Source organism: Ammospiza caudacuta, chromosome Z (assembly GCF_027887145.1).
Source record: "Ammospiza caudacuta isolate bAmmCau1 chromosome Z, bAmmCau1.pri, whole genome shotgun sequence".
NCBI classification, from domain to species: domain Eukaryota; kingdom Metazoa; phylum Chordata; class Aves; order Passeriformes; family Passerellidae; genus Ammospiza; species Ammospiza caudacuta.
Window position 1 is genome coordinate 27,825,099 of NC_080632.1, and position 72,089 is coordinate 27,897,187.

The 72,089-nt window shown below is 38.1% G+C and overlaps 1 protein-coding gene across 2 annotated transcripts; it reads left to right on the forward strand.

Annotated features, from left to right (window-relative positions):
- Positions 1 to 24,533: 24,533 nt before the first annotated feature.
- MFSD14B (major facilitator superfamily domain containing 14B) lies at positions 24,534 to 54,676 on the forward strand. Of its 2 annotated transcripts, none has more exons than XM_058823485.1 (12): positions 24,534 to 24,720; positions 36,517 to 36,612; positions 39,718 to 39,780; positions 41,984 to 42,111; positions 42,955 to 43,069; positions 44,023 to 44,241; positions 45,318 to 45,431; positions 45,996 to 46,067; positions 48,544 to 48,656; positions 49,520 to 49,617; positions 51,389 to 51,546; positions 53,101 to 54,676. In XM_058823485.1, the coding sequence occupies exons 2-12, from the start codon at positions 36,604 to 36,606 to the stop codon at positions 53,299 to 53,301; spliced, it is 1,290 nt and encodes a 429-aa protein (XP_058679468.1). In that variant the 5' UTR covers positions 24,534 to 24,720; positions 36,517 to 36,603; the 3' UTR covers positions 53,302 to 54,676. The 2 variants fall into 2 exon arrangements, with proteins under 2 accessions (XP_058679468.1, XP_058679467.1); XM_058823484.1 differs by having other exon boundaries at positions 24,554 to 24,781.
- Positions 54,677 to 72,089: the final 17,413 nt, after the last annotated feature.

The following is a 72,089-nucleotide window of genomic DNA, read 5'->3' on the forward strand; positions in this document are numbered from 1 at the left end:
TGAAATTAGTTGCTAAATCCTTTATTAATGAGCTCACTTTACTTCAAACATTTGAATCAAATAATTCTTGATTCCCAACTATGGTAGTCTTACAAAAATTCATCATTAATCTGCTATCATGTGCTGAACTAGTGGTTTTAGCAGGGGTCCAATTAAAAGATTGTGACATACAGTGTGGAATTTTAAACTTGAAGTCATAGTAACACCAAGGTAATTGATTATAACTCATACCCTCTGAAGGAGATTTAAATTGTACTGAAGAATGAGAACTCTATATAACAGTACAGAAAGGATCTTACAATACCCAAAAATATTGTCATTCATTACTTTAGCAGCCTTAAGAAAGCAATATGCAATATAATCCCATATTTTGCCAAGACCAAAAAATATGCCTAAAGTTATCCAGCTGTGTAACTCGTCTTTTTATATGTCATGATAACAAAAATATTTCCAGCTGACTAAATGTAACCTGTGAGTGTCCACTACATTTAGAGCTAGGTTATTTTCTTAGGGGCATAACTATATGGTTTAGTAAAGTATATGAGCAGAAAGCTGGTGTGTTAGATGTAGGTCCCTAAGTCTTATACTGATCTCAGAGGAAGCAATAAGAAACTCATTGAGTAATTCAGGTTTATATAGCATATGCATGAAGGTTTGTAAGTGCAATGTTTAATCATTTTTTGTCCAATGCAATGCTGCATGTGCAAACAGAGCTTTTCACTTTCTAATCATAATTTTCCCTGAAACTGCACAAACTGTGAAGGTCATATATATTGTTTTGAATTGTGAGATGAATTTCCTTATCACAGAGACTGTGTAGGATTACTTTTTTACTTGACTGAAATCATACACATCAAGTGATCTCTTTCATCATAATTAAGACCATGATACAGAGAGATACTTTTTGCTATTACAGCTGAGTTGTGTCTTTGGTGCCTGAGGTGTGATGCTAATAGCATTTTTATAGCATTTATCTTCTGGCATGTTGGGATAAAAAAAAAAGAAAATAAGGCAGGAAGTACCTGGGAATGACATGGGAATGTCATGTGGTCAGCACAGGCTGGGGATGAGCAGATGCAGAGCAGCCCTGTGAGAAGGGCTTGGGGGTGCTGGTGGGTGAGAGGCTGGACATGAGCCAGCCATGGGCACTCCCAGCCCAGAGAGCCAAACGTGTCCTGGGCTGCATCCAGAGCAGCGTGGGCAGCAGGGGAGGGAGGGGATTCTGCCCCTCTGCTCTGCTCTGCTCTGGGGAGAGCCCACCTGGAACCTGCATCCAGCTCTGGGCTCCCAGCACAGGGAGGACGTGGAGCTGTTAGAGTTGGTCCAGAGGAGGGGGTCCAGAGGAGGGGGCCCAGAGGAGCCACCAAGGTGATTGATTAGAGATGGAGCACCTCTCCTGTAAGGAAAGGCTGAGAAAATTTGGATTGTTCAGCCAGGAAAAGAGAAGGCTTCAGCGTGACCTAACTGTCCTTTTGGTAACTGAAGGGAGCCTGCAAGAAAGATGAAGATTATTTACAAAACCATGCAGTGCTCTTAAACAATGCAGTCAGTAAGCTTGTATCAAGCAAAGCCAGTGACTTCCCATATGCCTACCACTATTTTCTAAATCCCATAGTTAATTAAATAATCCTCACAATTCATTTTTATTTCATCAGACAGAAACATTTAATTAGACACAAACTAAAAATAAAAAGATGAGTCTGTATGTCATCTGGACAGGCAGAGTGCATGATGTTTTAATAAGAATGGCAGTTTTGGGATCCCAGCAAATGACTGTAGAGTACTGACCTGTCTATCTTTCCTTCTCCAGAAGTGCAGATTTTTGAACATATGTCTAAAGAGACTGAAACATGAGTTTAATCCTGTATTTCATCTTAATAAACAACTGGAATGACATATCACGCATCAAGTTTATTTAACCTCATAATTTTATGTCACCTCTTTGGAAATGATTGGTTTGACAACGTTGTTTGGTCTCAGAATAACAATTAATTTAAAAAATCAAGAACAACATAGCAAGTGACATAAACAAAAATGTGCAAAATATCACCTTGCATGAACAAAGCCAATGAAATTCTTCTCTTATTCTCAGAGTCTAATGTAAAAACCTGAAAGCAGTTATAGCTTAAGTAGTAAGAAAAAAATGCAAGCCCCTGAATTTACATGCGTGTTCTACCTCCTTATTTCCCCCAGAAAGCAAAGTGAGCCAATACATTCTCTCTCATTAGTCTGAAGCACCAATTCTAATGTCTCATAATTAGAGAAAATAAAATTTGTAGCGAATTCCAGCTGACCCAATTAAGTAGCTGGCCTAACACTCTGTGGGTTGTTCATCCCACTAGAAATCACAAACATGGTGAGCAAAAAAGTTTGCACAGCCCTTTCTGCAGTATCAGAAGCTTTTAAGTTGCATTCACAGTATCATTAAATTGCCAATGCAAGAAAGGTTCTCTGTCAGCCTAAAGATTCATGCTGTTCTTTTGCTGAAAAATGCATTCTCATATTGCTCAACTAATATAAAATAAATGCCACGACAAGATGGAAAATTTTAATGCTGCTCATGATCAGGGGAGTAAACATCCACTATTTGTAATAGCCTTGGTAACAGGAAGCAACCTAGACTTAGTAGGTCTTATCCTGATATGTGTAATAATAAGTCATTCATCTTTTAAGAAATCAGGAAAGTTGAAAAGAAAAAGGGTTCTTTTACGGATTAGCCTTAGATTTGTTCCAAAGTTCCCATGCTTCACCCCATTCATTTACAAAAGCAGTCATATGACAGTTCTGATTTTGCCCTCTGGCCCTTCTCTTGCCATTTCTTCTTCTCAGTTTCTTCAGTGATGACCATCCTGCTGCCTGTCTTGTGACTGGCCACTCAGAGCACCCATCTGCAGTGACCTTTCTCTTCCTGTCTCAAGCCAGACCCGTGGGGGCTGCTGAAGCATTGCTGGGAGCTGGAGCTTACCCATAGCTGCTCCATAGATGAAGCAGTCCAATGCACACACATCTTTTCAGATAAGAAGTTATCTGATTCAGTGACACTTTACCTGTTGGAGTAGTTTTACCTTTCATCAGGAAATACAAAAAAGTGTCAGGTTTTTGTGTTTGGTTTGTATGTGCCTTTCTCATAGAGAAAGACAGATCTCTAGGATAGATCAAACATAGATTTCCTAATATTTCCTGCCAGACTTGTTCAATTTACAGTAATTTTCCTAAACTTATGCACAGGGAATTAGAGAAAGAGTGAATAAATATTCTAGTGGGTGGATGGGTACCTCAGCTATGGATCACTCAGGTTCACATTCTTGTTCTTCCAAGATATCCCATGGAAATAAATATCCTGTCCCATATTCTTAGCTCCTTAGGTTGTTGTGTTTTTTTTCAGGGGATCTGTTGAAGGCAAGGGAAACTTCAAAATATATTGTTTCCCCTGATGTTGAGGCAATACTTTGGAAATTAACATATTTCTTCTACTAACGTCTACACACAATGTCTGGAAACACTTTTCAAAGTGTATTTATTAAAGTTCCTGTTTTTATATGACCAGTGAGAATGATTTCCACTGCTAAAGGAAATGTGTTGAGCCTGCATTTTGCTCACTGCTTCAAGCAAAGCTCCTCTATGGAGCTGAGAAGTTTGAAGTGGGACCTAAAATGCTGTACACTGAGAACTAACTTTGGGACAGGATTAGTTGCTCATTCATAAAGCTTACAACAAGAAACCTCAACCACTGAGCCAAGCTGCCTTCAGAGAATGAAGTAAGGATGTAGGTAAAAGAGGCATTCCCAAGATGCATGACAGGTGGGTCTCTCTGCTTCTTGAGAAATAAACTCTAGAGTTAAAGACGCTGCTGCATTTGTAAAGAAAGCTAACCTGTTAGGATATCCATCTACACTCAATTATAACACCAGGAAACACATTATCTCTGTAGATCTGTCTAAAGTCTGATAGCAAACTTGCCTGAAAGCATTCATTTTATGGAAAAAAACTTCCACAAGTACATTATTTTCTGAACCCAAAATAACTTACAAAATTTTTTTGTATTTGTAAAGCAATGATATTCTAAGGAAATTGGTAGACTTTTTTTTGCCATGTGGCATAACATGCATTCTAAGTATTTAATATTTTATTTTATATAGGATATTCTAAGATGTACCAATATAATATTAATAATATGCCTTTGATGACTGTGGAGGTGATGAGGATATAAGGAATTCTACTAGGGGACAAGCTGAATAAATGACAGTCTTTATCACCAGCTTACATTAAAAAATCACCACTGAACAAAATTATATCTTTGTAAAAAAAAAAAAAAGAGGCCCACCCTTTCCATTTGACATTACCTTTGTTAAATAATGTTCACTTTGAACTTTTCTTTTCTAGGATCATAGCTGTAGATTCCTGACAACCCTCACCATCCTGCACTGCATAACCTGCAAATAAATGTAACTTTTCTTCTACTACTCTGAAATGTAAAATAAGGATTGAATGACTCCAGCCAGCTCCACCAGGCTGGTGTACTGGGCATGATGTTCTGTTGTATGGAATATCCCTTTCACCAGTCTTTGATCCACCTTGGGGAGGTTTGTGAAGGACTGTATTCCATGGAAGCAAGAAAAGAGTGAGAAAGAGCAAGGTGAGAAAGAAGAGGCGGAGACAAATCGTAATGAGCAGACCACAGCCCCTGTTATTCTCTACATGGCTTTTGTGCATCTGTGTGTGTGCATGTGCAGGAGTAGAGGAGCCAGGAATGAAGGAATGGAGATGAGCCCCCAAAGAAGAGGAGCATGGGGGGAAGGTGGTTGTAATCTTGTTTTTATTTTTGTTACCCTATTCTTAATTGGCAATGCATTCAATTAATTTTCTGGAAGCTGATTCAGTTTTGGCCGTGCTGGTATTTGGTGACTGATCTCCCTGTCCTTATGTCAACCCATGGTCTTTTTCTTGGTACGGTGTTCATCTGTCCTGTTGAGTAGGGGGAGTGGGAGACTGTTGAATGACTGATTCAAGGTGCAGTTCCTCAGTTAATCAGCAGTATATCTATAAAATCCAGCACGTTTGCAGATCTGTTCTTTATAGTATGTCAAATATGCAGAACATGTACTGGATTCAGGCATAATAATCTGATGAAAACTGGAACACTAACATTGCTTGAATCTAAATCTTTAGTTTACTCTTTGTTGTGTTAAAAGGATCTAAAATAATTTTACAAACTTCAAAAGTTTAACAGAAAAATATCTACTTTGATTTTTTAGAACTAAAATGCATTTCAACTCATTATTAACTAAAAAGAAAGTGTTGCTTTGAACCATCTTTAAGCAATGTGTATCCCCAGTGCACTCATGACAGTGTCTGTAATGAAAGACACCAAGTGCATTGTCTTGTCAACTTCCCAAAAAAGCACTGCATAAAATGAAAAGTATTTCTAAATCAAGCAAAGTAGAAGCAGTGCCTCTTACCTCAAAAAACTATAAATCTGTCAGTGCATTTAAAGAAAAATAGTATAGATTGAAAACCTGGAAAGCAAAGTACATCAATGCAAGCTTCTTTACCTGCAATTGATCACTGCTGTTGAAATTGTGTTATTTCCCCTCCTTTTTAACTAATGTGGAGATTTCAATTCTAGCTGCATTTCTCCAGGTTTTGTTCTAGTTTGATTTTTATACTGATTTCAGTATTTTTCATTTTTTTGAATGGATATCTATTTGAATGTTTGACACCATCTTCCTGGCACCAAGATTTTATATTTGCTGCTTGGTAGCAATCGATACATTTAAGTACATTCATGGAGGCTTTCAGCAAGCTTTTCTTACTTTGGAAGTTTATGCTACTCTTCAGTGTTATGTGTTACACATATATAAGCATTGGATACCTTTTTCATGATTAAACATTGCACACTTCCATATAGATATATTGTTTAAAAAATGCACATGCCATTTTAATATACTAATATATTAATAATATTAATAATATTAATATTTGAAAAATAGTAGGTATGATATTTGATACAGTTTTCTGACTAAAGCACCTGTATTTAAATAGTACTAATGTATTATTTAAAACAATAGTACACTAGTAGAAAGACCAAAAATCCAGGTAGTTCCTTCTTTTGAGAATAGAGGGTTTAATCTACGAGAGTCATCTTACATGTCTTTTCTATCTCCAATAGAAACCTGAAGTCTTTGCAAGGAATGGAATTCTTAAAGACTATTGCAACAGGCCTAGTGGCTCTCTGGTATAGTGATTATTTTGATTATAAATATGTGCTTCAGGAAGACATGATTTCAAAATAGAGTGATGACAGTTTTCTTCCTGACAATCTCCTTTTGTATGTCTCTCATGGTTAAGGACTCCCTTCCATGAAACTGTTTGGCTCTCATGTTTTTCATTTGTTTTTGTGGCTGCACCACTTGAAATCAATTCCAAGCAACAAAATAAAATATTTCTGAAAGCAGAAAACAGTTGTGAGTTTAATGTTTTTATTACAACTCTGCTATTTACAAGAAAACACATTAACAATGACAAATAAATGCAGAGTCCAGAAGGGAGTTCTGAGAATCAAGGGTCAAAGATTCTGGGCCTTATATAACCATAATCTTTCAAAAACACTAAACAAGTTTTGTTTCTCACTCTTCTGCTCTTTTAAAAGCAAGTAATAGTAAGCAACTTCATAGGAATACTGCAAGTTTTAGTTACCTGATACACTAAAGAGTTTTAATATTCTTAGAACGGACAAAATGTTATTATTTCTTTTAAGATTAAAATTTTAATTTTCTTCTTTAAGAATGTCTGACTCTCCAGCAGACTAATTGCCTCCATATGGGAAAAGCCTGTGCAAGAGGAACTGAAGACAATGGCATAAATCAAGGGTAATGTTATGGACCTTTACAAATAATTCCAAAATTGTTAAGAAATGTGATCTTTTGCTGCAAGACATTTTCTGTGGTGTGTTTCCACTTAGCACACAGATTGTGTACTACGTCCAGACATTTGCAGCTCTCTTGATGTGCGTTTCCTTAGAAGCCAATGCTGAGAGCAGAGCTTTGTTTAGCTTAGAAACAGTTGCACCAGCAAATGCTCCTCTTCACCTTATACGGTACATTGCACTAGAAATTTGCTCAGGAATACATCAACATGACTCTACAAGAACAACTCTCTCTGACTTCCTCATAGCTGAAATCTCACGCCACATCATCTACATTTTATTTCCTTCCACTATTGTTCTTCAACATTTTTAATGACAGATCACCTGACCTTTCTGAAATACACATACATAGCGGTGTATCTCTACTCTTATGCTGCAGGCAAGAGACCCGAGCACTGCTTTGTGTACCATGTAAACAGAAAGTTATTACTGTATTAAAGTGCATTTTATCTCAATGTAAAGGGAAACTAAGTTTACAATTTAACTACAACAACAACAACAAAACAAACAAACAAACAAAAAGATGGCAGCTGGTCTGGGATGCAAGGGGATACCCACAGCAATTGTTAACTCCCAACTTTCCTTCAGGGCACTTGTTGTTTCTCTGATTGCAATATTTTTATAGATTATCTTCTCCTGCCTTACTATTAGCCTTTGATTTATAGAAATGTGATATATAACACTGTAGATGTACTAATGAGCTTCCTGTGAGAGAAAGAAAATACAGATAGCATCTGGAATCTGCTACAGGTGGGAGTGGGGAGAGCCTGTTGGAGGGATGGGGGCACAGGAGACAATTATAAACAAAATGTGTTTGCTTAAGGGAGGTCCATACTCATGTCCTGCAGTCATTGAGTTGTTCAGCTGACAGCACTAAGCCTCCATAGTTTTCAGGACATGTTGGCTTGTGCTTCCACCAAGATGAAGAATTAGTGTCCCTAGGGGAATTCCTGAGGCTGCAGCCTATAAATCATATTAGTTTGTACAAAATGCCAGGTTCAGTTCTTGGGATTCTTAGGGATCTTGGAGGCGAGTCAGGTCTACTGTGACATAAAGTGTACATTGTGACATACAGCATACATCTGCCATGTTAGCAGAGAGAGCACATATTTGAAATATCTATGTGGAAAGGGTATCCTTTGTAAATTTTTGTATGGTATCAGACTCCCTGGCTCTATTTATAAAAGCAGCTTCTGTAATGTTGTTCCCTTTTTGCTTCCTTTTTGGGAAGGAAATAAGTCATAAATGCTATAACTTTGGGTATAGACTGCTTCTTCATTTGCTGCTTGAAAATGGTTACAAATGCCTGGTTTTTTTTGCTCCCCTGCATTTCTTGCTATGGAGGACTGTGAAGAAGAATACTTAGAAACAAACCCTTGAAACAGCAGTTTTATTCCTGGGAAAAAGAATTAGCATTATTCATTTGTTATTTGAAGAAGAAGCAGCATGGAGCAAACCTGAGCTGCTGTATCATTGATTACATGACTCTGTGAACTGCGAGTGGGAAAGGGGAACATGAGCAAAATACCTGCTTTTTCTTTCACTTTCATTGTACCTGTGCAAAAGTAGAGAGGACTCAAATTCTGTGCAGACATGAAAATGCTTCTGAACTGACTCTAAAATATACACATACTTAAGCAGTTCTATGACTGTTCTGGTTTTTGTCCTTTCTGAAGCTCAGGAGGCAAGACCCAAGACTATTCAAAATAACAAAAAACTTCAAAAGAATGTGAAAGAGAAACAATATTCATACAAGGGGGAATTCTGAGATCTGACACAGATGTAAATAGAGCTGCAAGGGAAATAACTGACTCTACTAAAGCTTAACATTCCCTGTACTGGACGCACATATTCTCAACTACTGAGTTTCTCAGAAAGTGCTATAATAGGTTATACCACTAGAATTCGCAATTTCCCTTTATCTGGAACTTATATAGCTGTACTTGCTAAGTGTGCTGTGAATTCACCCATCAATTTTTATTAATTACATTGATTCTTTAGAATGCTACTTGTTAGTCACTGTCTGCTAGTGATAATTTTTGTCTGGTGAGTATTTTGAGAGCAATTTTCTTCCAAGTGAAAGAGTGGTTTCAAAATAATCAGTAATTTAAAGGATGGTCTTAAAATTCCTGAAAAAGTTTGAAAAGCTGAGGATGTGCTATTGCAACATATTTATAGGATCATGCACTAGAAACTGAAAACTGGAGACAGTTATTTTCTGGATGGGACATTGGAGTGAAGGCGTGAGCAGCAGTAGCTGCTATGATAACTCCTCTTGTGGGAAGCTACCAAACACTGCTCTACTGTGCCTGGGGATATATGAATCTGACATTCAAAGTGAAATGCTGTAAATGCTTCAACCTCTAGGCCTTAACAAAGAAATTAAATGCCTGTTATAGTTAATATTTCATTATTTTAGTAAAAAGGATAAAAGGTGAGAACTTAAATCTTCTTTTTCATCAGTGACATCTATGAAGGGTTGGGGACATAGACAAGTCAAGACATTAACAATGGCTTTTCTACTACATAATATGAGTAGAGGAAACTTTTGCTTCACACCAGAGAAGCAGAGGAACAGCAGTGTCATCAAAAGTCTAGTTAAGTGGCTAAGAGTAATGCCAGCTGAAATTTCAATAGAGGAAATATCTGGTATGCAGTTATATACATTGGAATTTTGGTATTCACAATTTCTGTTTCTTGAACAAAGTCTGGCTTAAGTAAGTATGTTCTGCCATCTTGGCATTTTTCATTTACTTCAAATTGACTGTCCTATATTCTTTAGTTGATCTTTTATATTGTACAAGGTGCTGCAAACTGTTAAACTCTTTTAATATAAAGAAAGCAAGCAACACCCACTACAGTTATGGTTGATCTTTGATTTCCAACGCCCACAGTAAATGAATCTAAAATTATTTGACTCAGCTTAAATGAAGTAGGGTCTGTGGTGATAAAGGTAAAACACCATCTCCCTTTTTGTGTTTAAGTCTGAAGTCTTGCATTTGAGTTTTTAGCACTGGCACCATAACTATCCTGCCTTTTTCTGCTGACAAGGATTCTTCAGCATTTTAATCTGGTAGGATTTTTTAATAATTTATTTCTACTACTACATGTCATAAACAACACAGGAGAGAAGCATGTATTTAGTAGATATACTTTTAAAATAAAGAACAACGAAAATAAAAAATGTTCCATATTTGTTGCAAACTGGATCTCACTTGATGAAGCCCTATTTTAATAATGTAATTTTCATTACAATTCTTGTCCTTTGACTAACAAGTGTTCTCAAGATCTCAACTCTAGCACACTGATATATAAGTGTCTTTAAAATATGGCATCAGTGTCAACCTCACTGCATGCCTGAAGCATCACTGAAGGCGTTTTTCCCTTGCAGACTAAGCAGAGAAACAAGAACCTAGAAGAACTTTTTTCTAATTTCCTATCAGAAATCAGCTAAATGACCTTCTGAACCTCTAAATAGTGGTTCAAATTTTTTTAAGTACTGCTGTGATCCAGCAAGGTTTACCATGTGGCCACTGTATGCATTATCCTGGATGTCAACATCCCTCTTCGGACTGAAAGCATATACCATTTTGATATACAAACAGGTTTACTGGCTCCCTTAATCCTCCTCATTAATTAGTCTGACACTATTATAATGAGATAATTTTCAATATTGTCCCACAGATTGGCAGACTGTAGGCTATGATCTGAATCAATCTGATTCATTTATCTGATCAGTTCATTAATAACAGGAATATTCAGCTAATCCTTGCATTTTGTGATTAAATGAATTATTTGTGACTTTGCAGAAAGTAACTATTGTTTTAATTAAATCAATAAAAAGATGGTTGGAGTTATTAATGTTTTAATTGGATAATATCTCTATCAGTGACAGAGAAAGGAGGATCAAGTACACTCTCAGCAAATTTGCAGATGACACTGAGTGGTGTGGCGCAGTTGCCACTACTGAGGAATGAGAAGCCACCCAGAGGGACCTGGAGAAGCTGGGGAAATGGGTCCATAAGAATGTCACAAGATTTAACAAGACCACGTTCAAGGTGCTGCACCTGGGATGGGGCAACCCTGTATTAGCACAGGCTGGGGAATGAACAGATCAAGAGCAGCCCTGAGGTGTAGGATTTGGGGGTGCTGGTGGGTGAGAGGCTGGACATGACCCAGCCATGTGGCATTTACCTAAATTAGATTACATTAGCTCAAATATTTTCATATACTTAAAAATAAAGAACCTTGTGATGAAGCATCCCAAGACTACTTTGAGCAGAAAACCTAAATTAATGTCTACTCCTTGATGTACTGCTATACAAAAGGGGTAATAAGTGCATATCACCTTTTTCAATTCACAAAGAATAAAACCTTGATCTTGAATGACAACTGGCTATCATATTTTCATATAATCTACTTGAAAAATATTGATAGAAATGATGGAGAGCACAACATCTTTGCACTGATAAATCTGAAGCAAACCCATTACAAACCTTTTAAATACTCATGGGTATCACTCTTATAGGTGTATACAAAGTAAACACTAATAAAATTGAAAATTGTTTCCAAAACTGTGAGCAAAAAGTAAGAAATTATCAATATGCTGCAGCTGAAAAATTATCAGTAGTGTCAACCACTCTTGATGAAGAGGTTGTTGTTTTACATGTTTTTAATTCCAAGGGTGTGAAATATTGCCTCTAGCCAAAAGAAAAAGCTTTTTTCTTCCAAAATTTAGGCTTCAAATAGAAAAGTCTTAGTGTCAGGTATCACAAATATTTAATATCATGCAGTGAGTAGGATTCAATGCTTTTAAGTCTCTTTCAAACTTTTTTGAATGTGCTGTTCTTCAAAATGCCACTACAGCTAATTATTTTCCATATCCAGCATCACCATTTCTTGAAATATGAATTATTTAATTGTTCCTTCTACCTGGACACACAGAAGGTAACAGCCATGTCATAGTGCTGCAGAACTAAGTCAGCGTGCCTGCTCTGGTGCTGTCCCAGAAGGCAGCCTCCCTTTTCTGGCACCAGCCCTGGAGAAGTGGTGGTGATGCTGTTGTATGCAGAACATGGGCAGTAGCATTTGGTGACAATGGCAGTGCAGGATTGGCATGAAAAGGGCTGTCCCAGTCCAGTCTGGCAGATGAGCTGACAGGTGAAATGATGAAAGGAAGCATAAGGGGGCAGGGGCTGCCCATGGTAATGGAGGGTGGCTGCTTTGGACTGCAGTCAGGGAAGCCACCAGACCAGAGCACACACTCCTGTCTTCTCATTCGTCTGCCACTGTTGCCAATAATCTACAGGACACATAAGAAGGCAGCAACTCTTACCAGTAGTGGTCTCACAGGGAGCTGCAGATCTCTAAATCCTTGGGCAAAGAGACCTCTGTACCTTTGTTTCACGGGGTGGCCTGGGGCTGAGCTGCTGGCAGTGGCCGTGTCAGCGTGGGTGAGTGCTGGCAGCAGGCAGCACAGCTCCCTCAGGGCTGGCGTCTCTTGGTCATCATGGAGGCGTGCAATGGGCAGCATTGGGGTGGGGCTGGGAGAGCTGTGGGCACAGCGGCACGGGCTGCTGGCAGCATCACAGCGTGGTGGCTTCATTTAGTGGCTCTCCTGTCTCTGACAGCTGAAGCCCTGTACAGGAACATGAGCACATCTTCTGCCCTCTTCTTTGTTTGCCACTCAGCCAAGCAGTGTTGCAACTTTCTGCAGAGATAGTTACCTAAATATAAAGAAGCATCCTCTCCTGCCCCTCAACATCTCATCTAGTATCCTAAGATAGATAGCATCATGGTCTTACAAGTAGCTAGAAGTTCCCCAGAGCTGTGGACAGAAGCAATTCTCCAGCACCCACATTCTTTTTTCTTTCACAGAGTGAAAAAAAGTTTTTAAACACAAATTTTCTGACTCAGTAAGCTATTTTTTCTTGAACATAGTTTCGCTGAAGTCTAGTAAATCTATTCTGCTGCAACCAATAATGTAAAATAGTATGCGGCTGTGGGATTCTTCATTCAAAAAAGACAGAAACCACCATACTGTCGCAGACATTTCTCCACAGAAATCCTTCCTTTCATATTTCTGTGTCTTCGGGAGCCAGAGGCCCCCGAAGAGAAGGTAAACAATTATTATCAGCTGCTGTGGAATGCAATAGGATTCACCTTGATTGGCTCATTTTCTATGTTTATAATTAAGAGCCAATCACCAGTTCAAGCCAGGGGACTGAGTCCTTGGCCACAACTTTGTTGTGGGTTCTTTTCTATCTCTTCTCAGCTTAGCTAGCTGCTCTGCAAACCTCTCTCTATATTCTTTTTAGTATAATTATAATGTATTATATCATATATTAATAAATTCAGCCTTCTGATCAAGATACAAGATTCACCGTCTCTCTCTCACCAGCAGTGGCCCACTCAGGTCGCTGTAATACCATACAAACACTTTATACATTTATTCTGGATGTGTATATATACACATTCCACAATGCAAGTGAAATTGAGTAATGGTAAAAGCAAGTAAATTTTTGGATACAAAACAAAGTTTTAAACAAACCACACTCCTTAATTGTGCCATAACTGTAGTAAAAAAAACCCCAAAACAACTGCAAAGGGACTTCTAACTAATTCCAAGATTAAGCACAGAGAAGAAAAAAAGGTAACATATAAGCAAAAGCTGAATTTCTTATTCATGAGTTAAATAAATTAGCAACACATATGAAAGTTTCATCACAGCTGAATTATGGCGCAGTGCATACATGAAATTGGAAGATATCTGGCAAGCACCATACAAATTAACATAATGTATCTCAGTATTCAACAATCTCTAATAGCCCATAATACAGTTTTCACTTACTAATGCCATCTTTGAATATCCTGGGGAAAAAAAGTATTTTTAAGTTTGGCAAGAATATTCAGAATTACATTAATGAACTCAATTATCTCACCTAAAGAACTCAGAAGAAAACAAATTGTCACTCTATTATCATTATGCTTTCTTTGGTTTCATACAGTAAATGACAGTACTCCTGACAGCTACCAAGCTGGAAATCTCTTTTGCTGGAGAAAAAGAGAGTGTTCAAATATTGAGAGTCATTGAGGCAAAACTGAAGTAAAAAGCCCCATGCTCTGTTATTTCTCCTTTTTTCATCCCATAGCTTTCTCATTTGTCACACCTGTTGTTCACACTCCTGTTGTAATGACTGACAAACTATGGATCAATATAAAGTCAGAAATTCCATTCTCAGAATTTGAACTAAATTAAAACTCATACTATGGCTAAGGAAGGGAGATGTTACATCACTTCCAAAAATAGAATTTTGTTAAGTTTTAGATAATTTTTAAAGATGCTTGATTTTCCAATGCGCCTTACTGGAATTCTCAACATTTGATATTAGCAATAGGTTACTCTTAATTTCCCTGCATTTCTGTCCTTGCCCACTTCCCCCTTCTTTTTTAACTTCCGGTGCTTTTAAAAGATAAATTTCACTTGTCATCTTTTGTATCAAAAATTGTAGCTAGAAATGATGTAGTACTAATCTAATTCAATTAAATTAATTAGAACAAGGATAACCCTTGACATTCCTATATCATTCTTAAAGTGTAAAATGCAAAGCATTCCTATAAATATTAATTAAACTGATGTAGGAATTAAAGTGTTCTAAGCATAACAAGAACAAATATATGGTACAAGAGTATTAATGTAAGTTTTTAAATAATCACAAACCAGACAATGTCAAAAATTAATTTTGTCTTCTGCCCTCAATTTGTTTTCACTGGATTTTTGCGCATGCATTTTTTCTTTTGGTTTTTACTATATTTGATGAATACTCTTTTGCGAAACTTGTTTTAAAACTGAATAGTAAAAAGGATGTAAGTAATAATTATTAGAATAATTATTACTTACATTCAGTGTAATTATTTAATGTTGACTTCAGGAGAATTCAAACCCAATTATATCCAGTATCCCTGTGATAACCAGTTTTCTTTCAAAAAAATTAATCAATAAACACACCTCTGTTCCAAACATTTCATAGGGTATGGCACCAATGACATTCCTAATGCCAAATTAAGATGATTTGTGCTATTTTTTTTCTTCTGTAACTGATGTACAGCCGCAGATAAAATGACAATGAAGCAGTATTAAGGACAGAAAAGAAAGAAACAAATTTCAGGCACTTAAATATATGAACAGTGGCAACACTGCCCCAAACACATCAATAATTTACTCATATAAAGCTACTATAGTTTGTGCTGAATGTAGAAAGGTCAAAAACAATCTACCGGTGAACGGGAAACAAAAAGACAATATATTCTAAGTTTACAAGATTATGCTGCCAATTTGAACAATTAGGAAGCAAAGAAAAATTGTTCCTCCTCAAACTAGATGAGAAAATAGTCTCCTCCTGAAGCTATAACCCCATCTAGTGGGACTTTTTTTTAATGGCTGATAGGATTTGATCTTTTCATTACTCTGAGTATTTTGTGTTAGCAAGGACTACCAAATGAAAGTGGGAGATTCTCAGGTTTTGACTTCTCAAGATTTCTCCTTAAAGGATTCTGTCTTTGCTACTTTTATGATTACCTCATCAATTACAAAGGGTTGGCACAGGAAGGAAGATATCTACTGTATTATTTGGATAAGCTCTAAAAAAAATTTAGTGCAACACTGTGGAAAAAACATGGTTTATGAGATATTTGATTATTAGTAGAAAAGTACAAAGTAGGAATAGTGTTGGTCAATGGTCCTCAGAGTACCTCACCTGCATGAATTTCAAAGTTGTCTTCCGTCATTGAAATAAATAAACCACAAGGGGACCCAAGACCATAAAAGAACATAATGGTACTGTAGTGAATGCTGGGGACTAGGATATGATGAATTTAACCAAAACAGTAATGAATTCTTGCAGCGTTCACAGCTAAATTGCAGTATGAACATACTCTACTGGTTTTGTTCCATGTCTTTAATGACACAAAGAAATTGAGGAGTAAGATGGCTCATGGGTTCTAAACTCTTCTCTCCCTGGGAATGATGACATAAAGAGAACGGAGAGTGTGGAGGGTGTTTCTGGTCCCTAGTACTTATAGTTTATCACATTACTGTAACATGTAGCTCAGACTCAGGGCAGAAACCATGACAAGTGCCTGTGCTGTAGAATAAGCTGGCCCAACTCCTGCACACTCTACTTTGCCATTGATAGAAGCCTTCCTGTTGTTTTATTGACAGTTCAATGAGTAAGGCCATCTTCATCAGCACCCTGCCAAGACAGAGCACTCTCACAAGCCGCAGAGGTTGCTTTCACAAACTCTGCTGACCCAACAACATCATCTTCTGCATTCAAATGATTCTGTAACCTTTGGTATTAATTTGATCAGTAATTATGGTTATCAGCACTGACATACAATTTCTCACCAATTTTCAAAAGAGAACATCCAGTGAAACAAATGGGGCAATTACACTTTACTTAGACCAGCCACTGCATACTTGGAAAGCTGGTCAGACAGTGCAGTTGTGGTTTCTGTTTCAAAGGCTTTGAGTCTGTAAAACTGTCAAGACTTGAGACTTAAAACTGAAAAGCAGATATGTAGAGCTACATCAAATTTCCACCTATCCTTTTTCAGAGACAGCGTATACTTACGCAAATAGTGGAAAACACAATCAACAGCAAAGGAACTCTGACAAACTCCCCCACCTTTCTGCAGCCACCGGCTTGGAAAACTTTGTGCTGGTTAACATCTCTTAAAAGAGTTTTACTCTATCAACTTGTATAATTATCTTTTAAACCATTTGTAGATTTTAAACCAAAATATCCTGTGCAATTTGACTAGAAAAACACTTGCTTCTGTTGGTTTTAAACTTGTTTCTTGATAATCCCATTTAATGCCTCCTTTTCCTTCCTAACAGAATATCAAGCAATGACAGCACTTTCTCCATGCCAGTCAGGATTTTATAACTGCTGTTGTATCATTCCCTTCCCTCTGTTATCTCTCATATATGAAAGCCATTCCCTGACTCTTTTGTTAATTACTTCTTTTTTGAGATGGGGATACAACAGCATAAAGACTTCATGGATTCATGACATACTGTAGTATTTTCAACTTCTTTCTTATCTAGCTAATTCCTATTATTTTAAAAAGGTCTATTTACATTTTCAAACACTTTTGAGCACAAAATCATGGAATTGTTAAGGTTGGAAGTGACCTTTGGATGTTATCTAGTCCAAATGCCCTGAGGCAGGGTCACCTAGAGAAGGTTACAGAGGAATACGTCCAAGTATTTCTTGTATTTGGAATGTTTCCAGAGAGGGAGACTATGATCTTTTAGGCAGCACTTGTTCCAAGCACTCTGCCAGCTTCAATGTAAAGAATTTCTTCTTCATGTTGAGGTGACACTTCTTGGATTTTTTTGTCTAAGGCCTTACCTATGAGGATGTTAGAGAAGACACTGTAAAAATCTTTGCTGAAGTCAAGGCAGACTACATCCACTGCTTTCCCTTTGTCAACCCATCTGCCATATCATCATAGAAGACTATCAGATTTGGTCAAACACAGTTTCCCCTCAATGATCCATGCAGTTCTTAGATTCCTAATAACACAACTGTAAATCGGTATATTTATGACTAGTCTGCAATATAAAAAAAAAACAACAGCAACCAACCCTACCTGAAAAATCTAACCCAAGAGCAAACCACAGACACAGACATGTCAGCTTCCAGCCTGCAAGAGTTCAGTGGCTGTGCCCTTGCTGACTATAAGCTCATCTTACATAGGACACCTCAAACGGCAGTAGGAGCTATGCACAGCCTCCTGGGATAGAAAGAATGGGATGGGATGGGATGGGATGGGATGGGATGGGATGGGATGGGATGGGATGGGATGGGATGGGATGGGATGGGATGAATCAGCAGCTCTGAAGCAGCACAGCTCACCCTGCTGCCATAGCATCATTGCCTCACCTACTCACAAGGAGTTTCCCAGTGATGCTGAAATCAGCCAGATAGAAATTTTTCAATACAGTTTTAAATACCAGAAAGCAAGAATTTTTAATTGCAGCATGTTGCTCACCTGTGGGATCCTTCCTCCATTCAAGTGTTGGATGAGCAGAGTTTTTACCACACAGACTGATTACATATTCATTAGCTATCCTCACCTCCTTGACTTTATTTGACATAGTAGTCGCACCTATTATTGGATGTTCTTATACGATTCTCTGGGATCTGTCTTCAACATCCAGTGTCCTTCTCAGGTGGCTGTTTCTCTACCACCTGCTTTTAAGCACATGCTTTTTTTTGCATAACTTCTACTTTGTCAGACTTACAGAGCTAAGCTGGCATCCTGCTAGCATTTTGCATGACTTCTCCAAAGCTAAGCAGTTGTGTTCTGGGATCCTTGATAAGAGTAAAGGTTGTACTGTTCTACTATTCATTTTGAGTGAGTAAAATGTTGTTCTAGTGTCCTTATCTGGAGGAGAGAGGTCAATCTGACCTGGTGCTTGTGCTGCCCTTGCTTTATTCTCTCTGGTCTTGCTTGGACATTTCACAGGTTGAAGGCAGCAACTTTACTTTGATCCCTGTAACACCATAAGATCTCTGAAAGCAGAAGATTAAGATACTGTAAGAAGTTTCCGATGTAAATGTAAAAACTGAATTATAAGGGAGATTTCTCTCTCTTTTCTGTATTAAAATAAGAGGAAAGATGTGTGACAACAAGCAAATGTCCAAATACAGGTATTAAAGTTCTGTAAACTCTTCCATGAATATTACACATACCACCAACAAAGTTTTAGAAACATGTCATTGAAATAATAAAAAAGTCATATTTCTCTTTACATGTGCTCTACATGACAGTTACCAATTTCTACCTCCAAAAAATACTACTTTCAAGTGGAGAATATTTGATCTGAATCTCCTTTTAACCTCACAAAAACAACTGCAGTGAATCCAATCACAGTGCAACTTTATGTCTGCTGAAGCCAGGCACATAGCTCTCAATGAATGCCAAAAGAATTGGACATGCTTAGTTACAGGCCATACTCAGCATCTTCAACTTGGCTATGACCACAGTTGCACTGTGTACCTCAAACAAGCATGAAAATCTTTGAGAGAGCAAAGCTTATTTTACGTGGGCTGCAATTTCCACTAATCACAGGTAAATTAGCTTTCCTATCTTTCTTCAGAGTGCAAGGTCTGTAGATTTCTATTTCCTGTCTTCTCACTTAGGAGGCTACATATATGTTAAATTTTTTTCTGAAACCAAAACCATTCAATGCCTAAAACTAATGATATTCATGATTAATATATGTAAGAATGGAGGATTTCATTACAAAAACTCCAACCTTTTTAAAAGGTGCTCCAAATAAGTTTGGTAAAACCCCTCCATAAAGTAAGATGGCAGCAGCCAATTTGCACAGCTGCTGCACTCTACTGCAAAAGGTCATGCTCACCTTGATCCTCTGTACTTCTAAAAGTAGCTGGCAGCATGATTTCCTATTTGAGATTATCTCCCATACTGTGAAAATGACAAATACGGAACTTTGGTGGTTTTGATGGATTGGGTGCTGTTATCAGGCACTGTGTCTGGGATTTAGTGCCGCTGAACACCTGCACTGGGAGTGGCTGCTGGGGTCAGCTGCCAGGGCTCTGCAATGCCCAGAGACCACTGTGATGCTCTAGGGCCTTGGCCTGGCTTGTCACATTGAAGGAACCCAGAGCCCTTGGATGCCCCCTCTCGGGAAAGCTGTTCCTTCAGCAGACAGCATCTTCCCTGGATGCCCCTGGCAGGTCTGTGGCCGTGCATGCCAAAGACATAATGGAGATCCTTTTGGAAACGAGAACAGCAGTTTCCAGCCTCCCAGAGGATCACCCAGCCTGCAGATGAAGGCTCTGCAGAGGAGCAGCTGGGCCTGGCCCAGGCAGAGGGCTCAGTGGAGCAAAGTTACCCTGCAGTGGCAGCAGGACAGTCTGGAGAATGAGCTACTGAAGCAGGAGGGTGAGGACAGCCTGCCTCCCTGACACAGTCTTGGTAGCTCAATGACAGACCCAGGCAGGTGAGTGCCAAGGACAAGATGGGATGGCATGGGAAAGGATAATGAGCCTTTCAATTCCTGGGGCCAGTTGCAGTGCCATGTGGCTGCAGTCCCATCATCTCCTGTCCCAGAGGCCACCACTGCCAGGTCCCCAGCACACATTTGTTGGCGGGAGCTAGGCAAACCATACAAATCATGGAATCACAAAATAGTTGGAAATGACCTCTGGAGGTCAACTAGTCCAACTGCCCTGCAAAGGCAGGGCCACCTAGAGAAGGTTATGGAGGAATGTATACAGGTGGATTTGGAATGTCTCCTGAGAGGGAGACACTACGACCTCTCTGGGCAGGTTATTACAAGTGCTATTCCAGCCTCAATGTAAAGAACATCAGGATGAACTCTTGGAGAATTCCTCTCTCTCTTGATTCTCATCTACCCGGTGAATATATTTCTTGACCTTCGGCGGCAGGAGCTGACGGGCCTGGACGGGACAGAGACCATCCAGAGCATGCAGAAGGTGCTGGAGCAGGTTGAAGCCCATGTCTCTAAGTGGGCCAGGGACCTTGGCTGAGGAGGAGGATTTGGAATGCAATATTGACAAAGAGCTGTCCTATGAGAGGTCTGAAGAGAACCAAGAATGTCCAGTGCCCTTGAAGAGGTGGAAATACTACAGCAAAAGCCAGGTGTCCTGAGATGTGTTGGAAGACCACAGTGGCCAAGATGTGCTTCAACATGAAGATGATGAGGGCACAGAAGCCTTAGGAGAGAGTTATAAGTGCTGCAGAAGGCAAGGGCAACCCAAGTTCTTGTTAGAAGATTCTTTGTGGTGAAATGCCACTGAATAATTGGTGTTTGTAAATACACTCATGTAGGGTTTATTACAGAATGTGAGAAACAATATTCACTTTTAAAATTTCAAAGATTTATTAAACCCTAACACCACATGATCAGCAGCCATGTGCTCATCGACAAAATTAGTACTCTACTTTTTAATACCCTTGGTCCCTCCCAAAGTCTTGTCAGTCAACTCTTTCTCTGCCATCCATTGGTGGAGATCACTTTCTTACAACTTGACTGGAGGTCTGGTGTTGGCATGCTGTGCTTCCTAGTAACAAGCTCTCCCTCTCCTAAATGCCTCGATTAGTGTCAACACAAGGTGGGAAGGGAAAGAGGACTGTGGGGAGAACATAAACAAATAACATAACTATACATTTGTAGAATTTTTTTAAACATACAAATAATGTTCATCTCTTAATTGTGAGAGTGAACCATCTCATTACCCATTTATAACAGAGAGCAATTTGGTCGTAAAGGAAAACAGGTACATAGCAGTTTTGGTTAGTATTATCTGTAGTAATACAACAACAAGGAAGCATTGCAATATGAAAATGTGACATCACCCAAGGACATGCACAATGGAAAAGAAAGAGAAAGCACAAGAGTGTGAAGCTCTCACCACCCATAGGCCTTTCACCAAGACTTGGTTGCTGAGCAATCTCAGTCAAAGTGGTAGTTGCAGAATGGTCTGTTGGATGCTGGGAGAAGTACCAAAAAACTGGTGGGGAAAAATCCCCAGGAAAATCTGCTGAACACAAAATCTATTTCGTTTATAGTCAGGTTCAGGTGGGATGTCCAGGTGCCCAGGTGCCTGCCTCTGGGGCAGGGAGCTTCATGTCATTTTGTGGATCACTGGACACTTTGGGTGCCCTTGACACCTTCAGAGAAAACACAGTTTCCCAAGACAAGTGGGTGTCCAAAACAGCACAGTTGCCTTGCTAGGGCAGTTGAGCCCATTATGGCCCATTATGGCCTATTAGCCATATGAGCCTTAGGCCACATATGAATGTCCCTGGTGCTTGGGGAGGTGTGGGTGGGGGTGGTGAGAGAGGAAGGAGGGGAGGGAAAAGTAAGGGGAGAGGCAGGGGGCATGAGGGCGATGGTGGTTTGTGCAAGGGAGGACAACTTAGCATGACAAGAGGCCCCATCCCTGGCAGAATTATTTCCTATCTCACTCACAACCTCTCAGTCACTCTCTGTCTTACCACATCAGAGGTTAGCTACTACACAGTCAAAAGCTCAACTCTTCCATCTTCAAGCTGGTCTTCAACAAAGCTCCCAGGTTTCCACAAATGGGGAATGTTTTGAGTCATTACCCAGTGGCCTCAATTCAGTTCTGTCTCCCACAGAGAGGCAGTAGCAACCCTCAGAGCATATCCCTGCTGTGGATGGTCGCAAGGACACAAAGGATGACCCAGCCACATCCAGGAGTTGAGCATTGCCCCAGCAAGGGGAAGCCTGGCCCAGCTGTCCCACAGAACAGCATCCAGCTCAGGCCAGCAGCACCGTGCACTCCAACGCTGGCTATACACCATATCTACCACTCCTTGGGCAGAGCCCTCAGTGCCATCCAGCCCCTCGGAGTTAAGGCCCTGCTGCCATGACAGCAGCAGTGCTCCCTGTTCAGGAGGGCACTCGGGCTGTGTGCAGGGTGTTTGTTGGCACCTGAGGTCCACAAGAGCAGCAGTGCCTGGCTGCCAGCTCTGTGCCAGAGCCTGGAGATGACTGCTCCGAGCACCAGCAGTGCCAGTGGGAGAGAGCAGCACAGGGCGGCATGGCATGGATGAATGCAGGGACAGCATCTCAGGCATCCAGACATCCCAAGGGCATCCTCCTTGGGATACTCTTGGCCATGATTTATTGAGATCAACATATGATTCACCTTCAATCAGTGTTGTTAATCTGGGACTTCATTCTTTGGCTTAGAAATACTTTGTTCAAACAGTGTTACAGGTGTTTCACACTTCACAAAACCTCACTAAACTATGTGAAAAAACTCCATTAGATCTGGTTCATATTTTTTCTTCAATAAAACAGGCAATTTAACTCCATTAACTCCAAAAAAATAGATTAAAATACAAAAAACTTGCAGGTACCTAAGCTGAGATAAAGTAGAGTTTTAAATTTCAGAGAATATTTTTTATTTTCTCTTAGCAAGCAACTAGCTACTGCCAGATATCAGAATTATCTCAGAAAACTATCTGTGCAGTTTCTAGTACCTTTTTGAAGTAGAAGTAGACTTAGAAGTCTACAAACCCAATGACTACTCAGAATTCTTTTCCCCAGGAGGACCTATCTTCACTTACCAACACTTTCAGCTGACATTTCAACAGTCACTCATGTTCATTGTATTTCTATAATGTATTTCTACTTTATAGTTTTGATTAATCTGAATAGCACTCTCTAATAAACTCTGTCTTTGTTATTAATGACCCCTCCAGATAGCTTAAAAATATTGCTAAGAATACTCTAAAAAGCATAGAGCACAGAACTGGGAGGAGCTGTACTAGTAACATCTCTTCACAAACTCAGTATCTATTCTTTGCCTTGTTACCACTTATTCGGATAACCAGCTCCTAATAAGGATTATATATGTAGCTCAGCGTGTGAACAAAACTGTTCTAACTTTACATTCTGTATGCAATAAGGACATAAAGTAGTTGACGGGTCAGTTGAGCCCAGATCAAAAGTCATTACAGCTGTTCATTTAATAGTGGTTTGTATATAAAGTGGATTAAATACTTCACTTATATATGTAAATATTTTAATGGTGAATTTTTAAAAATACAATTATGAATTTAAGTAATTTATTTTACATGAACCTTACATGGTAGACAGGTTTCTTGCTGATACATCAAGCTTATAAATTCATACCTTTCTGACTGAGGAATCTGAATTTAAAAGCTTCTCATCCCTTGGAAGCCTCAATACAAAAACCAAAACAAACCAACAACAAAAACAAACACTGAAAACTGTACAGGGAAAAATCCCTTGCCTTTCAAGCCAGTAGAAAAATGGTTAAGTCTTGAAAAGAGCAAAAATATTGTTATATTTCATGGTGACTATTTTTGAAGGAATGAAAAGTTTTGTAAGAGCTTCTAGGCTACTAAAAAAAAAGTGGAAAGCAAGCATCAAATTCTACACGCAATTGGCTTGGGCTGGCAAGGAAATGTAAAGAAAATATGTTGATTTACTAATCTCTGTATAATAACAAAAATAATTTCGTGCATCCATTTAGTTCACAGTTACCTGTTACTGGCTGAGGGAGCTGGGGGTGTTTAGCCTGGAGGAAAGGAGGCTCAGGGGTGACCTTATCACTCTCCATAACCACCTGGAAGGAGCGTGTAGCCACGTGGGGACCGGCCTCTTTCCCCCCGCAGCCAGTGACAGGTCAAGAGGACACGGGCTTAAGCTGTGCCGGGACATTTAGGCTGGACATTAGGAAGAATTCTTCACAGAAACGAGTGACTGGACATTGGAATGGGCTGCCCAGGGAAGTGGTGGAGTCATGGACCCTGAGGGGGTTTAAGGGAAGGCTGGATGTGGCACTCAGTGCCATGGTCCCGGTGACGGGGTGGAGGTCGGTCGTGGCTCGGGCTCGATGGCCTCGGGAGCCCCTTCCCGCCCCGCCCACCCGGATTCCCGGGGGGAAGCTGGCCGCCGCGCGCGCCGCCGTTCGAATCCGCCTCAGGGGCGGGGGCGGTTCGGCGCGAGGGGCGGGGCGCGCGGTCACGTGAGCCCGGCGGAGGCGGCCCCTGCAGCCGCCGCCGGCCCGGCCCGGCCGCTCCGGGAGGGGCCATGGTGGGAGCGACATGAGCCCCGAGCCGGAGCCGGAGCCGCCGCCAGCCCGGGACCTGGCGGCAAAGAAGGAGGAGGAGGAGCCGCCGCCACCGGCGTCGTCGTCGCAGCTGCCGTCGTGGGAGGGCGGCGACGGCGCCAGGTGGGGCGGCTGCATCATGCTGGGCAAGAGGGTCGGCCTGACGGCGGGCGGCGGTGGCGCGGTGAGTGCACGGTGGGAGCGGGGGCTCCGCCGCGGTGGCGGAGGCTGCGGCTGCGTGCGGTTCCTGCCGGCGCTGAGCGCGGCCGTGCGTTACGGGCTGGGCCGGGCGGCCCGTGGGTATCAGCGCCCGGCCCGGCCGTGAGGGACAGCTCCCCTTCAGCTGCCTGCCGAGGTGTTTCCTGGAGCGTCCCGCCCCTGGATGCCTTGTGGAAGTTGAGGTGCGGCGGGTTCTTCGAGTCCGCCCTGCCCTACCTTGCCCTGCCCGACCCTGACAGCCTCGCTACATTCTTTAGGAGTTTTATCCCGGGCGGAGTAACCTGCGTAACAGCACCTGTGAGAAGGTGGCTGTAAATAAGTTTTCTTTTAAAATGTATGAATCCGAGGTGCCAGGAAGGTAAAACTTAAGTTTTCCTTAAGAGCTCTTGAAGGTGCTCCGTATTGAACCTTACCCACGGGCTTACCGTATGCAGTTTCTGTAGGTGGCTGTGCTTTCTGTTTCGTCTCTTCACACTGGGCGCTGAGATCTTGTGCGACGAGAGGAGCTGGGAGGGAGTGAGTGATCCGTGCCCTCGCAGCAAAGTTGCGTTTGTACGTGTGGTAGCCGTGCCTAATTGCTTTCTGAAGAAAAAGGCTTAAGCCTTTCTCTAAGTACGTCAGTGTGCTCACAAGGTGCCTTAAAACCAGCTCAGAGGTCACATCCTTTGAGCTTTCTGCAGTAGATGACGGGTGTTTCGGGCAGGATGGAACTGGCTGAGGCGATAGAACTCATCCTGGTTTGTTGGAGTTAACCCAGCGGTCAAGATGGAGTAGAAGAACTCAGGGGAAGGCGCAAAGTAATAAAACAGGTGATTCTGGCGAGCAGTTTTTAAAAGGGTACCGGTGCAAAACAAGGCAATGCCTTACCATGGTGAATCTTTTTCAGCAGATTGAAATCACATACATTTTTTTTTTTGCATCTGAATTGCAAGCTGTTAATAACTTTTCTTGAGGTATATTTATGTTCATGTGTACCTGAATAATTTGGTATTTTGCTCACAAAGTTGGGTGTGCTGAAAGCTTTGCATGTGCCAAAAGTTATAAAACAGTGTTAGGTTTGTGTTAGGGAGTCAGCATCTCCTTTGTGTGTTACCTGTCCTCCCACAGATAAGCATCTGTGCTGTCAGAGAGAAGATAGTGGGCTGTTTTATGTGAAGGTGAAGAAGTATTTTTAGCTGTTATATTTAGTACATTAACAGTGTAGCATTTATGTGATATTGTAGTTACAGCTGAAGATGATTAAAAAAAAATCTTGAAACCATCTGTTTGATACACATACATTCTTTCTGCCTTACTTGTATTTGATGAAGAGCTTAAGGTGCTTTTAGTAGATGATTAATGAAGATGTAGAAAAATGTTCTGTGGAATTCATTAGTAAAGTAATCTCTTTTATGTAAGTTAATTCCAAAATGATAGCTTCACACTTCTTATGGTGTACCACTTCTGTATTTGAGTCTTTCAGTTGTCTTTTAGAAGTGGTTATGCCCTTCAAAAAGCAGGTTGGACTCTTCAAGAAGTGCAGCTGGTGTCTGCTGTATGGTAGAATTGCAGTTCAGATTTGTGTCATTAAAGAGTCTAGTGTATATGGAATCTGAAGTTAGACTACACAACTGTGTCTGAAAGAGTTTTGAAAAGTTAATGTTGTAGTTAAGAAACAGAAAGTTTCAGTTTTATTAGCTCAGAAGATGTGGTGAAAGAAACAGAGGATTGATCTCCTAACTATATAGAAGAAAAATAGTTGAATTTTTTGATGTATGAACAGAGGCTAGAAAATGGAAGGTACAGGTAGGGAAATTTAAAAAGAAATGAAAGAAGTGATTTTCTTTTTTCTCTAATTTTGAAAAGTAAAACTCAAATGGAAATGAAATCTATAACTGACAAAGGCACTAACCCATTTTTTAATTAATGAATGGATCTGATAAAGTTGGATTAAGTGTTAAAAAATGCTTTTGAGTACTTAATATATGCTCTTCTGTAAGTTTGAAAATTTAGCTTCAAAATGACATAAATTCTTAATTTTGTAAAATGATCTGAGGTTTGGTTTTCTGAGTGTGTTTTTTGTCCCATCCCTCTTAATTGTGTCCTTGGAAGACTTTGTGATCCTGTAAAGCATCTCATAAGATACAGACCGTATGGGGCTCTAGCCTTATCTCGGTAGTGCAGTTACATCATGTTAGGGTCTGCATCTGTTCCTGGCTGAACAGTCTGTTTTGTAATTGCAGATCCTGCACCTCCCTGTGATTCTCACATGGTTGTCATATTGCTACAACTCTCTCTGCCTAGATTTTATTGAAAGAGCGTATTCACAGTAAAATATGAGGGGTTGGGTCATGACTTGAGATGTAGGCGCAGAGATCTGCTTGATTTCAGTGGGAGTGCATCCCAGGCGTTTGGAAGAGGAAGCTTGCTGCTTGGACTGCTGCTGAAGAAATAAATCCAGACGTGAATTTTTTGTGAGGTGCTTCTTTGGTCTCTGAAGAATGTCTTAATTTTGCATTTTTATTTTTACTCTTTTTTTGTATCAGATCAGTAAGACAAAGTCTGTCAGATTGTGCAAGTTTTTCTCCTTTTATCTCTTCATCTTGGGTGTAAGAAGCTTCTGGTTTTGGATGTAGCTGTAACTAACCTCACCTTGCTGAATGCATTGGCTTCACTGAATTGAAGAGCTGAAATACAAATGCTGAACAAATGACTTATGAATTGAGTTACTACCTAAAACTTAATAATAGTTAAACAACAGTATGTTTAACTAAATTCCAATGGAATTAAATTATTTTTCTTGGCTGTATTACCATGACTTCAGTGAGCCTCAGAAATTTAAGTAAATGATGCCATGGGACATTTTGTTATCTCTTGTGCAATCTTGTTATATATGAATTATGAATGCTGGTAGTATAAAGCTTAGCACGGCATTCAGAATAATTGCACTGCACACTTCATTTCAACCTATTGCCGGTAAAATGTCACACTAAGGAAACTTTTCAGCAAAATAGTGTCATACTGTCTAAATAAAGTGCTTTTGTGGGAGAAATCCTAAATAGAGTATGAAATAAAAAGCCACACATCTGTACCTCTTTGAGAATTAATCAGATGTTAGTTTCATGTTCTTGGACACTGCAAAATGTCACCACTATTATGAAGACCAAGACCTTTATATATTTTGGAAAGATAATATAAACATTCTGAACTGTACATCTTGGAATTTTGCCAGCCTTTATTATTTAAATTTTATATTGCTTTACACAGTGAAGCACAACTATATGTGCCCAAAGAATTATATATTCTTGCCCTTAGTGTTAGCAGTTTTCTTTTTTATACTGCATAAAAAATACAGCACAGTAAAACTAAGGCATCATGATTTAATATTATGAGACTTTACTGAAACAGGTCTGAACTCACTAAGCTGGTTTCTTAAATTTCTTGCTTGTACAATTTAAATTATATTGCTGGTGGTAAAAACATAGTTTTTAGTAGTTCATTTGTGAGTTTGTGTGTTAAGTCCTTTGTGGAGCACTGTTTTCTCCCACACAGGTTATTTTTTACTGTTAAATCTGAATGATTAGAGATGAATGATATTACATTCTCAAGATTGCCAGTGTAATTCTGAATCTTCCCATCCTATCAGATTGACATAAAGTCTGAACTGTTACCAGGAATGTTTAGCTGTTCTGTTTAAAAACAAATCATTCTGGTTTATATTTTTGCTGAGAGGGCGCTTCTGCTGTTACAAGTCTACTGTTAGTGATGCTTTGGATTCTATCAGTTTGGATGTTGTTGCATTCCAAGTAAAGCACTGTAGGCTAGATCAGTAAAAACTTAAATTATCAAGTAATAGTTATATAATTAGTCATAAAGATCCTAACCTTGCCTGCTGCACAAGGACTTAGAGTAACTATCTGCACTATGGAGAAGCATGTGTATTAACTAAGCAGCCAGGGCTTTTTAGAGGAATTTCTCAGTATTGTACATATTTCTAAGTTTTACAAAGAAAACTTAAACAGATAAATTGGCTTCCAACTTGCTGTAGTGTAATATGCTAGTTATATGTTACTTCTGTATGAAGTATTTTAATGAAGCAATGAGGTGCTGTCTAGAGCGGAGCTTTCAGAATGTGGCAGGATGTATGGCAGTTGTTTTCTTGGGTGATCTTCCTACCTCAGTGGCTTCAGCAATGAAGACTGAACCAGAAGTGATCTTCATGCTTTATGTGCCTTAAAATATTCCTGCTTCTAAACTTGTCCAGTCTAAACTGAAACAGGAATGTGTTCCCAGCAGGAAATACAGTATGGCATGACATTTTAGACCTTAAGAATAGATTGTGTGAAGTGCCACTTATTTTCTTGTATTTTAGTGTAGGGAAGTGGTGGCAAATTTTTTTAACACCCTTCGTATCATGTCGGTCCCAGTTCAATGAATCACATTTAACCTTTCTACAAATATTTTTATTGCAGTTTGGAGGAAGCTGCTTCAGTATTCCACCATATCTTTGGTAGTGTTCCTTTTCTTTCTGTGGGCCTCTTGTGCTTCTGTAAAATAGATTATTCAACAATGAATATTGCTTAAAGCTTCTGAACGAAACAGTCATAGGATAAGAGGAGGATCTTTATATAGAGCTATTAAAAATGGTCAGAACATCAGAAGAAGAGGATTAGCTAGACAGGCACGTCACATGTTAATGCAGTAATATAGTGATAATCTTTTTCCTAACAGAGGAAGTTCTTTTGAACATGTGTTAGTAAGCCACTTCTGAATGCTAGACTCATTTCTTTCATTGAATTCTTTTTTTTCCAGGATCACATTCCTATGTTGTAATCATCTTATATGTGGAATTAAAATTGTTTCTTCTTGTTTGCATTGCTTAAAGTAATATACATTAATTTCCATCTGCCATTTAATTTGTTCTATACATTCCACAAACTTTTGTTGTTCTTTGCCATTGCCCTCATTGCCCTATAACTCTTCCAAAGTGAATTGCTTTTTGTCAGTGACCTTCGTCACTTCACTTTCATCCTTTTTTACAGCTCACTTCTGAATGCGTTGACCAATGTAGGCACTAGGACAGAGCAGTAGGAGTCATCCGGTAATGTCACTGTGCTGTATGAACAGATTGCAGTCAGTTTATTTTTTTTTTTTTTTTTGGGTTGTCCTGGGGTTTTTTTGTGCGTGTTTTGGAGTTTTTTGTGGATTGGAGGGGTTTTTTTTGTTTGTTTGTTTGTTTTCCCTATGTGTGTGTTTGCTTTTCTTTTCTTTTTGATTCCTGTGGAAAGTTTGCTTGTTTGAAGAGCCTTTAGTGAGTATCTTTGAGTGTTCTTACTGAATATTTGGAAAGCTTATTGGTGTGATCTGCCTTATCTATACATGTGCTTTTGAGAACTCCAGGAACACAATTTCTCTTTGCAAAATCTTCACTGGCTTGTCCATTTTGAATGAATTGTTGTTCTGATATTCTAGACCTGTGCAATATGATCTAGTCTAGCTTTCTGTTAAGAAAGTCTGTTATGATCTTCCAGTCCAGATACAGATCTGCTTAAAGTGTTTGTTTTGCAACTGAAATACAAGTTTGGACAGTGTATAATCTGAATTAGTTATGATTTATATTGCAGCTCACAAGGTGTACCTAAAATGCTGTACTGGATTGGAAAGTACTTTCATTTGTGTTCTGTGTATTTTTGCATTGAATTTTTGCCAGCAAAAATTCCAGCAAGTAGAGCATTTCTGGTGAACAGTTGGAATTAAGGTGGATCCAAAATGCTTCTGTTTGAAAATTAAAGAAAAGAGTCACTAGAAAGTTTTCTGGGGATATTGCATGTTTGTCTCTATCTGGGTAACGTGTGGAAGAAGGAGAATCCATCGTGAAGTGAGATGGATTGGTGGCATAATACTTGTTCAAGAATAAGCTAAAATGATTAAATAGTCTTGTAGTGAGACGTACCAGGAGAAGTTTGCGTTTGAAATGGTTGTATTTTGGGGGAAACTAATGAAATAGTAATGAAGATAAGTGTGTAAAGGGAATGAATTTTATAATTTGTCATGAACTTCAAAATCTAAATGATTGATACATGAAAGCATGTTTCTTGGAGTATTTTACTGATTCTGTTAATTCAGTTCTTTTCCTCTTGAAGATACCAGAATTGACATAGTGGACTGCAGTGCAGATGGAAGTATAAAAAATGACTCTTTGAATCAGTTAATTTTTGTAGTGGAAAATGTTTCTGTAGGCACTTAGAAAAAAAATTAATTAAACTCATGCTAATTAATTTGAATGTTGTTTGACCTATTGTAGGACAGTGAGTGCTCTTTGCAAAGGTTTGTCTGTACTGCAAATAGAACAAGCAACTAGTGGACTCTCCTGAGGGACCCTAGCACTCGGTGGGAAGGAATTTCCAAGGGGGTGGTGTAGGGGGACAAAAACAAATTCCTGTGGTTGGCAATTCAGAAGTTCAGTTTGAGTTTGGTTGTTATCTGCCTGAAAGATAATAGGATTATGTTACTGGAAAGGTACTTTAGGGAGATACCTTCCTCTTCAGGACAGGATCAGCAGTGAGACCTGAGAAGGTTGCCCAGGGCTTTTCCAGGTGTATATATTGAAACAAACCTTTCTTGTCCAGCTCTGCTGCTTCACCCTTATGAGAGGAAAAACAGCCTATTTATCCAGTTGAAACTTTTGCTTAATTTGCCTAGCATCACTGTGTGGCCCTCATCAAAATAGAAAAAATTTGAAAAGGTGCTCTGGATGACTTCAGGATTTGAATAGTGGCAAGTGATTTTGTTCTGAAAAAAGCATATTTCTTCAGAAAAATAAACAGGCATTTTTGAAATCGATGTTAAGATGCTTTAGGAGGCATTCAAGTAATTTTAATTATTACATTATAGATTTGAATTAACAGATAAGTAGTTGTGTAAAAACTGTATGAATAATAAATATTGCCTGTTCTTAGTTTGCTCTGCAGATCTAGGACTGGCTATAAGCTTGCATTTTGCTGCAGAGTATTTTAGGGTGAATTGTATTAGCCGTTCTTCAGAATGTCTTAGATAAGGTATTGTTACTAATACTAGAATGCATTTTCCTCCTCCTTGTCTATGAGCAATTATTACCAACTGAATTTATCATTTTTACATTCTTTCATGGATTTATGAATGTTCAACAGCTGTTTAGCTTTGCAAAAAGATTGTACTACCTCCCAGTAGTTATCCCAGCTTCCTTCAAATGAAGTTTCAGATTTACTCTGACTCCAAGAAAGGCAGAAGAGAAAAATGATTTTTTTAGAATTGGGCAGTGAAAAGAGGCATTGAAGGAGCAAAATGTAAAACTGGAGAAATAACAGATGTTTTGTTAGAACTTTCAGAGCTTCAGATTTTACAGTGATGGCCTAAAACTTGTATTGTTAAGCATTTGAGATGAAGTAATGTTTTGCTCATGAATGATTGTGCAAGTGTAAAACCTTGACAAACAGCTGCATTTGAAGGCTGTTATAATGTTCATACATAGTTTCGCAGCCCACACACGGTTCCGTCACATTAAGTAGAAAAGTATTTTCTACTCATGTGAGTGAAAAATAAGCCCTTAACAATTTTAAGGCTTTTCTGAGGACACTTAAAACACTTCCAGTTTTGAGGGCAGTGAATGAGGCATGCAACTTCTATGTTGACCATATCTGCACTATTTCTCAAATCCTTTAAAAATCCTTTTAATCATAAGGAGTTCAGTAGGTTATTCCAATGCTGTTTATTCAAGAAGCCTAAAGGTCCTGTGCTTCAAGGTTTATGACCATTTTTTACATACTCAAAAGTTCTTTGTGTAAATTTAATGAAGTTTTATTGCAGGGTGTTTTCTCAATGCAGAAATGAACCTCACCCAGTAGTTCTGATACAGCTTTATGAAAAAGGCAAGTGTGAAATGTTTTTAGAAAACTCTTAGATTTTGAACTGAGTAAAGAGTTTTCATTGATTTTTTTTTTTTAAATGTGTGGACCAGGCTGTGTACATGATCAATCATAAACTATTTTGGTTTCTGAAAAAATAAGTTGATGCTTGATTAAAAATTGGAAGCCTCTGTGATAGAGTTTTTGGGAGCTACAGTAAAGATGAACATTGAGAAGTAACTTGTCTTCATCAGTCCATTTGATTATGTCAGTAAACTTTCCTGGTTTCATGATCTTAATTTTCCAATGCAGCCCTTAGCACAAGATTTTTAATTAATCTACATATTTAGGACACTGTAAAGAAAACTCAAAGAAAATAATCAACTATAGGCACAAGATTTTTAATTAATCTACATATTTAGGATGCTGTAAAGAAAATGGAAATAAAATAATCAACTATAGTTAAAGTGGATCATATATTGGTAGTGCTAGTATATTTGACATAGAATGCTTATCTTATTTTTAACAGGTACATGTTCCTTTCAAGATCTGAATTTTAGTTTTTCAGGTCATGGCTTGAATCCAAAAGTCTGTGGTGTTTTCTGTTTTTTTGGTAGGTCGGTGCAGCTAACTGTAAGCTGTGTGATGCTGCCAGAAATGATTTGCAGACTGTTTTAATCTCCATGCTTGTCTTTGAGTGTATGTACATCATTTTTCTACTAAAATATATAAGATCAAATTTGTGTGTAACAAAAACACTATTAAAAAACTCCAAACACTCCAAAACTTCATTTTTCATGGCATTAAAAATGTTTGCCAAATGCAGACCAGATATTAATGATGCAGCAACATACTTAGCAGTATAAAGTTGAGAGGGAAGTAAAGTGGAGGCAGGGGCATCCCTTACCTACTCTGCTGTAAAATTTGCTTTTTTCAGAGGAAACTGCTGTGGAAGGGGTCTTCAGACTTCATTGTAGTGTTAAGTGCTAGTCTGACAGGCAGACATCTTGGCAAAAAAAATATCCATGAAATTATTATCCTATTACCTTATATAGGAGTACTTAAAGACCTCTTATATGAGGAGGATATTTTTTTTACCCCCATAGCCTTTGGAGTCTTTGCTATTTAGAAATTAAAAATTGCATATAAATAACCCTTGAAAGCCTTCCAGAGATAATCTTTGATCTATGATATTGTTTCCCAGGAGAAAGAGAATTGTTTTCTTTAATTTGTCATGCTTGGAAGCAAGCTGCAATGTAGAAAATACATTGAATCTTACTAGCTAGAATACACTGCTGCTGCAGGTTTTGATAAACTGATGGATCTAAAAATTATTACAGATCTATGCATTTACTGTTTAAACACTAGGAATTTCTTCACAGTTTTTACTATAGTTAGGTTAAATGAATCTTGTAATGCAAGCATTTTCAAAACATGTGATTTCTACCAATTAGATCAAAAGTTTTTGAGCAGGGGAGAAACACCAAAGTTGTCTGTACTCTACCTTCATCATAGGTTGTCTTGACTTTTTTTTTGTGTTCAGTGCAAGATCCTGAGTTTCATGCTCACCCTGGTGTCCACTTGCTGAAATGAGTCAGATATTTATCATATTTTATTTGATATTTATCACTGGGTAGTGTCCCTTTAACTGAATTCTGCATTATTAAATTGCACTCTTCTGTTGGAGTGAAATGGCCTTGGATTCGCTGGAAACACTGAAAAACAGTCTTCTGCAGGACAGTTGCTAGGAGAAAGGCAAAGAATAATTTTGGAACACAAAAACTATGTAAAACAGTTACTGTGCCAAGGGGTAGTCAGAGATTAAAACATCATGGAATGTTTTTGATTGGAAGGAACCTTGAAGATCGTCTAATTCCAACCCCTCCACCAGTGGAGAAGATTCCATCCACTAGGGAAATTATTCAGGGTTCCATCCAGCCACCTTTTAACTCTTCCAAGAACTTGATGCAGTGCCTCACTGTTTGTTGAGTGAAGAATTTCTTCCTCAATCTAATCTAAATCTCTCCTTTTTTCTTTTTAAACCATCCCCCTTCTCCTATCACATTCTCCCCAATAAAAAGTCACTGTTCCTTTTTTAAAAGTCACTCTTTTTCAAAAGACCCCTTCAAGCAGTGAGAGGCCACAGAGGTCTCCCTGGAGCCTTCTCTTCTCTTCTCTTCTTGGAGGCTAAGCAACCCCAGCACTCCCAGCCTGTCTTCATAGGAGAGATGCTCCAGCCTTCTGATAACTTTGTGGCCTCCTCCAACCCACGGTAACAGATCCATGTCCTGCCTGTATCGATGGCTCCAGAGCTGGACACAGTGTTACAGGTGGGGTCTCGTGAGAGCAGAGTAGAAGATCAAAAATCCTCTCCCTTCACTTGCTGGCTACTCCTGTTTTAACGCAGCCCACAATGTGGTTGGCCCTCTAGGCTGTGAGTGCATTTTGCTGGCTTATGTCCAACTTTTCATCCACAATAACCCCCAAGTCCACCTCAGGGCTCCTCTCTCATTCTTCTCCCAGTCTGTGTTCATGTCTGGGATTGCCCTGACCCAGGTGCAGCGCCTGGCACCCAGACCTATTTTACTTAATGAGATTCTTGTGAACCCAATTCTGAGGTTCGTCCCACTTTCTGTGGATGGCAGCCTGCCCTTCCATTGTGTCAGCTGTACTGCACAGCTTTGTGTCATCTGCAGTCTTGCTGGAGCTGCACTCTATCCCACTGTCTTTGTCAGGAGTGAAGGTATTGAAGACCACTCGTCCCACATTAGAGCCCTGAGGGACATCACTCGTCACCAGCCTCCACCTGAACACAGAGCCGCAACTCTCTGGCTGCATCCATCCAGCCAGTTCCTTATCCACCAGATGGTTCACACTTCAAATCCATGTGTCTCCTATTTGGAGGTAAGGGTGTCACAGGGAGCTGTGTTGAAGGCTTTCAGAACTCTAGCTAAATGATGTCTGTCAGTCTCCTCTTGTCAACAATTGCTGTCACTGCAGTGAAGCCCACTCAATTGTTCAGCACCTCTGCTTAAATCTCTTTCAGGAAGAAAGCAAGCAAACAGCAGTTCTGGTTAAATGCACCTTTCCCAAGGGTTCTGCCCATTTTATCTAAATAAAAAGGTTTCATTAATCTCATCTGGGATCAAGTCCTTTGATCTTGAATGGCAGCAGTTTCACAAAGTCATGAGTACTTTGATAGTTAGCTAATTCTTTCCGGAGTTGCTTGTTGACCAGTAGAATCGTTCCACAGTCTGAAGTCTGTATTTGGAGACACAAGCATAGAATCAGTAGGTCAGCAATCAGTAGAAAACAGTTGTACAGATGACATAAGCAGCTCCTTATTGTCTCATACTTTGGCATTTTCGAATACAAAAATTGTTGCTGTTCTGATTATGTACATTGTCATGGTTTTGTTGAAGCAGTGCTGTGATTTTAATGGAGTGGATGTGTCTTGTCACTTGTGGAGGAAGCAGGGAGAGGTATACCATTTGTCACCTTGTCATGGAAGGGTTGTGAATAATGCTCAAGTGGGAGAAAGCCTAAAGACTTGTTGGAGGTGGGAGCAGTACAGGACAATGTCAGGAATAGGGCCAATAATTCTTTTCAGTCAGCAGGTGTTCAAGGGAACAAACTTGAAGTTCCCTGGAGATCTTTAATTGTTTTGTAATACAAAACAATTTCTCCTCCCTTGTTTGGCTTATTGTTGTTCCCAAGGGCTTGGTTAGTAGGTCATGCTGAAAAGTGGTTATGCTCAAAACATGTTTGTAAGAGATATTTGCGCATGTAATGAAGTGGATGTGTACAACCACTGCATTTGTTCTTTTTTTTTTTTTAGCAACAAGGTATTGGTCGGCCGAGTGTTTACCATGCAGTGGTGGTCATATTCCTGGAATTCTTTGCCTGGGGGCTCTTGACAACTCCAATGCTAGCAGTAAGTATTGTTCATCAGCTGTTGCCTTGGTATTGACAAATGTTAATTTGCTAATTTCTAGGGATTTTGGATTTAATTTGCTTTATATTAATGCATATCTCATTACCTCAATTCCAGAAGTCTAAGCAGCTGAGAGCTGGACTGCTGAAAGACTAGAAGATAAAGAAAAATAAATTAATTCTGCTGTACTGCTCTTTAACTCTTATTTGCCTTTTAGACTAACACCAGTTTATCTATTGATTAAAGTATCTCTGGAAATTCTGGCTTTTTCAAGACTTCATAGTTTAGTTAATCTTCCTCTTGTAACAACTGAATAAACTATGCAACCCTTCATTAACTATGTATATTCCCATGGGCTAACTGTTTAGTCAGCCTGTAACTTCAAGTGCAAAGGCATTCATGTAAGAAATGGATTTCATAAGTATTTATTATGTTCTGGTTATTTTCTAGGTGAACAGATAATTTGAGTGTTTGGTAATAGGATATGAAGCATTTAATTTGAAGGCATGGATCTCGTTCATTTTAGTGGGGCCTGCCTGTGGGCAATTGCAGAAGGTCTGCCTCTACTTGTCCAGGTTTTCATTGCCTTATACTTGAGACCACTTTGAAAACATGGCAAAAAAAGTTTTGTATGATTGAAAGAGTTAATTTTTTTCCTTCTCCAAACTCCAAGTAAGATGATGTACATAACTCTTGGAATGTATTTGCCTAACTTTTCTAAAGGCTGTTGCTGGACTTCGTAACATTACTTAGTAATAAAAGAAGTTCACATAAACAGTTGACACATTTTCATAAAGCTGTTGTCTCACAAAATGACTGTCCTCTCATCCTGTCTTGCTGCTGTCAAAATATAGGGAAGCTTACTGGGTGGTCTTTCTTGTATTTCCTTTTTCTTTGCTTTTTTTTCTTAAGCAAAGTGCTCAATTTCAACTTGTCCAAGTTTGGCACTTCTCATTTAAAAGGATAAATATGCAAATCATGATTCTTACAGATCTGTAAACCTCCACAAATTTTAATAGAACTGTGTATTCAATAGTTGCCCAGTAGTATACTCCAACTGGAATAGGTCCATAGTTGAAGGTAATCATCTTTATTTGTAGTCCGCTTTGTAAACACTGAATGGCTGCTGTGTGGTTTATATAATTTCAAGTCTGGTTTGATACTTTGCACCTGTCTTGTGATGTACCTCTGGTAGCTTGCATTGGCCTGCTTATGAGCTAGCAGTACTAGATATAATGTAGAGAGTGATATCAGCAATGTTCAGCCTTTGATCTGCCAGCTGCCTACTTCTGCTCAAGCAGGTTTATCAGGTAGGAAGGGCAGAAATGATAACGTCTGGCCTGTTGATCAAAGCTCATGGTTATTCAATTTTTTGTGGTTTTTTCCATGATTCTGTAGGTCATTGTCCACTTTTAGTCTAAGAAAATGTTGCATACTATGAAAATAAATTGTTTGATGGCTGAGATTATTTAAAGTTAAATTTTAAATTGCTTTTTCACTTCTTTTGACATCTGTCAGCAAAACTGTACTGTTAGTTTCATGACACTATACTTGGAGAAGAAAAGATTTAAAGTCTTTGTAAAGCACACAAAGGCTATTCTAGTCAAAGACTGCCCAGAGGTTATGGACATTTTTTTTTATTTATGGACTTGTAACCGGTGTTAGTAAGTTACCATAAGCAATATTAATTACTTAATGACATGTTCTCTCTTCAATATATATATATATATATATTTTGAATATGTATCTATTGGTAGAACTGAAATAAAGCAGTTCCCTCTACCAGTTTGTCAACTTCTCTTGTCTATAAAGTAACAAATTAATATCAAAAAACTTGAACTTAGTATCAGCAAGGGTTACCTCTCAGGAAAAAATACTAGAAAACAGCTCACAGGTAATTAGATTTGACTCTCTGAGTTTCCTATTTTTGTTTGTTTTGTTTTGTTTTTCTTTAACTTTGAAGGTATCTACTTTTAGATCTGTAATTTGAGTTCTGATCTTTTTTTTCCTCAGTTCATAAAATCAGTGTTCTAACAGGTGAAAAATTGTTTTAAATACCTAATCAAAGAATGATGGCAGGAGGGAAAAGTGATGTAAATAAGGAGAATTATTTGACCAGTAATTAGTAAGAGAACCACCACTCTGATTAAACCTATGATTTGAGAATCTGAGTCTTCCTATAGAAATGATGCTAATACTTTTCAGTGACCCTTTCTCAGTATACATATAAGTAATTTTTGTAATTGGTGGCACTTAGCTATAAATATCAGGTGCAAATGAATGTGAGTTTTGTTTGAATCTGAATTTTTGTGCATATATGTTTTGAACATCACAATAATTTTTTTTTTTTAGTCAATGTGATAGCACCTGTGAGGCCCCTTAACTCTCTTGCATATTTATGGTAAATCTGTTTAGCATAGATTAACATTCTTGTCCTTGAATTAGGACTGCTGATAAAGCACCTTACATGAATTCGTAGCTGTATTTAAACACTCGGAACTCTTGCTGGTATTTGTAAGCATGTACTTACTAATTGGAAGTGTTTTTAACTGTATGGCTATTTAATAGCTGCTGTGTGTTCAGTTGTGAATATAGCACTATTTTTTCTGTGTCAATGTAATTTAGCAGAATCTCATTTTCACTCTTAAATATTGACAGTCATATTTTCACTCTTAAATATTTTCACTCTTAAATATTGACAGTCAACCTTTTAAATGAAGCAGCTACATAAAAATTTTATAATTTGTACTGCCTGGAGATGGTTTTTGCTTACATTGATCCTCTTTTTGAGCAGTGTCCCAAACCAACTATCTGTGCATTACAGTCTTTGCCAGCATAGGAACTTATGCTGATAAATACATATTAAATCTTGTTTACATTTTCTTGTGAAAACAAAAAAGAGGTAGAAGATGCTTTGATTCTTGTTGTTCCAGGTTTTTTGGGGTTTTTTTTTTGTTTTTTTTTTTTTTTTTTTGGGATAAGATCCTTTTTTTCTAACAAGTTCTCATAGAGCTATCCTGTTTTACAAATCAAGTTTAAACTTGGAATCAACTCTCTCCTGTCTCTCATAATTAAAATGGTGCTTTTTTTCCCCCCTTCCTTCAGGTCTTACATGAAACATTTCCCAGTCATACATTTTTAATGAATGGACTTATTCAAGGTGTTAAGGTAAGATGTTTTTTAAACCTCTGACCTAAGTATTCTGTGTGTTTGACTTGTCTCAACTACATTTTCCATAAGAACATAACAAAACACTGAGAATGTAGTTAATTCTTGAATCATTTTTTTACTGTAGTGGTTGTTTCTTGGGCTGAATTCAAGTTTTGCTGCGGAAGTGGCAGTATCTTGAGAGAAGTGGAATGTTTCTCAGAAATTTAAATTCCTTTCATTTGAATAGGTTCCACTTGTAGCTATTTGCAATTTTGATAAGGATCTGTCTGAAAATAAAGCTACGTTTTTGTTGTCTGCTTCCTAATGTTAAATGATTTATATCAGAGGAAACTGAATGCAATCATGATCATACCATTGAGATAGAAAATGAAGCATTTGATCATTGTGATTTTGTCTTAAAATGCTGCATAAGAGCTAATTTTCATCAGGTTTGTTTATTTCCTGGTCCTATTTTTTTAATCAGATCTTGAACATTCTGTGATATTCAAGATATTCAGGGCAATTTATAGCTTACTTAGACCACTGCATTCCCACAGTGATTATGCTGAATTGTGGCCGCAAAAAAGCTTGCAAGAGTTTTATAGCATAACTAATGTAAAGTCTTATCTTTCATAACTCTTTTGCTGAGAGGCTGCAAAGCCCTTGCTCAAACTTATGACTAAGATAATTTGTAGCACTCAGAAATTATTTTTCTCTATGTCAGGTAACAAATCTAAAGCACTGCTTTTAGCTGTAAGAACACAACATCCTTAGGATCAGCTTGCTGGTCTTGCTGTCTTTCATGGTGAGCTGGCGGAACACAGTGCACTTGGGATGTTTGTCTAAGACTGAAAGAGGAAGTTATCTTCTCATTGTTCTCATAGGCAAACAAAGCTCATGTTCCTCTTCCTGTTTTAAGTTTTTCTCTCGCTCTGCAATGTAACTATGTATTAAAAGTAGTAAATAGAGGGTTCCCCATAGATTTTGTGCCGAGCATGCCTGTAGAAAAGTGCTGTAATGTAATGAATAGGTCTAATAAACTGGAGATCAAAGGCTAGGGAGATCTTGTACTTCTGTGTCTTTTTTCTTTAAAACTTTGTTTGTGAAACATTGGAAATGTTTTTGACAGCAAAACATGTTAGTTCATGTGGCACTGAAATCTGATTCTAAGGAACAGAAAATGTAATTTCAATTGAGTAAGACATGTAACTTTCCAAGGATCTGGTAGTCTGGCTTTACAGCTTTTGCTCTCAGTCTACTTACTGAAAATGTTGAAAATCAGGTTTGTTTGTAAGGATTTGACAGAGCAGTTTCTTAGTATAGCAAGTCTGTATGCATATGTTAAACTTGTGTGATTACATTTGAATAAGAGAGGTAAGCTAAAGTTAGCCGGAGTAGGCTTCCAGGGTATTAAGGTGCTTACAGAACCATGCATTTACTAATGTTTGGACTTAGGGCGCAATTGGATTGATAAATGAAGAATGTACTAATTAGGAGGAACTGTTCCCCAATTAACAAACCTGTGAAATCCTTTCCTATTTTAATTCTCCTGTGTAATAAAATGGATATGAGGCCTAGATTCTAGGACTTCATGAAATTCTGGAAAAATCTAGTATTTGATGCTTAGTTAATTTTTTCTGTTTTTACTGGACATGTGAGTCTGACCTTTACCACAGGAATCTCATTATGGTGTCGCATGATCTCAAGTTGCCAGGCCTGCTCAAATGATCTTAATAGTTCTTGCTATTTACAGATGTACTGTACAGGATGAATATGTAGTATAAAGCAGTAAGTGTTTAATTTAATTTAAGCTGTTGAATTTGTTCAGAGAGCAGTTATGTTACCCAAAGCTCTCTCCTAGGACAGTCCAAATTAGAGGGCAACTTGGGTTTGAAATCTAGCACTGAGTCTCTTGATAGAGTTTAAGATAATGTCTTTTGTGGAACCAGACTGTATTTTGGAGATGTTAAAGATTTTGGAGTCTGTATTACTTCTATATTGAATCAAATAGTACTTGAAAAAACATATGCTGTCTCTTTTTTCTTGTTTTTAAAATTCACTCAAGTTTGATTTGAAACATAAAACCTCAGAATCACAGAAAACTAGACTACAGAACAAATCATGTCAATTTTCAGTTATCTATTTTATTCTCTTCTTATATTGTAAAATGAGCCTTGGAAATGTAGCTGCAGATGTACTAATTGTTTTTCTTCTGTCTCAGGGTTTTTTGTCATTTCTCAGTGCTCCACTAATAGGTGCTCTCTCAGATGCTTGGGGAAGAAAATATTTTCTTCTTCTTACAGTTTTCTTCACCTGTGTCCCAATTCCATTAATGCGAATAAGCCCATGGTAAGTGGTACAAAGTCTTGTCAGGATAGCAGATATTCAGAGATGTCTGGGGAAATGGGAAGGGGACAAGAAGATAAGAAGAAAGCAGCTTTCCTTTCAAGACATAATTGCATTATTCTTTTTCTGTTCAAGATGTATTCAAACTGTGTGTCCTAAAAGTAGAAATAATGGAATATGAACTATATTCATACAAGTATAAAGCATTTCTTTCAAGGATTTGACAATCCCATCTAACTATTTTAAGACCAGCTGTTAGTTTTTTCCCTTAATGACTGACAGTAATAAAGTTTTTCTAAAGCTAAATGAACCTTATCATTTATTTGCTAAAGAAATTGTAATTGTTGCTAGTGAGATCTTTTACCTGTTTGACTAGTACTTTGAAACCAAGTTAGTACTGCTCAGTTACGACTTTAGTTGCATTTACTGTAATTGGAAGAATTACAAAAGAATTTTGTTTACAGTCTGAATGCATTCAGAATTCAGGTTCCACAGTATTATATGTCTGATAGTTTATTCCTTAACTGGCTGATGAAATAACTTCTAAGATAGTTAATTTTTCGTAGCTTGAACTCGAGAGGGTAAAAATCTATGGGTACCATGTCCTCAAAGGACCACTTCTTCTTTTAGGCTGATGTATAGTAAACAGAAGAATATAAAATAATTTAAATGCTGTTTTCCAGTATTTAAGTGAGACTGTACAGTCATTCATTCATCTCCAGTAAAGTTCTGTGTTAGTTTTCAAGGAACCCTCCTCCTAGACTTAAACACAAACTTGCTTATTAGTAAGATAAAAAGCAAGAGATCTTAGTTCAAATTTTCTAATTGTTGCTTTTAAATTATTAGGTGGTACTTCGCTATGATTTCAGTATGTGGAATATTTTCTGTTACCTTTTCTGTAATATTTGCCTATGTAGCTGATGTAACAGAAGAGCATAAAAGAACTACAGCCTACGGACTGGTAAGATATGCTCAGTTTGGGGTAAAAGGTCAGATTATGACCTTCATATTGAAGTTTTGATGTACAGATTGTTTCCCGATTAAAGAGTTTGATAAAGAAGTGTACCACAGTTCAGAATGCTGGATTAGTGTTCACACAGTGAACAGAGTGCTGCGTGCTCATGGGAGCAGAATTAAAATTTGACAACTTGCATACAGGGCATGTGTAAGAAAGAATGTCTTTAACTTTTGCAAACAGAACATTAAATGTTAAAGAAAATGCAAGTAATATAATTTAGCAATAGTTTTCCATCACCTCTAAGTTGCATATATAGTTCATATGACTTCTTTTTGGTATAAAATGGCCTTTTCTAATGTTGGAATGGTAAGAAGGAATGAAAATGCATAAAACAGTATTTTTAATAACTTAGATATGATCCTTCTTCATGATCAAAAGATGAGGAAAATAACTTGGTTAGTACAAGCTAGTCCATTCAGAGGTAATATAATTCCTGCTTAGTGTGCTTTCCTAATATCCATATTACTTTACATTTTGGAGGTCTATTGATAGATGTCCTTAGCTTTTAAACTTCTTTTAGGCAGGCATTTAAATGTACTGACAACTTTTTCAGTGAAATCACTTCAAATTCCTAATTAGAAAATAAAATAAAGGTTTTAGTCTGTTTGAAGGTAAGAGCCATTTTCCTTTGAGCCAAACCTGATCTTGGAGTGCAAATCCTGTCTAGTATGGTGTGCTGTTGAGAAGGCAGTAGAGACTGTATTTGGGACCCATACTTATTGTTGTAAATATTATGTGGTTTATTTACTTTTTTGTTGGGTTTGGGTTTTTTACTTGAATTTCTACTTGGGTGTTTTTTCAATGACACTTCTAGAGAGGGGTGGTGAGCAAGTTACTTCCTTTTTCTGTAATGGGAGAGTAACCACTTTGATGGGTTTGTAAACTGTTGTGCATAGGTATCTGCCACCTTTGCGGCAAGTTTGGTGACTAGTCCTGCCATTGGAGCATACCTGTCTGCCAGCTACGGGGATAGTCTGGTTGTACTGGTGGCCACGTTGGTGGCTGTCGTGGACATCTTTTTCATCCTGCTAGCTGTACCAGAATCTCTGCCGGAAAAAATAAGACCTGCTTCATGGGGATCTTCTATATCATGGGAACAGGCAGATCCTTTTGCAGTAAGATGCACTTCAATAAGTTGTTACTAAATATTTGGTGATTGATAAGTAATAATTATTCGTTTCAGTTTGTAAGCTTGAGAAGTCTCCAGCCTTACTGGTAGCTTGACTCTTGGGTATGCCGTAGTTTCCGTTCTCTGTTCTTGCCCATAAAGATCTAACTGCATTTAAAAATCAAAATCAAACCAAACTTTGTGGATGAAATAATTCTAGATTTGAAAATAATGTTTGGTGTGAAATCCAATGGTACAATACTTTAACTTTCTAACTTAGGTGCTCTACTTTATTGCGAACAGAAATGCTGAATTCTTATGCACCAATATTTTAAGTTTTTACATACTCACTTTATGACTGTACTTTTGGCAGTATCTCTCTGCACTCTTGATTTCCACTTTTGGTTATGTATGATTTATTTCTAATAGAGATTGGATCTATAAAGCCTGATCTTTTTGTAGGCATATATAGGAAGGGCTAAAACATACCATGCAGTCTTTGTAGTGACTTCACTCACCCACACGTACTCAGTTATTTTATGTTTTCATTACACCTTGATATCTTAAGAAAGGAAGAAGTGATTTTTCTTCTCAAGATCTGTCCTGCTGGGAACTGGTTGTGAATATTGAGAGATGAATGGCATGCTCGAAAGACTGCAGTTACAGAATTTGTTTTCCGCAATTTATTTGTTCCTTAAAGTAATTAATTATAATTATAATTGGTGAACAAGTGTAAGAAATGTATATTATTTGCTAGTATCTTTCAAAACAAATAATTACTGTGGAGGTCCATTAGAAGACATTAGTTATTAAAATTATGTAATGCTGTTTTTGGGGAGTAGTTTTGACTTGGTACTGAGCAGTAGCTACAAAAATCTCGATGGAAACTTTACTGAAGAATTGAGTTCCCCAAACTGTATATAAAGAGATTGTTTGTGACTTAATGTTCAGCAGCTTAACAGAGTCCATGTGTAATTGTTTTGATGTATATGCATGCAAAAAAAGGGAATATACCTTCTTTCTTTACACTTTCATAGGCTTTGTACTATGTTTTAATACCTGCCTTGTTCTTCTGTTTTACAGTCTCTGAAAAAGGTTAGAAAAGACCCTACAGTTCTCCCAATCTGCATTACAGTGTTATTCTCATATCTGCCTGAGGCTGGCCAGTATTCTAGTTTCTTTCTGTACTTGAGACAGGTAAATGTTGATCTCTTCGCATCTTACTAAGGATGTTTAAATAAGTATTCCCTATGACTTCTTTGTTGTTATAGGCTTTGCTTAGAGGCCTGCTTTCTGCCAAAAAGTAAAACTTTAAGATTAAAAGCCGGGTGATTTGCTAAGCCAAAAACTGAGTAACACTTGACTCCTGATGCATAAACCCTGCAGTATTTTAAGCACGTGTTTACCTTAAGCAGGCCTTTGTTCTCATTTAGTACAGCAGTTTCTGAGTCTGTCTTGAAGTGGGATCTTGCCTGTCAAAGACCAGCTGTGTTTTGGGGAGGGATAGAGAACTTTAGTTTCCAGATCTATGACTTCTTTTGTCTCCTTTTTTTAAGGCAGTTTTTTTTTCCCCCTTTATAATTTTCTTGGCAAAGAGTCAAGTTAGGGATCATTCTTGAAAGTGGACACTTCCTGAATGGATCCTGTATAAATCTAGAGTATAAGCAGGGATGAGTGTTTTCATTGAAAAGATATTCCCTGCTACTAATTGTCCTGGATTGTGTTTGGCATTTGTTTCACACAATTTCTGCTTCTCTACAGGTTATAGGCTTTGGATCTGTTAGCATTGCGGCATTTATAGCTGTGGTGGGCATTCTGTCCATAATAGCTCAGGTAAGCTCTGTTTCTTAATGCTCCATTTAAGCTCATCTAAAAACTTTTTACCTGCTCTAATGTCAGCGTATCTTGCATTCACTAAATGTTGTATTCGTGATACAGTCCATGTAAATTTCTTACTTTGTATAAGCTTTCCTTAGTAATACTGGATCTGGATATCAGAAAGATAAAATTTGCTTGACTTGGATCAGTAAATTCATTGGAACTCTGACTTAAAATTATTAAAACAATACAGGAAATTTGTTACTAAATGCAAGGCATTCTGAAAGGGAAGTGCCTTATTTTAAATAAAAGTCATGCTACTTGCACCTGCTCAGTTGGTTTGTGCTATCAAACTTGCATACAGGCAGTCTTTCCAGGGTAACTTAGGCTCCGCTTGGAGGCTGAGGAGCTGTGAGGCCTTGTTATCTTCTTGTCATATTTCTTAACTGGCGACAGTGAGCTGATTTTTCAACAAATCCTTTATGTCTTTTGTAAATCCAGGTTTTTATTATGCGATCTTTGTTATCTTTATGGATGCAGTTTGTCTTCCTGTTCTGATGACAAGAGGAGGAATGGCATATAGAGTATGTTGTACCCTTGCTGCCATTCTTAGCTGAATGAAGGTCTTACTGTTTTGATGTAAACAACACATTCATCAATGTTTACCAGTTTTCCTAGTGTCAGTTGTGGCCTTCCTTAGCAATTCAAGAAATTATTTTAATCTTTGTGCTGTGGTTTTTTCTGAGGCTATTGTGTGCACTCACATCTGCCAGTCATACTTTATGCTGACCAGTATTTTTCTAAAAATCTTTAAGATGGTTTTCCTTCTGGTTTATAATTTTCAGTGTTAAAATGAGGAAAATCTTTTGATTTTTGAGCTTTTTGAAGAGTACAGCTTAGTAATCTAGGCTTATTGACATAATCTTTGCTTCATAAATACTGATTTGTGTTGGCATGTTGGGTAAGAAAGAACTGAGGGTAGAATTACTGTATTTTTTCTATGTAGCATTCAAACTAGAAATGAGAAACAAGAAAGCTAGGGTGAGTAGTTGTCCTTGGCTGGATGACAAATACCCACCAAGCTGCTCCAGCACTCCCCTTTCCAGACAGACAGGGAAGAAAAATTAAGGTAAAAAACAACTCTTAGGAGATAACTTTTGCTTTTGCTTTAATAAGCTACCTTTAGGTGCACAAACAGGGGGGAAAAAAACGTTTATTTTCTGCCTCCCATGAGCTAGCAGTGTTGAGCCACTTCCTGGGAAGCAGGACTTCCACACACGTAGCAGTTGCCCTGAAAAGTAAACATCATAAATAACAAATGCCCCATTCCTCCTCCTTTTCTAGCTTTTGTATCTGAGCTGATACCGTATGGGATGAGTTATCCCTTTTGTCAGTTTGGGTCAGTGTGCCAAGTTTTGTCCCCTCCCAGGATCTTACCCATTCCCAGTCTGCTGATATGGGGGGAATGTTGAGAGACAGCGCTGATGCTGTGCCAGCACTGCTCAGCAGTAGCCAAAGCACTGGTGTGTTAACAACACCTTTCCAGCTACCCACCAGTGAGACCAGTGAGAGCTGCTGTGGGAAAATCATCTCAGACAGACAATCAGGAAGAGAAGAGAGGAAGTGTATTCTGCTCTGCAGTCCTGGTTCCTTTTCTCTGTATTTTTACTGAAGCATTGCTGAGTTTCTCCTGTTAAAGAAAAGTGTGTGGTCCATTAATTGAATCAAGTTGTCCATGTGGACTTTGCTTTACTAGGAAGTGTCTGCTTCTTGCCCTGAGTGTCTTGTATCTGAATTGGGATCTCCTTTCCCCTCAGCAGTAACACTTCTAAAAAATGGAAATACTGATCTTTGATTAGGATTAGCTTTCATGTGCAAATGAAAAGGTCATGTCAGTTATGTAAAGAGTCAGTAGAAAATGTAATTAATGGTGCCTTGGAATTGGCCAAATTTCAGTGTATGTGATGAAGGTGACAAAGCAGCAGGATTTACTTGTAAGTTTAAATGTAAATTTGCAAAATAATTCAGCTGACCTAAGGAGTTTACTTTCTTCTGAGCTAGCAGTCTTTTTTTTCTCTAGTATTTGTAAATACTGGTAAATTCAAGTTGTGTCCAGCCTGCACTGTCTTTGCTTGGTAACTGCTTTTATTTTGTGGAGTGCTGTATTCTGTAATACAATAGGGCTTGTAGAGGTGAAAATGAAAGCCTGTTTGCATTGGAAATAGACACTGTCATCTAATATACATAGAGAAGGTAGTACAGATGGTTCTGGATGTCCCAAAGTAGTAACCCTTTAAGTGTTAAGAATATCTGTACATTAAATGTTGAAATGACTTGTCTGTATTTTGGGCTTAATACAGGAGGAGAAAGAGGACAAATGTGAATTTTCTCATCATTTGAAAGGTCCTCTGAATTACTTTGCATGGGAGAAATTACTTTAGCAAGTCTGACTTTTTAAAACAACTTTTGGTTGAACTTATTTCTCTTGCAGACTTTGTTTCTCAGTATCTTGATGAGAACTATAGGGAACAAAAACACAGTTCTCCTTGGTCTTGGCTTTCAGATCTTTCAGCTGACTTGGTATGGTTTTGGATCTCAGTCTTGGTAAGTGTGCGTTTTGCTATGTAGACACTTGTTAAGGAGCTGAAAGGTTTTTTCTTTCCCCCGACAAATTCTACTTTTGTTGTCATGGGTGTTTGAATGTTCTGTGACTTAAGTATTCCCATTTTCATTACTCTACCAAAATTTGGTCTGTGTTTTGCATATGTTGGAATGATAGAATTTTGTGTACTTACAGCCCTTTTGAAAAGGGAGTCTTTGCAACATTTTGTTCCACTGAGTACTAAGTCTATGAATGTGGTTAAAACTTTTTCTTAAACTCACAAGCTAATAAGTAGCATGTTCTGTCTAGTAATTCCACTAGATCTATTTTACCCATTAGGTATTGGACCTATACTTGTTTTTGTAACATATCTTCTTACTCCAACTATCATCGGTCTTAGAAACTATCTACAGTTTCTTCTGTTGGAAACTGTCTAGAGTTTCTTCTGTCTTTAAGTAGAGACAATTGGAACCATAAGCTAGAAAATCTTACTCTTTACAAAGTGTGTCCTACTGAGAGGGAGGAGTGCTTGCCATTTATCAAGAGTACTTCCTAGTCAGTTGTCTCTCTGGGACACCCTGGGAAATTGTTCCTTTGTACAATGTTTGGAGAGGAAAGCCTGCTTCCCTCCCATTCCTGTTTTTTTTCTCTGCTAGGATAAAATCAAATCCAATGTGCTTCTCTTTCAGCAAGTTCAGAATAATATATGAGAAGGGAGCAGGAAGATAACCAGATAATTTCCAGTTCTTTAGGTGTTTTAGTATGTATATTTTGAAAGGAATGAAATAAGGGTGCTCTTGTGGGAGTGTGGGGAGTAATTATAAGGGCAGTGTCATTTTTAATTCAAATTATGTATTTAACACAGGATGATGTGGGCAGCGGGAGCTGTAGCAGCGATGTCAAGCATTACATTTCCAGCAATAAGTGCTCTGGTTTCACGAAATGCAGAGGCAGATCAACAAGGTGAGTATTTGATAAATTGCTGTTTTTGCATCAGACTGGTTTTTTCTCTAGAAAGCAGAAGAGTTACCTAGGTGTACTTTTCAAGTTATCTTTGTGTGTTTTCACTTGGTAGTACCTGTGGAAGTCTGCTAGTCCATGTAGGGAGGAAGGAAGTGCACAAATGTATCATATTTACATTGTAAAAGACATAATTTCTGATTAGGTACGTCTTGTCTTTCTTTCTGTAAAAGCACTATGAAGGCAACAAAAACATTCTCTTTTTTTCTCTTCCTTTTATTATATGCAGTATTCTCTAATAAACAGTGAGGATTAATGTAACAATACTACCTTTTTAATTACACATTTTACCAGATTGAAATAAATGTAGGAAAGAAGTTTTTTTTTTTTTTTTTGTAGAAAAGTTGGCCCTATTTGATACAATACTTCAGATTTTCCAGGAATAGAAAAGGATGCCAACATAACCAATTAAACTGAGAAAACACAGAATTTACTGTTTTTGATATGAAAAGCAATGTACAGTCAGAAATTACTCTTCCTTTAAAGTGAAATGAGAAGTCATCACAAATTAGAACACTGGTAAAAAGACTTCGTATTGTTCTCGAACTTGAATTTAGTATTCTCTTTAAAAAATGCTTACATATAAATTTTGAGTATCAGTTACACTTCAGCTTTGTACAACATGAAGTAGGTAAATGCAGGAAATCTGAGAATTACCAAGGAGATACTGTTCCAGGAGGTGGATTTCTGTTTTAGGATGCAAAAGATGGTATTTTACATGGGTTTTTGTAATTATTCCCCTCTCTCCCATTTTTTTGAGACATTTAAAGATTTTTAAAGACTTCTGTTTACATCAAGAACTTACTGGTTTAGTTAAGCTGACAGAAGCAATTGAACTTTGATTTTACATAGAGGAAACTGGTGTTAATAGCTAAGGCTTTCAAGACTGAGGTTTTGCCACCTAGTGGCATGAAGATTTTAAACTTTCATATCATCAACCTATGAAGTAAAAACTTTTTTTGCATGTTTTCTTTTCCTCCCATTTTACAAGTTACTGCCTTAAGGATGAAGCAGATTATTAATATTGTCAAATATCATTTTTAGACTCTTATTATGTGAAGTTAATATCATAAAAACACTTTTTGCACTGTTGCCACAATTACTTAATGAAATCAAAACAGAAGTATACCTATAGCACTTTGATTAATCAAGCTTTAAAAAGAATCCATTATAAAAGTGCAGTCAGTCAAGTATTGTGAATTTACTGCTATATACTTAATTTACTGCCCTGAATAGGTTACTTGGTATTTAAATAAATACTGGTCACAATTTGTGCGTATTTTCCCAATCACAATTCTTAACACTTAGGTACATTACTCTAAATTTCACTTGAAAATAAATTTAATGGGATCCACATTTAAATGCTATCTTCGCTGTCTTCATTGCAGACTTTGGGTGAGTGTGGAAGAACTCTAATATTAAAAATTAAACCTACACATAAATTTCTTTATCATAATAACAAAATATTATCCAATAATAAAAATAATAATTCTTCAAGTAATCTGCAAGTATAGTGACAGGACTATGGTGTGCAGAGGATTATTTGAATCCAACAGATTTGTCTTCAATAAACTTCTTACATCTTAGAATGTAGAAATAATTATGATATGCTCTATTTTGGAACAATTATTAGAATGCACTCAGAGCTCTTGGCTCTGAGCATTTCTTCCTTGCTTAAAAAAAGATAATCCTACTGTTTTTTTTTCCTCATTAGGTGTTGTCCAAGGAATAATAACTGGAGTAAGAGGACTGTGCAATGGCCTGGGACCAGCACTGTATGGCCTTATTTTCTTTGTCTTCCATGTGGAATTCAATGAATTCCTACCTGATAACACTTCTGAAACTGAAACACAGCAGAATCCCAGTAATAAGGTTAGTTGAAAATTTGGTGTGGAGTTTCCTGTGTAGAATTCATTGTGCCAGAAATCTGTCTTTTTGGTTGATTTAAAATCTTAGTTATTTAATAAACCTGGAAAGTGAGAATTAAGTTGTTTAAGAACAAGATGTTCTTATTCTTAATTCTCACTTTTCAGGTTTATTTAATAATTCAGATTAAGATAATTTAAATGTGATCGTAAATACTTAGATTTACAGTAGCAGCAGCATTAGTTTCGGTATTGTAACAGTGCCAGGTAACTTATTTTGATGTAAATTTACTGGAACTAAAGTTTGAGTGAAGTTGCATCATTATGATTTTCCACATATTACAGCAAACAGGGGAGTTGTCAGATGTGTTGGAGAGTAATAATAACACTTGGCAATGCAATGACAAAGGGCAGCTTTTGAAAGATTTTCACTCCTCTCAGTGAAACCCCAATTATGTGGTTAATACTCAAAAGCTGCTCAGATGAATTAGCTGTTATACTGCAAATGAGGGTGTATTAATTTGTGGAAGTTCATTTCTTCTTTGAGTATTTGTGTGTGTAGCACCTCTTGAAGATTTAATATCATCAAAATATATTTTTGATTTGTTTATATGTGCGGACCATCAGCTGAAAATTTAGGCCTCTGATTGTAACAAGAATTGAGGCAAGGGAAATACCTGGTTACTGTATACTTATGTTCAGGTATTTTCCCACTTTTGTTGAGAAGAACTTCCTACATTTAATTTGGTAGAATAAAAGTACACAGGATTGACAAGCTTCACTTTTGGTTTTATCTAGTTTTAGTTTACACAGATACAGAAAAGTTGCTAAAGATTAAAGAAAAGCTGGATTGCTGACATTTTTATTTTGTAGAGGTTTGCCATCAAACCTGGCTGATTAAAATTTGTGTTAAAACCTTTCTGGTGTTTGTTTTTAGTTAGGGTTTTGAAATGTGGATAAGTTTTGTTTTTGAACTTTAAAATAAACTGCTTAGAAGCAACAGACAATAACTCCAAATACTGAGTTGTCATACATGAGTAACATGTGTCTGCAGTGAGAATGGTCTCACTGTTATTTTGCTCACCCATATATTGATTTTTTTTTTGGGATGCTTGTTTATTTGACTAACTTGATTCTAGATATCTCAGCCATGGAAAAGTGAAGCTAAGGTTATTGAGACTTGTACTTGTGGATGTTGAAATCTTATTCTATTAATGTTCAGAGGAGTCTTGTTGATTTAACAAGCATGTTGCCTAAAGCAAAAAAATAAATTACAAAAAAGCATCAAGTCAACATCTGTTTCATTATCTAGACAATCATACTTTCAATTGAAAATTTTATGTGTTTTTCATTTTTCAATCAGTGTGGAGATCAGGTGAGGAATTTGTGGGGATTTTAGATGTAGAAAATTCACTTTAAAGTGCACATATGAACCTGTTTGCAAAAATTTTATAGTCCCCATAAATGTGTCTCTCATGATCTCCTGCCTTAGTGGTGTAGTTCATAATGCGGAAGTCAGTGTCTGAAACATGAATTCTTTATTATGCTTCTTTTCCTGTAGAGAGCGATCGTTCCTGGTCCCGCCTTCCTGATTGGAGCATGCATTGTTCTCCTGGCTTTTTTAGTTGCCTTATTTATTCCTGAGAACAAAGCCAGCAGTACCAAAAAACACAGCAACAGCATCAGCAGTAGTCAGAGTAACAACCTAGACCAAAGTAACGAAGAGGACATTGAACCATTGCTGCAGGATAGCACTGTATGAAGGCTAAATTCTGAGGGGCCGATGGAACAAATTCATGCACTGAATTGTGGTTCTGGAAGCTTGATGGGAGGTACAGAGTATCCTGCCTTTCAGGAGAAGGCAGCTGTGACAGGAGGTCACTTGCTGTATGCTACCTGAGGTTGATGTCATGCATGCAGGAGTGGTTTTTTAGAACAGCAGGTCACAAGCTGGTGTGATTCTACCCAGTATTGAACTGCAAATGCTGTGTCAAATTCTGATATTGGGTAGAAATCTGAATACAGAGACAGATTTTTTTTTTTAAAGTTTGAATGTTTAGTTCCCAAAATTGCAAATTAATGCAAAATAAACAGGTTTGAGTCAGAACAATTTCAGCCATCACTACAATAGGTTGTTTTACATTTCTTACGCCTTTTTGTCTGCATCTATGCCATATGTAGTCTTCATAGCATGGGAGGCACTGATCTCTATATAGTTTTGGTACCTGAGATAGTGGTTATCAATGAAATTCTCAAGTATTATTTACTAGCAAGAACTCCAGTAGTTACCAGAAAGCAGTGATGTAAATGAGATGGCAGAATTGTGAATGTGTGTGATCACACAGGATAGTAATTAGCCATAAATGAAGGTCATGCAGAAACCTTAAAGCCACATTCTGCAATAATCAGTTATGTGCAGTTAAAACACATCCAGATGGCACTGAAGAGCCAGGTCCCATTAATATTTTGCTTATAAAAAAATATATTTTAATATTAGAATGAGCAGTGTCAGAAATAGACAATTCTGAGTGGGTGCCCGAGTACTTTACATCAAAACATATATGTATGTACTGCATTTTGTCACTTTATCTGCCATATAAACTAATTTTTCCTATTAATTCCTTTGACCGCTGCCTTAACTGCTTCTTAGTGTTCAGTTATTAGTCATATTCAGCCTTCATATCACTGTCTTACCTGCTGAATATCATAGATATATGAATATCTTTTTTTTCTAAAAGATGCTTCAAAGGAGTGATGAATTATAACAAATGTGCTAATTTTTAGAGACATTTTATGAAGAACACAGAGATTTATATGTATTTTGCTGCAGTGTAAATGGACTATTAAACCTAACTTTGATGAAGTACTCCTATGAATGTTTTATATGTATACAATATATGTAGATATTTGTAAGGAGTTTTAATTTTTCCAGATGGGGTGCTGTGTAAATCATGTATTTATAAATGTAATGAGGGTACAGACAGTTATACAGTTTTTTTAAAAGGCTTGTGTATTGACTGAACAAATTTTAAAAATATATATTTTGAAACTTTTTCCATGTTGAGCACAGATAAGAAACCTTTTGTACTTATGCAGGTTGGTTTTTAAGTTAATAAGCTTCCTAATGCATAATAAATATAAATACCAAGCTTTCTAGGTTTTGTGAGTACGTGTCTGTTTTTCCAAGTTCACTGTTGTGCCTTGGCTGCTTCAGAGCAGAAGTGGGTTTATCCTAGTCTTGGATGACAGTACCTAGATTCCTGTTCTGTTGTGTTGTGTTTGTGTTACCAAGAGTGGTGAAAAGCATGCTTTGCTTAGACGTTCCATGGGTTCCTGACATGTTATCCACTGGGGTGGAGAAGCGGAGAATGAAAGTACAAAAAACACTGAGAATAATTTCTGATCTGAACACTACTGCAGAATTAATAGCTTGTTCTGAGGAAACTTACGTAGAAAATTCAATTTTTCTTGTATTCTTGAATTTCTTGTAGTTGAAGCTTGGGCTTTTATGCAGGATAATCTTTTTTTGCTGCAGGCCAGACTGCAGTTGGGTAAGTTTTGCATGATCCCAGCTTAGAATGTCGTAAACTTGATCTATGGAATAGAATACAGATATATTAGTGTTAAAAGTAGCAGTTGTCAAATGTATTACTGCTTATAGTATCCCTGCAATGGATTGGATTTTTGAAGTAGAATCTCAAAATCACAGAATGGTCAGAAGGGACCTTTAAAGGTTGTGGGACAGGGACATCTTTCACTAGAGCAGGTTGCTCAGAGCCACCCTATCCAACCTGACCTTGAACATATCCAGGACTTCTAGGAATTAATTATCCACAGCTTCTCTGGGCAACCTGTGACAGTGCCTCACCACCCTTTATTGCAGAGATTTTCTTCCCTTTGTTCAAACTAAACTTTACTCTTCTCATTTTAAAACTCTTACTCTTTGTCCTGTTGCTACATACCTTGGTGAAAAGCTGCCTCCTATCCTAAAAGCCTTTTTTATATATTGAAGGGCTCACCCCAGAGCCTTCTTTTCTGCTGCCTGAACAACCCTGAGCAACCCCAAACAACCCCAACTCTCAGCGTGTCTTCACAGGAGAGGTGCTCCAGTCCTTCAGTAGTCTTTGTGGCCTCTTCACTCCAACAGCTCTATGGTTTCCTGTGATGGGGAATCCAGACCTGGATGCAAAAAAAATATTTTAAGCACACACCCTTACTCTATATAAATTATTATATGTACTACTCTGCTAATTAAGTACACAATAAAAATGTAAAAAGGTAAGTTATAGATGAGATAAACAATTTTCAAATATTTTTATGAGTAGTGGTAAAGTATTTTTCTGTTCCCAGTAGCAAATTAGTTAATGATGCTCAGAAATACCTGATGCCTCATTGTTTTTAGGAATTTTTGTTCAACATGGTGGTACAGAGATTTTAAGATTTGGTTCTAAGTTAATTTATCTTTATTTTAAACTTCAATATGTATTTAATATCTGTTTCTAGTATCTGTCATTACTGAAATAGATACCTCACAAAGATATTTATCCAAATGGAAAGTGTGTTGAAGGCTGTGCTTACAAAATCATGATCCTTTTTTTCCTGTCCTGCCCACTATGCAAAGGTGTATTAATATTCAGGTTAATGCTCAACTAGGAAGTTTCCATTTTCCCTGATGTCAGTCAGTTGGATTTGCAAACTAATTGAAAGGTCTTGAATTTTTGTGTTTACAAATTGATTAAAAAACTTCCCTCTGGAAGATTTTTTTAAATGGGCTAGAAAGTTACTTCCCTATAGAAGTGTACAAATAGTAGAGGTTTTTATGGCTGAAACTTCTGCGGTTCTTTTTGCAACAAAATTGCATGATGATGGAAACACTTTCAAACATCTGTTTTCAAAATGCTCCCTCCATAAAATACCTTTATTTTAAAAGGAAATTTTTCTTGCTTATTGTTAGAACAATACCTTTATCTTGAAGAGATACCTTGAATGTTTTTATTTTTCAAAAATATTGGCATAGTACTGGCAGGCCCTTTTTGTCACAGAAAAGGTCAGGAGATGTGGAGCAACTGCTTTACTTTCCATGGAAGAAAAATGTAAGTTTCACATGGGATAACCAGTGAACCCCTGTAGCATAAAAGACTTTCATGATAACTCCCCATCTATTTCCAAAGTACTGTAAAGATTCTAATATTGAAAGGTCTTGTTTTTATACAATTACCACACTGATGACATTGTAGGACTTTGTGTGCTTTTGTCTCCAGTTTTTTTGCCACACCAGCTTGCACATGAGTGATCCAGTGAATAAATTTCACTCTTGCTGTAACCTTATCCTTAGATCCCTTTTTTCTAAGGGTTTCTATTCAAAGCAGCCACTTCATCAGTGGTTACATTTGTACAGTTTTTTCACAAAACAGAACTTTAAATAAAGGAACACTTTACTGGTGAGCAGCTGCTATTTCTATTACATCTTTTTATCAGGGACTAAAAAGTTGTTCTTTATGTGCTTAATAATGTAAAAAAATCTAGCAAGTATCTTAAACTGAGACAGGATAGGAGCACTTCTACTTTCAAATCTCCCACAACCCATAACTTGTTCTAATATTTGTTTCTTCAAGTCTTTGGCATTCTTCTTCAAACTTCAGAGTGTTTTCTGTGAAATCTGTGAAATAATGCATTGAATATCACAGGACATCAAACATTGCTGAAAAAACTTAAAAAGGTTGTTCTTCATGTCCTGGATGGCTAATTTGTAAATGCCCTGTTAATCCTTGTGGCTCTGTACGATTGTTAGCTAATGCCTAAAGGTACAATATACACTTAAAAAGACATTCATTGTTAGAAATAGCACTAGTAGATTTGTATTTCAAGTACTTACTTTAACTGTTTTCAGTTTTTTTGACCAACTTTTTCTCAAATCAACTACATTGTCGGTGATATTACCATGCAAAGTGGTTGATGAAGGACTTGGACTAGAAGCAGAAGTATCACCTCTGGAACTTGTCTGTTTGTGCTTGTATCATTTGTGTTACCTTCGATCTGCATTGGTTTTTTTTCCAGACCGTTTTTGAGAGACCAGGTAATTTTGTGAGAGTTAGTTTAGTTGTAGATAGGTAATACAGTCTACCGATGTGCTTTACTGAGCACATGTAAATGTCAATACACTGAAAATGAAAGAAGGAGTGGGGGTATCACTGTCAACTCCCTTCTGCATTGTGAAACACCCAGTCTTCCCCAAGGGTACCTTGTGTTCTGTCTGCCTTGACTGTCGGGCATACCCACAGATGAGAGTGCAGTGTCAAGATATGTTATATATTAGTAAAGTTGTAATTCTTAATACTTTTAGTTGGTAAATAAAATACCTTTAACTAAAGCTTTCCTCCTTGTACCCCTGAGGTGTGCTTAATGTCTATGTGGGAGACCATTGCTCCAGAGCATATTTTATTGCAATGTAACAACATGCAATAAGAGTTCTTCACTTCCTCAGTGTAGTAATGGGCATGCTTCTTTGGGGCAGCTGCTGATCTGTGTGTGGGGCTGTGCTTTTGATCCAGAGAAACAAAGTTCTAGTTGTTCTGATAAAATTTACCTTTGTTTTTCCTTGGTTTTTTTTTTTTTTTTTATTTTGTTTTCAGAAGAAAACAAATACAGTCCCCCCCCCCCCACTGCAAAAAAAAAACCAACCTAACAAACAAACAAAAAACCCCAAAAAAGACCAAAACAAAAACAAACCAAAAAAGCAGGGAAAGACATTATGAATTAACAGTACAAAGATCTGGCAAACTATACTTGGGGAACTTCTGTCCTCAGAGATTTTGCTCTGGTGTGTGTGTGCATTTATTGTGAAAACATGCTACTGTATTTTGATTATAATAACTAGAAGATCATCATAAAACCTGTGATAAATAAACTTAATACTTAGATTGCTTTAACAGGCATGTTAAGCAATCTGTTATATATATACTAGCATCATTATGTCTCCTAACAAGAAGAGAATTTGATTTTAAGAGTTGTTTAAAATTTTTGGTCATGCTTTTCTGTTCTGGTCCAAAAGCTTTCACTCACAGGATGGCTAACCTGAGACCCTTCCTGGTCAACCTGAAAAAGTTGGTGAAGCAGGACGAGTAGATCCGCAGAATAGCCTATTTTTATGTGATTGAGGAGACTGAGCATGACTTCTAGTCCTCTGTTTAGTGGCATGCTGTCTCATGGGTTCCATTTCAGGAGCTTAGTGGTGAGATTGATCTAAGAGTAAAATCTTGAATCCAGCATGTGTAACTAAATTAAATCAGTTTATTTCCTAGACAATTTTTCTTGAACAAGTCGTACAGAAAAGAAGGTGCTGTCTCCTCCCATTGTCTAAAAAGAGTAGTCTTGCTCTGTTCTCTGAAAGAACACTGCAGTAAGAGAATGGAAGATAGGCATGGTTCAGGGTACAGTCCCAGGCCTAGCATTGCTACTCTGCTGCCCTTGCAGTCCATTTTCTGTTGCTGTAAAAGTGCCTTTACATATTGCATTTTCAGCACTGGCACCTTAAAGCAAATGTGTTAAAATCTTTCCTTAATTTGAAAGTAAATGCTGCGTCACCAGCTGAATCTCTGGGAAGTACAGAGCTGCATGATTTAAGTGCAATTGACTGCATTATGTGCTAGCAGTTTGGAAGTCAATATTTTTTATAGTCCTTTTTTCGGTTGACATGAAAAAATGGCCACTTCTGATTGCATACCCCAGTGAGAGCTTAGGCTTATGGATTTCAGAAAATTGCTTGTATCTGAAGTGTCCCTTGACTGATGCTTGATGTACACCTTAATGCTTATGTGTCAATATAATTGTGTTAAGAAACAGGCTGTAAAGAAAACTGTGCTGCTAGCTCTGATCATCTGAATGTAGGCAAAAATCTGCTAATCAGGACCTTATTTGGTGATGATGCAAGAAAAGCTGTTGGTGAATTACAGGCAGGCAACATTATTCATGACAAAGTACTTTTCTACACATGTGGAAAGTGTTGATCTTGAAAACTTTGCAGTGGTTTTATTGTTTTGTCCAGAAAATCTGTTTGAAAGGAAGTTTTAAAGGCAATTATTTTTTTTCCCCTTCTCCTCCTCCTGTTTTGATGAAGAGTATTTTTAAGCATATTTTACACTTTGAAGCAAGTCAAAATGTAGTCTTTTACTGCAGTCTTTTCTGGAAGTCCTGATGAGTTCTCTTTAAGTAAGAGAAACTTAATCATATATGGGGGCGTCTGCTTTATCAGATGCAGGTGCCATTTTTGGTAACTTAATGCTGTTTCTCAGTGTAGTGGTTCAAATATCCTCTGAAAAGCAGTGAAGGGAAAAAAGCAAAACATGACAAAATCGTTTTAGTTACAGACTGAAGTGTTAAGCACTGAAGAAAAAAGTTACACGTGCAGGTCTAAGCACCCTTCCTTGTTGCTTAAAGACCAAAAGTAGCTTTTTGTTGCTGTCTTACTTCTTTATGCCTACATAATAAACAAAATGTATTTTTTTCATCATTGCCATCATCTGTAATTGGCTTATAAATAGCTGAGACATCAAACTTGCCCAGCTACCTACTCCTACTATGCTTTGTGTTATTTCAGTGCATCTAGTGGTTCCAGAAAGTTCAAAACATGTATTTAAGAAGAATAGTAGCATATTTTAGGTACAATATTTAAAGATGCATTCAAAAGGTATACTTTATATATTTTTTTAACACTGAAAGAAAAATAAAACTGGAAGGGAAGATTAAGAAATATAAATATTCACTAGATTATGCCACCTGAAGTGAATTGCATTCTGCATATCCTTGTCAGACACACATTTTGACCTCGGAGAGATGTTGCAGGCCTCTGTGCAATCCTTAGAGGAAAAAGCTGTTTGCAGAGTTGATAATTTGTGAGTCTTACTGAGTGGTTAAGGATTTAATCTTCTTGGACAATAGATTTCAATTTTTCCTCAAGAAGTAAGCTCTCCCTACCAATGAGTTAGCTTTCATTTTTCAGACATGAAGGCATGTTTGGGAAAGCACCTTGGGAAATACACAGCACTAGAAACTCTTAATGATCCTGGAACCAAGTAATCAAAAATAAATTCAGATTTTTTCCTTATTTTTAGTACAAATTGCAAAAACCAGATGATGTTGCAAGATCAAGAGAAGAACTTAATTTTTAGAGTTTTAGAATAATTCTGAAATTATTTGTCTGTGTATGAAATACATCAACAGCACCACAGCTGCCCTTCCTGAAGGTGACAGGAAAGAAAAATGTGATAAAGGTCAGACTGTCAGGCAGCCTATTATGAACAAAACACTTTCCTAGGATAGAGCCTCGCCAAGGGTGGGCTTGGTTCCACCTTGACATTACAGCGTCTGTCAAAAGGAAAAACAACTCATGACTCCAGGTAATAACTGAAGGTAGTAAAAACAACTCATTTGCCCTATTTCTTCCATCTCTAGGGGGAAAAATACATCAAGCTACCATGTAGCAATCATATTAAAAAGTTCTGCACAGTTGCCTCAAGCAGTTGGTTGAGGTCTTTTACTTTATTACAAAATACACAAAAGTAAAAGCTCATCTCTAAGTTTATGGAAGGAGCCCTTGGTAAATATATTTGAATTTATTTGGCTTTATTCAGTGTTAAACATAGTCACATTTGGAGAAAGAGCAATAAAAATGGAACAGTGAAGATGTATACCTTTCTAGGTAAATTTTTAAAATTCTGTTTAAATTTTTTTCCCTATTTGCAAAGGCTCCAGACTCAACCTAAGAGTTTTGGCTTATGTTATTGTATTTCTTGCATGATTACAAGAAATGCTAAGCTATCTAGAGCAGAGTGCAGATAGGATAATTAAGTGTATTAAAAGTGCATTTGAGAAAGCATGGTATTACTGAAGAAAGAGAAGGAAAGAAGACAGCATGATTTTCTAACCAACTGAATTTTCAAACCTGATAAAAAACCTCATGAGGTAAGCAAGGTTTATCTGTATAAAGTGACGCAAAAAAATTAACATTGGTTGCAGAAAGTTTTATTAATATCATTTTGATAAAAGGTGTTTTCCATGCAGACCTAGCTTTGAATGGAAATATTTTTGACATGACACTGATCAATGATTTTGGCGAAGGTTATATCTGAAATATACCTAGACATTTGAATTTATACCTATGAATCAAAAGCTAATAAGAAAATCTTTACAGCAAACTTGATCTGTGAAAACTGAGAAATGGCCTTCAAAGAAGACAATTCATCCCCATCTGACATACCCATTTTCCTCTGATACTGTGTGCCACAAGCTTACAGGAAACAGAGGAAAACTTACACCTTTAGATAACTTGTTCTTTAAGATGGAAGGCTGCTTTAAGATGGAAGATGCCGCAAGTCTCAAGTGTCCATTTTGCAACTAATTCCAGTAGGATACAATTTCTTAACTACAGTACTTCAAAAATGTCTTTATTTATTTGTTCATGATGCAATATTGTTTTCACCCTTAGATGACAATTCTTTCCTGTCCATGCAAATTTTGAGGTTTGTAGCTTTTGGCACATGACAGGTTTAGCAGCAAACACCCATGCTTTAATTGGAGCGTTCACATGCTTGTTATCAAAGGAATGTTAGTTTGATGCTGTCTTGTGTAGCTTTTGTCCTGCATAAAAAAACACCTAAAAGTCTAAGGGAAGGCTGACACAGCAGTTCTATTTAGAGCATTGAATGTGCTGATCACTTAAGACTTGACTGCATTGTTTCTTTACTGCCTAAGGTTGCGGTGATAATGCCATTGGCAGGAGGGAGTGAAAGTGTCTGTCACTGCTAGTTGCAGATGTCTAGAAAGCCTACTGTTAGCAGCAAAAAATACCAGAAAATCTTGGCTTTTGTTTTCACAGTGTCTGCTTTCACGTCGTGGTCTCAAGAGTACTGTAAGGTGCAGGTGTCATTGTAAAAAGATAGTACCACTTTATTCCTAAGAGAAATTAGTCATAGAAGAAAATCTTAGCTGAGGAAGTAGTACATCCATCCAGAATCCCTAGAGTGGTATTTGAGTTAGAAAGTGCCTTAAGGCACTGAGCTTCAAATACTTGGGTAAAACATCATACATGCCTCTTCGATGTCAGTCTGAGACCTTGTCAGCTTTTTTAGACGATAGAACAGCAGTGTTATATCAAAAAGATACTGAACTATCTGATAAAATTATATCTGGCATCACCATTAAACTTGAAGGACCACAAAAACCTTTACCAACTGAGAGCAAACTGTGGTGCTAATGCTAAATAAGACAACCCCCAGGACAGACATACTGAGGAAGTGAAAAGTCTTTGTTGTCTCTTTGAAAGTACCTTGTTGTCTCTTTGAAAGATTGTGACATCTGAGATCAGTTTCATTAATGCATCCTGTGGATAGAATAAAAATCCTCACCTGCACAATCTTGAAAAAGAATTTAATTAAATAATATCCAAAAATACTCACCCTCTGTGCAGTAGAAATGTGTTTGCTGAAGCAGGTGGTGGCAAGTAGAATAGACTCCTGTTTTATAATTAAATGTTGTAAATATCAGAATACCTTTGGCAAGAGTCAGCTGTTGTGTTAAATAAACTTGCAACTGAAAGTAGTCAGGCACAGAAGGAGTCATGCCTCTGTGAGGTTAGATGGCTAGATATTTAGCACATGCCCCATTATTGAAAAACAAATGGATACAAAGATAATTAACTTAGAGAATGTATAGATGTTTATACCAAAAATATTAAGAATGGTGTAACTGAAGCATTAACAGAAGAATGTATTAAAACCTTAGAAACAGCTGAGCCAGGGGTATGGTATGTGTTAGTTGATGCAGAATGCTGTATATAGTTTTTCATTCATATTCCATGACAGTGTCATGAGTCTACATTGGCTGGATGCCAGGCACCCACAAAAGTTGCTTGCTCACTCCTCTCTGCCTCTGGACAGGGGAGAGAAATGTAACAAAGGGTTCATGAATTGACATAAGGACCAGGAGAAGTCTCTCATCAAATATCATCAGGGCAAAACAGTCTCAAATTAGAGACATAAAGTGAATTTATTACTAACACAATCAGAGCTGGATAATGAGAAGTAAAAAAAGCTCTTGAAAACACCTTCTCCCCACCCCTCCCTCCTTCCCAAGCTCTACCTCCTTACCCCAGTGGTACCAGAGGACGGGGAATGGGGATTATGGTAAATTCATCAACCATGGTTTATCCTGCTGCTCAGGGGGAGGAGTCATTCCCCAGTTGCACCGTGGGGTCCCTCCCACAGGAGACAGTTCTCCTTGAACTTCTCTGATGTGAGTCCCTCTCAAGGGCAGCAGCTCTCTGTGACCTGCTGCCATGTGAGTCCCTCCCATGGACACACAGTCCTCCCAAAACTGCTGCAGCCTGGGGCACTCTTCCACGGGGTACAGTCCCTCAAGGAGAGGCTGCTATAGCAGGGGAGCAGGGCCCCTCTCTCCACGGTTCTCTCACGGGGTCACAGCTTCCTTTAGCATCCACCTGCTCCAGCCTGGGGCTCCTCCATGGGCTGTGGGTGGATCTCAGCATCCCCATGGACTTCCATGGGCTGCAGGGGCACAGCTGCTTCACTTCACCATGGGCTGCACTACAGGTGGCAGGGGAATGCCAGCTCTGTGCCTGGAGCACCTCCTGCCTCTTCTTCAGTGACCTTGGGGTCTGCAGGGCTGTTCCTCTCACGTGTTCTCACTCTGCTTTTTTCTGCTCACAACTAAAACTGTTCCACCAACTGTGTTTTGATTTCTTCTTAAGTATGTTATCACAGAGGCCTTACTGCCATTTATAACTGGCTCAGCCTTGGCCAACAGCACACCCAACTTTGGAGCCACCAGGGACTGGCTCTGTTGGACATTCCAGCAGCTTGTCAAAGTACCCACCTCTGTGTCCCCCCCGCTACCAAAAAAGCAGGCTGTACAAAGCCAACACAGATAGCAAGAAGGGAAAACCTGCAATATTATCGCTGGCAAATTGAGAGATCTGGAGCCACAAAATGTTCCTAGAGGAAATGAAAAGAACCACAAGTCTTGGGCATTTGCTCCAGTAGTGGAGCAATAGGATATGTTTAGCACATGGCCCAGTCAGTGTGCAGGAGTCAATCCAAAAGAAATCCAAAATGTATGAGAGTTGTGTAGAGAAAAGTGTTGGTGCTCCATGGTGTCACGATCCGTCCTTACTAACGGGTTTCGTGATGGTTCGTGGATTTGATCTCAGGGTGCAAAAAACCAACACGGCACAGGGGATATGCAGTAATAATCAAAACAAATGCGCCTTTATTGAAATGACCACAGCAAAATGTGATAGCAGGATTAAGGAAGAGAAAAAGATAGAGAAAGAGAGAGAGAGAAAGGGATAGCTACCAAATGTAGAGACGTAGTCCATTAGTCCAGTCCAGTTGAGGATCCGCCTGTTACGTCTGGGAGATCTCAGAGGTGTAGTCCATCTGGACTCTAATTATACTCTTTTTTGATGGGGGAAGGAGGGAATGGTATTTGGAAAGGGTACACACAGTCTGTGTTCTCAGTGGTGGGTGAGAGCCAGTCTTTGTGGTCTAATGCTCACACCTGGAACATCCATCTTGCTTTGGTCAGCTTCCCTCTCCCACACACACCTCCCAGGATTGGGGGGTTCAGTCCCAGTCCTTGGAAGGAGGAGAGAGGCCTTTTCATATGGGGGTTTCACGTCTCAGTCCTTGATGGAGAAGCTTCATGCATCTCAGTCTGTCTGTCACGGTGGTTGTAAAACAGGTGAGGATCTTCTGTGGGAGAGACCACCTGAAACTCAGGAGAAGTCCTGCCAGGCTGAGAGGTGGGACAGCTTCCAGAGCTGCTATTGTTGCAAACGGGGCACGGTGCCCCTTCTTAGCATACAGCAAACACACCTGTGAAAACAATAACTTAGCAATGCTCTCAGGTCTCAGGGCCTTGTTGGCGTGTGACTTTCTCCTTCTGAGCCAGCAATTTCAGACAATGGGGTCTTCTCTTTAGTGGTCCCCCAATGATGATCTTGAGGCAGATGAGGAAAAATTTGGCAAGACTCTCACACATGCTGAGCCCAAGGGATTCTTACCAGGCTGCTTAGGTGTCACAGAACTGTAGAACCATGTAATGGCTTGAGTGGGACATTAAAGATCATCTAATTCCAACCTGCCTACCATGGGCAGGGACATTTTCACTGAGTCAGATTGCTCAGAGCTTCATCCAACCGGGCCTTGAACACTTCCAAGGATGGGGCATCCACATCTTTTGTGGACAACCTGTTCCAGTGCTCACCACTCCCCTCGAATTTCTTCCTAGTGTTTAATCTAAACCTGCTGTCTTTCAGTTTGAAACCATTCCCCCTTGTCCTGTCACTGCACGCCCTTGTAAATAGTCCCTTTCCATCTTTCTTTTAAGGCTCCCGTCAGGTACTGAAAGGCTGCAAGTCAGTTACTCTGAAGCCTTCTCCTCTCCAGATTGAACAACCCAAAATTTCTCAGCCTTTCCTCACAGGAGAGGTGCTCCATCCCTCTGATCAACTTGATGGCCTCCTCTGGACTTACTCCAACAGGTCCCTGTCCTTCTTGTGAGACCTGTTCTGTCCTCTGGGACCCCAGAGCTGGATGCAGGTTCCAGGTGGGGTCTCCCCAGAGCAGAGCAGAGGGGCAGAATCCCCTCCCTCCCCTGCTGCCCACGCTGCTCTGGATGCAGCCCAGGACACGTTTGGCTCTCTGGGCTGGGAGTGCCCATGGCTGGCTCATGCCCAGCCTCTCACCCACCAGCACCCCCAAGCCCTTCTGGGCAGGGCTACTGTCCATCTGTCCCAGCCTGTAAAAGAAAAAGAGAAACCATACCTTGGTACTTCAGAGAATGCAGCTGCATGCACAGTGTATTTGAGATAATTTTCTTTAATGAAATTGCCTCCCTCTTCTGTAACATCTTGCATTGAGTTTTGCTACACTGACCTCTCATAAATATAGTTAAAAGCCTTGCCATGGCTGTTGGCATTTTAGCAGAGTGGATGATGACTGCAGAGGACTTTGCTTTGTGTTGTCAAAGGCAAGTGGTGCTACCAAGAAGGAAGTCTGTCAGAGGACCATTTCTTGCATTGCTGGCAATGCTAGTTCTTTGAGAGTTTGGTTTTAATGTCTTTCCTTTATCTCAGGCAGATGATCCTGCTGTGCAACTGCATTAGAGAAGATTTAGGAATGCTACTTTCTGTACAAAAGGGAAGTATACATCAGCAAAAGTTTTAAGTATATTAAAAAATAATAAATCATATGTATGCGTTTTGATACTAGTAATTTCTGGAAGGAGGAGACTTTGTTGACCCAATACCTATTTTTATATCTTAATTAGGAGATCATATGGTACATCAGGAAGGGACTGGTATTTGGAAGCTTGTTCTGGACTTCTGGTTTTGTTTACACTTATTTTTCAAGGGATTTACTCTGAGTTACGTCTAGCTTGGTCCCCTATGCTAAAAGTCTCCACCACACAGGTAGTTTGGAGATATCTAAAGATGAAATGTTTAAAGGCTGACTAGGCTTTACTGTGAAAGAGGAACTAATTGCAATGCCCAAGGCATTTGTCCAGTGTACAGGAAAACCATCCCGTGTAAGCAAACTCTTCAGTAGAGTGGGCTAAGGGAAGGGCTTCCAAACTGCTCTGAAATAGCCGGTGTGGATTTAGCCTAAAGGGAACAAATTTTCTTTTGCGTTTTTTAAGCCCTCTTTCAGATTAAAAGGTAAAATTCACTTTCTTTTTTTCTTTTTAAAAAAATGTTCTAAATTAGGTCTTCCATTGTAGCGGATAATTTTAAAGGATTCTGAGTAAGGCCTCTTTGGTAGCTCTCCGCCTTTGTTGAAAGATCTGTTCCTCTAGGGATAGTCCTCACATGGATTTTAATGGCAGTGCAATTTTTCAGACTATGAGGACTTGGCCCTCAAACTCAGTATCTCAGGTCACACCTCAGAATTATCCCAACTCCCAGAGTCATTTGCAAAGCCGCCTGCCATGCTTGTACTTATCCATGGCTAGTCCTGCTGAGGTCAGAATACAATTAAATGGGCATGTAAATCTTTGCAGAATGATGTCCTGAGGCTAGAAGGACCTTAAATAGATTGATTTTAGATTATGTTTGCCCAGTCCTTTACAGGCAAAACCAGGTTGGTTCCCCTGATGCATGCTGCCAGTGTGAGCATGGTGTGCTCCCATTTGGAACTGTGTGGGTCCCAAACCACAGCCAGCTCTGGAATGAAATCCACACAATAGATCTGTCTGCAGGGCAGGATGAATTAACAGATTTCTCGCAAGGGGATGATTGCTCCCAATTGTGATCCAAGTGTGAAAAGTGCAATTTTAAAACTGGCTTCAAATGATGACATAGGTAAAACCTTTAACATATTAAGACCAACAATGTCTTAATAAGAACACTTTGGTGATAATTGTTTACACCATCCTAGGCTTGCCTTTAATTTCTTTTATAATTCCCTAAAATTTCCATTTTTTCTTACGTTAATCTGAAGGAGATGTTGCATTCCAGAATGTATATTCTGCTCTATGACCTTTACATACTGACACACAAATGCCAGCTGACTTAATTTTTGCAAATGTACTGTAGCTATTGAAGATATCTATAGAAACATTTAAGTGTATATGTTTTTGCAGGACACAACATTCATGTTAGGATCCGTTCTTTCTCTCCTCTTACTGTGTATTATTCATTACTTGGTGTTCATGTAGCTTTATATCTTCATAAAAACAGCTTGTTTGAATCTAAACCTTAGATTACAGAGAGCATTCAGAAAAATGCATCATTAATATTTTTAGTATAATTATTATAAATGCATGCCTCATTATAAATGCAGGTTCCTGAATTTTCTTAGTCTCTTTTGTATCCATTACATGTTTGTTTTGCTGATGCCTGTGCTTTTGTAAGGCTTCACTTCTAATGAATAAACAGTCTTTAGCAGCAACAATTGTAAAAAACCCAAAACCATATTATTATCCAGGTGTTAGAAGATACAGCTCAGAGATGACATAGTAAAGTTAAACAACATTAATGAAAATATCATATAGTTTCCTGTACCATTGGAATCAGTGCTGAAATGAACTTAAAAATTTCATGTAATTTTCTACTAGAAAACTAAACCTAAATGAAGAACTAGCATATTCATGAACTAAATGTTACCTTCATGCAGAATTTTATGTTCTGATGGCTAAGGTACTGAAATATGTTTGCAATTTATTTGTCATTTCCTTAAGCTACAACTATAAAAGGTTTTATTACATTTCAAAAATATTTAAACTGTGCTAGAATTGAGTTATTGTGCTCTGAAGCCAAGTGACCACTAGCTGGCAATGTTATACAGCTCTTCCTGTTACAGATTCATTGCATAATACATCATGGTTTGACTCAAGACCTTTAATTTTAAAAATATAAAAAGAAAATGGATTTCAGTGGGGCTGGGCACTTCTGAATATTTCACCACTCAGGCTCCAGTGTAGATTAGCAAGAAAATAGGAAGGGCAGTGGACAGAAATAGTTTCTAAAGTAATAACCTTTTCTTATAGGATTTCTTTTGTTTCTCTGATTCAGTGTTTTTAGTTTTAATTTTGATTTTAAATGTCTTTCACTTACCTCAGACCATCCAGGCTGTTGAAAATGAAGCTTATATAATGATCTGCAAATAGCCTGGACAGTGCTGTCAGCTCTTTGAAACCCCAGTGTAGGTGTCCTTCATTGCACTTATTTCAAGTGCCTTTCCCCCACATTCAAAGGCCTATGTACTATCCTTTGCTTCCTAAGGCATAATTTCATGTCTCCTTTGGCTATTAATCAAGGGAGACAAACAATCAAAATAGTGTACTGAGGGTGGCTACCAACGGCAGGACAAGCTGGCTGCATTTCTGTGCTCATGCACCAGATACACACCCTTTATTCACTCTACTCTTTCGTTGCTGCCAGATCTCTTTCTTGTAAGTAGGTGGTCTCTCACATGTATGAAATGCAGTGGTCACAATCTATTATTTCCCAATATGAAAAGAAAATGTAAATGAATGAAGCACTTGGGCAAATGGATTTAAAAACAAACAGACAAACGAACAAACAAACAAACAAAAAACGGTCTTAGTATTTTGCACTGTAAAGTAATATATTTTGTCCTGGAAAAGGCCACACTGGGGAACAGAAAGGTGATATAAATGCCTGCTTTCAATTCTGAGAGGATTATGGAAGAGAAATCATGCTTGTGTCAGAAATTATTTCATGTACATTTATTGCGTGAAGAGTTTTGAGATTTTTATATCTGTAAGATTTTGGAACATATTGTTTGTCATTTGTCCAGTTAGAATATAGTCTTGTGCAGGGCTTTTATTTCCTTTTCTTACTGTAGTCACTGCTGCCATTTGATAACTTGAGAAATAAGTAAAGAACAAGGCCCTGGTGAAGAAAGAAATGTTAAAAGGAAAAATAATAGAGTCATTTAAACAGAGGCATTTAGAAGGCAGAGGTGAAGAAGAAGGATGTCTTGAAGTTCAGCTTCAGCATGGAATAAGTTCAGCATAAAGAGCCAATAATTTCATAGAGTGCAATTCTTTGCTAGTCCAAAGTGGTGGCCCAGCACCCTCTTAATACAGGGGGAAATCTGGGCCTCAGTGACTTTAGTAGAAGTCATCTACTAAAGGACTCCTCTACACATGAATATTCCCTGCTTTAGGAAAATTGCTACCTTCAGAGGGAATAGATATGTGAAAAGTACAGCTGTGCATTAGACATAGCAAGCTTTTATCTGAAAATAAAAAGTGACTTCCACCCAGTGATTTGCCTAGTGGAGCTTGGCTACAATTGGAATGCTAGCAAGAAGACTGAGGTTGTGGTATTTAATTACTTCCATATTTCTTGGGTTTTGATTTTGATACCTGCCAACCAGTCTTTAATATGAAAACTCTTTCTTCGATCATGGACTCCCTCTGTCCTTTTATCTTTTATCTGAAACATGCCTTCTCTCTTAGGAGAAACTGTTCCCTTTAGAAAGGTTAATGAAATGTTTAGGCATTAGGAAATTAGGAGACTGTTAAGTCAGTCCATATCTTTCTGTGCTGGATTAATTTTTGGTAGTCCTCACTGAGAAACAAAGGAACAAACTGGAGCTCAAATTATGAAAAGTATGCTTTTCTTCCTGCATGAGCATTCATTAAAAGGAGGGAAGCTTTTTAGTGAAGTCATAGAAAAGCCTTCTTACTAATATAACATAACTCTGTTTTCTAACATTTAATATGGGCTTAACTTATAGTAATTACAAAGATTTTTCTGACACCAGGACACCTGACGTAAAAATCTTCTCAATTTCTAGATGCTGGGATTTGTTTATATTTTTTTTTCTGGCTGTGTCCAAAAAATCTGTGCTAATGATCTCAAACTATAGCAGCACTTAAAGCTGAGACACATACTCCAGGGTTTTTGAAGTTAAAACGTTCTGCTCCCATGGAACAGACCACAGAAGAGATCAAGTCTAAACAACATGTTGCTAAATTACATTCTTAAAGTAGTGTGCTGGGCAAAAATTGCTATTACAGGCTAGAGGAATTTTATATCATCATAAAATGGCAAATCTAGTCATCCTTTGATACCCTATGTTTTCTAGTTTACTTCTCCTGAGATCACTGCAGCTGCAAAATAGATTACTAATGCTAAATTAATATTTTGAATTTCTATTTTCTCTCCTCTGCCAGGTCCCTAAGGCAGCACCTTCTCTGAAATGGTAGTAGCATGACAGCTTATCAGAGAGTTCATGAAAAGATTTTGTTCTGAGAGGTTCCTGAAAGAATGAGGAATTTGCTGGAAGTATCTTAGCAAAAATGACGTGCTCAATTTTGGCAAAGAGCTGGGCCAACAGGCACAACAAAATGGGTGGAATTTATGGTGATTAAATGTTGAATGCTGTTGCATTGATTAATTACAAGTGTCTGTTACTGTTTTGACATTAATTGTAGTTCTCCATTATTTTGTGGATGTTCATCTGGCTTTCTTGAGAAAAAAAAGAAGAATGGAAGGGTGGCAATAAGGGATCTTTTAATTTAAAAAGTTATCAAAATTGTAGAAAGAACGTGTTGTCTACACATGCTGTTCTCAGAGGAGTCCACATTATAGTATAGTTCTATTTCTATAATATCTCTGGAGTTAGTCAGGGTTTTTTAACTGTAAGGATGATGATGATTAATGATGATGTTTATTGTAGACATTGTCTTGGAAAGGCCAACAAATGGAATAAAAACAAGAAAGGTTGTTTATTTCTGAACCACTTCCCCTTTTTATCTTGTTTACTGCAACAAGAATTTAGACAGATGCAAGAATGATGTTGAATGATAGCTATCTGGATTTTAGTGTGTTGTGCAGCTATTTAACTTGATGGAGGACTCTGTTCTAACAGGAATCATGCCATTTGCACATTTGCTTTATTGAAATACAGACCTCAACAGTAGGCATAAGTTATGTAAGCAAACTGGTTCCAAGGCACAAAATTATGTTAGTGGTTGTCATTTCTGTGAAATGTAATTGGT

Bases quoted from the DNA above. Each gene is read 5' to 3' on its own strand.
- MFSD14B (XM_058823484.1), top strand. From the start codon at position 24,593: ATGAGCCCCGAGCCGGAGCCGGAGCCGCCGCCAGCCCGGGACCTGGCG. The intron at 36,613-39,717 runs GTAAGTATTGTT...CCCTTCCTTCAG, and splicing joins TGACAACTCCAATGCTAGCA to GTCTTACATGAAACATTTCC. The intron at 45,432-45,995 runs GTAAATGTTGAT...GCTTCTCTACAG, and splicing joins TCTTTCTGTACTTGAGACAG to GTTATAGGCTTTGGATCTGT.